The following is a 60,948-nucleotide window of genomic DNA, read 5'->3' on the forward strand; positions in this document are numbered from 1 at the left end:
GTTTAACTTGTTTATTAAATACTATTATGTGTTAATTAACCAGCTAATGTCTCCTCAATAATTATGATTAATATCTCAAAAGCAAATGTCACAAACCTGACAAAAGTGATTTTCAGATAAACTAGATTTGAAAAGTATGCTCTGATAAAAAACAACTTTAAGGAGTTTTTGTAAATGAAAATATCAAAAATTATGTTTCTATTCAGTTATTTACATGGCAGTAACATAATAATACATGAACCTTTTAGTACTGGATTTAAGCAGTGTTTATTTTTCAGTTAATGGGCTGGACCTGTAAGTGAATACATTTAGTATGTGTTCATACTAGGGGAAATTAGGTATTCCTCAAGGATAATTACATTGTAAACCCTGTGCTGAAATACCCTAAAGCCAATAAAATACACCCCCTAATTTGTTGTTATCCTGTTTCCTGTGAAATTAAAGCTCTGAATTAGACATACATAACCACTGCCACTAGGTGGCACTTGCAGGCACCTTGCTTCTATGGAAGTCCTGTGTGCAGCAAACGTAACCACGCAAAAAAAAAAAAAAAAAAAAAAGAGCTGAAGAGACACAACGTTGAAATGAAGCAAATGCCCCGGCTCAGAAACGTGCAAGTGAAACACCTCAGGAGCGGAGAGCAAGGTTTGAGGATTTCAGTTAAAAACATCGTCTATCTGAAGGCATTTTCTCAAAACAACGATTAATAGGACTCATATGCCAGCAATACAGATAAGTTATGGTATCGCCAGTGTCATTTTACAAAAGCCAGGATCCACGTTTGACTGTGCTGGGTAATTCCTGAGAGTTAACTGACGCCTCTCCAAGTTTACAAATATTGTAAAACGTCTAGGGGGTCTTTGTGTTGTTTTTTTGTCATGAAGACCACCCGCAGCTAGTTTAATATCTTTTGTAAATTTTAAAGCATTAAAATTTTAGGTTTTGTAATTTTAATCCCTATCAAATCACAATGTTGTTCATACGTTACAAAATCATCAAAAAAAGTGTACATAAGAAAAATAAAAAAACACTCTCAAGCTACTTGTAACATATTATTATGTTATTTTTTTGGAAGAATGATGATGACATTTCACCTTTAATTTTTACTTAATTTAAGTTCAACACTTAACAGTTTCAGACAGAAAAAAATGGTGGTAATTCAAAAAGTTTAAATTCCTGAGGATGGTACACCAAGACAAAAGCTTGAGGGAACTGATCTCTCTGATAGATTCGGTTTACACTTATTATGTGTTGGCTGTTCAGTATTTTTAATCAGAGGTGTCAAACTCAGATCTTGAAGCCCCACAGTGGCAGTTGGTATTTTTCTTAGCCACTTTCTCAATTAGTAAACCAATTACAGCTACTAACAGATGCTCAGCTAACTTGATCCCATCAGCATGAGTCTGTCCATCATGCATTTTTATTTCAAAGAAAAAAGTGAAGGCCAAAGAAATGTTTAATTTTCTTTAGACTGCAAAATAATTTCAAAATAATTTAACAAGGCTCTCAGAAAAAAGGAAATCAACAGTTTCAAAAATGTTTGGTGTCACAGAATGAGAGCACTAACAAGCCATAGAATTAAGTATAATGTCTAATTAACAGGAAAAGTGGGTTTCTAATTAAGAACTCAGTTGAAATTAAATTGGTGTCTAAGAACTGAGTTTGAGACCCCTGATTTTAATGGTTATCTGTTACCTTGCATTTTTGCTTTTGTTTAAAAAAAAAAGAGAGAGAGAGAAAAGAAGGTTCTTAATCTGATAAAAGAAGGTAAATTAAAATTTAAAAAAGAGCTCCATTATCAGTATTAATTGAATACAGTGAGAAAATAGCTGAAAGAAAAACATGGAGGCACTATGGCGCTCCAGGATTTGACATATTGGCAAAAAATAAGATTTTAAAAGATTTCAAAATTCATTTGACATCTGAAATGGAAGCAAGGAAACATTTGTTATTGTATGTAAGACCGCTGTTTGCCTATGGTTGGTCTAGGATCTTTCTTAACAAGGCTTCACTAACTGACTTGACAGTGCAACTTTAAAGACTATCCAACGTGTTAAGGGTTCACTTTTTTAATTTTTTTTCTTTGTTGTTTCTCTTTCCAATGGCATCCTCCTCCTTCTTTATCAACCTATCTGATGTAAAGAACTGTCTGAATGAATAGCATCTTTCATTTACTAAACCAAATGGAAATCAGTAAGCATCTTAACCAAGCTGTATGGAGGGTGGGATAACACCATACAGGGTACATTTGGAAAAGAGTCATTGTTTGCAAACTGATATGTTGTCTTACAAAAGAAGGACGTTATTAATTTAACTTCTGGTTTAATTTGCTGTATTTGTAAAAGTCATTAGAGTAAAATTACCAAAACAGCATCTCTGCAATTTTCTTTTTAAATCTTCTCTTTTTTCTCTTTTATACAAGGCCAAAAAGTTCAAACTAACTTCATTACAAATATTAGCCTATTAATCTAACAAAAACAAGGGATCTTTGTACTTAATAAAATACTAAATCATTTTTACACGTTTCATTGTACACATTAGCAGCATCTAAGTGAAAGTAAATAATGTAATACTAGAAATGTGTCACAACCATATTTTTATAATCACAGTTTACACAACATCTTGGATTAGTTTAAGTAAATATTATATAATTAATTTTAATACAATGGATATTCTAAGGTGTGGCAGCTGATGTTACCTACATGCAAGTACAGATGCCGGTCATAAAATTAGAATAGCATGACAAAGTTGATTTATTTCAGTAATTCCATTCAAAAAGTGAAACTTGTATATTAGATTCATTCATTACACACAGACTGATGTTCATAATAATGATGTCTGGATTTGTAAATTAGTTGTTCGGTTTCTTTAGTTGTCAAGAGGTTTAATTCTGAATGTAGAGCCTGCCTCCTCTTATGTAGAGTCTCGCTTGGTAGTCTGGCATGTTCTTATTTCAAATGTTTATTTCTTTTAATTTTGATGATTATAACTGACAACTAATGAAAGTCCCAAATTCACTGACAACGTTGATAGTTATAATTATAAAGATTGAGATGATAGATTAGAATGAAATCCCAAATTCAGGAAAATTAGAATATCAATTAAGACCAATGCAAAAAAAAGGATTTTTAGAAATGTTGGCCAACTGAAAGGTATGAACATGAAAAGTATGAGCATGTACAGCACTCAATATTTAGTTGGGGCTCCTTTGGCCTGGATTACTGCAGCAATGTGGCGTGTCATGGAGTCGATCAGTCTATGGCACAACTCAGGTGTTATGAGAGCCCATGTTGCTCTGATAGTGGCCTTCAGCTCTTTTGAATTGTTGGGTCTGGCGTATTGCATCTTCCTCTTCACAATACCCCATAGATTTTATGTGGGGTTAAGGTCAGGCGAGTTTGCTGGCCAATCAAGAACATGGATACCATGGTCCTTAAACCAGGTACTGGTAGTTTTGGCACTTTTTGCAGCTGCCTGGTCCTGCTGGAAAATGAAATCTGCATCTCCATAAACTTTGTCAGCAGCAGAAAGCATGAAGTGCTCTAAAACTTCCTGGTAGACAGCTGCGTTGACTTTGGACCTCAGAAAACACAATGGACCAACACCAGCAGATGACATGGCACCCCAAACCATCACTGACTGTGGAAACTTTACACTGGACCTCAAGCAACGTGGATTCTGTGCCTCTCATCTCTTCCTCCAGACTCTGGGACCTTGATTTCCAAAGGAAATGCAAAATTTACTTTCATCAGAGAACATAACCTTGGACCACTCGGCAGCAGTTTTGTCTTTAGCCCAGGCGAGACGCTTCTGACGCTGTCTCTTGTTCAAGAGTGGCTTGGCACAAGGAATGCGACAGCTGAAACCCATGTCTTGCATACGTCTGTGCGTGGTGGTTCTTGAAGCACTGACTCCAGCTGCAGTCCACTCTTTGTGAATCTCCCCCACAGTTTTGAATTAGTTTTGTTTCACAATCCTCTCCAAGGTGCGGTTATCCCTATTGCTTGTACACTTTTTTCTACCACATCTTGTCCTTCCCCTTCGCATCTCTATTAATGTGCTTGGACACAGAGCTCTGTGAACAGCCAGCCTCTTTAGCAATGACCTTTTGTGTCTTACCCTCCTTGTGCAAGGTGTCAATGGTCGTCTTTTGGACAACTGTCAAGTCAGCAGTCTTGCCCATGATTGTGTAGCCTACAGAACTAGACTGAGAGACCATTTAAAGGCTTTTGCAGGTGTTTTGAGTTAATTAGCTGATTAGAGTGTGGCACCAGGAACCTTTTCACAGTATTCTAATTTTCCGAGATACTGAATTTGGGACTTTCATTAGTTGTCAGTTATAATCATCAAAATTAAAAGAAATAAACATTTGAAATACATCCGTCTGTGTGTAATGAATGCATCTAATATAGAAGTTTCACTTTTTGAATGGAATTACTGAAATAAATCAACTTTGTCATGATATTCTAATTTTATGACCAGCACCTGTACTCCACCCATGACAGTAAAGGTATGAAGGTATTTAGGGCAGAAATATTGGTAGGTACACCATATTTTAAATGGTCTGTCACACACACAAAATACTATAAATATAAGACTGAATAGTACAGATGAAAGATAGAAAAACAGATGGGACTGTCATGCACTTGCTAACAAAGCTTCATCTTGCTCATAACAAGCAGAATTTACAGCAGCAGTAAACATGACAGCAATGGGATAAAACCTGAACCTAACCAAAATACTGAATATAGGACAGTTAGTTTTACTGCATATTGAACACACTATATAACAGAAGTGGACAAAATAGCACTAACAGGAAAAGTTTTACTGACATGCTGTATATTAACAGAATCCATATACATAAAATGGGTCATCCAAAGGTTTTGAGACTGAACCTGAAATATTTTACAATTTTACTTGGCACCTTTGCAGCAAAACATGGCGATCATAACTTTCTATTATTGTGGTTTACAGTGTATGTTTCTTACTTTAGAACTATTAATTGTGGATGATGAAAATCACAGTATCAGGTACTATGCTATCAGTTAGATGTCTAACACTAGAGAACAATACAGCTTGAGAGACTGATTCTCTCCTAATCATTGTATACAAGGTCTAGTCCCTTTCACATTCCATAGCCAAGTGAGAAGCTGCAAAATTCTATTATGGCAGGGCATCCCTAGAAGTTAACCCAGAGTCTTCCTGGCTTTTTATATAGATGACAGAAGAAAAGTTTTGAGTTAACTAAAGAGTGGCAATGAATCATATGGCACAAGCTATACTAGTTCTGGGTCAGTTGCATTGATTCTTCATAAACAATTAAACATGAGCAAGACCTCTGACTTTTGGGTGCCCACAATTCTGACTCCTGAAGTGAAGCATCAAAACAACCAGTTTTCCAAGATAGTCTTGAGCTAATGGACAGGGAGAAATTTGAGGAGCGTTTCATAAACAAAGGATGACATTTCAGTTCATTATTATGACCTAGCGTTCAGACAACTATTGAAACAATGGAGTATAGTATTTCTCCCACCATCAAAAGAAAGCCACTGCTGCTAAAATCATGTTCAGAATTCTGTATGATATTTAAAACACAGTCCATAATGATTACCTGCTTCAAAAGGCCCACATACCTAGTTAAAATTATCATAATTATTTGCACCAGTCAGTCAAGGAAAAGTGGCAGGGAAATTTGTTGACCATTTCCATTCTGTTTCATGACAATGACCCCACTCACATTGCATGGGTTACAAAGGCTACTCTTCAAAACAGGATTTGAAACAATGTCATACCTACCCTGCTCTCCAGATACATGGTAACTACCAACTCTTTCTCAGTATGAAGGGCTGCTTTCATAGAATGGAATATGCCAATGTGAATGCATGGTGGAACAAGCAAGATAATAAATTTTGGGTAGTACAGAAAAGCGTTTTAAACATTATTCTAGTTTATTAGTGTTCTTGGGGATTGCGGAGCTTTAAAAAATCAGGCTTAAAATATTTTTATCACTCCTTGTACAGTAGTAGGAGGTATGGAAGAAAAGATCAAAACTGGTGAGAGAACTTATATTTTATGCAGATAAAAAAAACTCCAAATCATGCAAGATACAGTATACTGTAAAGAATGCCCATCTCCAAAATATGTCATTTGTGGCCAACAAAACAAAAAGGCTTCATTGAGGCTGGGTAGTTTTCATTATGCAAGTCAACAAACAGGAAAAAGACCATCTGGATACTGTAGATAAGTCCTGTTAAAATGTTTGTTACATTCTGGTTCCTCTGTTAAGTTTCCTAAACTCTTTTGAAAACTGTTTTACATGATATTAATAGCTTTTTGTGGAAGCACTTTTTTACAAGACAGATGCAGATTGTTTACTGAATGTTCTCATCAACAGTAAAAAAAAAAAAAACCTTGAACGTGAAGGCAACCTTTATCATTCAGCTTCAACACTTGCACAATAATGTTTCCCTTAGAACTTTATGAATAACTGTAAAAAATATATAAATAAAACATTTTCTGTTATGGTACTAAAATTAACCAAATCAGGTGACACAATAGATATTGCTGTTACCTCATATTAAAGGAAACTTGGTTTGAATCCCATTCTGGTAATTGTAAGTTTGAGGTCTATATCTGTTTCAGTGAAGGTTTTCTCCAATTACAGTACTCTGATTTTTTTCAACAATCCAAAGAAGTGAAGATTTCATTACTGGCATGAAAATTTTAACAAAATTACTTCAATAGCAGGGAAATGGTGGCAAAGGCAATATTCCGGCAGCCTTGTTGTTTTTCCACTGTTGAGCTAGGTGATGCTGTGCGTGTGCCACCATAAGCATGCTAACTTTGTGATGCAGTATACAGTATTGCCAGCATTATGACAGTTTTTTTTACCTTAAACACCACCCTGAAATTTAGAGAACCATTTACTTTATCACTGAACATTTTAACTTACGTGGAGTTTTCTAAAATAAGCAAGTTGCCAGGTTGCCTGCATGGCAGTTGTCACTTTTTATTTTTCCACTTTCTCACTTGGGAAATACCATGTATCTCAGCTAGGTAAACAATAAATGTCAATATTAGAAGAAATCAGAAGAGCTGGCGTGTGCAGAGGGAGAAGAGCAGGCCTCACATATTAAATGTGAATGTGGCATTGTCTGATGTAATAAAGACATGAGCCCTCACTCTGTGACTCCAAGGCCAGAACATTGAGCTTATGTTAGTAATTTTCCTTCTGTTTTTATTTTGGTCATTCTGTATATTTTCTAAATGATTTTATAAACAAAATTATAGCAGATTGGTAGAACCCAAGACATACTGTAGATTAAATTGTTCCTATCATTTAAAAGCACTGACAATTTCAGACTCAACATTTGTAATCAAAGTTTCCCTGGGGTTGCATAGTTTAATCAATAAAGTATTTAAATTCAAATGGAAGAATATAGGCTTATAGGGTCATTGAGTCATAATTGTCATATGTGCAGAGTACAATAAAGTGCTTACTTGCATGTGATCAACATGGAACATGTTGTCACTCCATTTTTGCCAAAGTTAGTGAATATAACAACCTTACTTCAAAACCTGTGCCTCCCTTACTTGAAAAATGTCAGACATACTTGTCATTAACAGACATATAATTTCTAAACCTCCTACAGTCTTGGACATCTGAAGTACTTTTTAACCAAAGATTTAGTTATTCCAAATTAAGGATGCTGTCATTCCATAGTTAATTTTACAAAAAGGTTTTTAGTACTAGGGTGTTGTACCGTGTTAGCCATTATGAACATAGAGAAAAGCCAAGCAAAATGACACCTTTTATTGGCTAACTAAAAAGATTACAATATCCAAGCTTTCGAGGCAACTCAGGACCCTTCTTCAGGCAAGATGGAATACAGAAACTGAAGTTTCCTGTGTTAGCCTGAGTGAACCTATTAATTTTCTACATTTAAGATTTTTCCTTTAAAGATTTACCAGTATTGTTTTTTGTCCTAGTGTGTGGATATAAACACAGGAAACTTCAGTTTCTGTATTACATCTTGCCTGAAGAAGGGGCCTGAGTTGCCTCGAAAGCTTGCATATTGTAATCTTTTTAGTTAGCCAATAAAAGGTGTCATTTTGCTTGGCTCTTCTCTACAAAAAGGTTTTAAATGATATCTCTAAATGTGTCTGTGAGTACGAATTTCCACTGAGGTGGACTGAGTATTCCAAGGCTTATTTCTGTTATGATGAAGTGACAAGGTTTGGCACCCTAATATTATAGTAAATAATTATTTAGTTTAATTTTCTTTAGTCTCAGTTTGCTGAACACAAATTAATGTTGACAACAAGCTTACTTCCTGATCAAATTGTTTACCCCAGTTCTTTGTAAGAAGGTATGTTGATTAGTAGAATCTATGAGGAGCATATCAAGTACCCTGTTTTATTACACCTTTGAGAAGAACTGAACAAAATGTGAATCTGTTTTTATTAAATCAGCTAACTGATGAAATATAATTTTTAATCAATCATTAAGACTATTTCCTTCCTTATACTGCAATTAGCAAAGGGATATAAATGAAAAACAAAATCTAAAAAAAGGATGTGGTTTAGACCAATGGTTTTCAAGCTAAAGGCCACAAAATGCACATGGGGGGTCGTGGCAGTAAGGTTGATGTTCTTAAAAAAGAAATTAACTGTAGTTTTAAATTGTCTCAGGTAATTTACAAGTAACTCAAAATGTTACTAAAATAGTCCTATATTATTGTAGTTATATATTAGAACAGCGGATCTGAACCAGTGGGATACATGAGGAAAAAAAATTGGAGGAATAAAAGGTTGGCCTTAAAAGGACTGTTGGTTATGCAGCTGCTGAACCTGAGTTTCAATGCTCCATCTCATGGTGTTCATGCTGCAAGACTCCACTCTTGTCTTTCCCAACTAGCCTCACTCTCCTCTGATGTGTTTACCACCCACACCAAATCAAAGTCTTACACTGCTCAGATGAAGTTCGTGGTGACAACTTTAACTCCCTCTCCACTTCTTTGAGCTAATCCAGACCACGAATTAGAGTTATCAGGAACAACTTGATAAGACTGATGGATTTTTGCACAAGAGGACATCTCAGGTAGGTGGTCTCTTTCTCCCCCTGACATGAGCAGGATGCACAGCATCTCTCTCTCATTCTCTCTCTGTCTCTCTCTCGGGTCTGGTCTGCTGACATTACAATATTTTCAGTTTTGGTAAACTTTTGTGGTGTACCATCATTTTTTGAACAATTTTAGAAATTGTCAGACTAATAGAGAAGAATAAATAATGAGGAACAAAGACAAATGTTAACAGTTATTAATAACAAACATTTCATTTCAGTTTTACAAATATTAAGCAAATCTTTTTGTTTTGGACAGAGTTGCCAATGTTCAGATACCTCATTAAAAATAAACACAGAAACAAAGTGAAACATTGAAGCACAACTATAAAACTAGAAGCTGATAATGACACTAATGACCCTATAAACATAAAGATAACATTGTGCCTTGAAGCAGGACCAGTCTTCACAATTAACTTTATTTTTTATTTACATTGAGTTATTTTCCCCTTTCTCTTACTTGAAATAATATGTAACTTAAGTTATTTTTCTACTTTTTGTCTAATTTTATTATAAATTTAGAGTATGGAAATTTGTAGCACACTGATTGTCATTCCTTATGAAACCAAACTAGTTTTTGATTTTAAAAATAATTTGTTAAAAAAAATTAGCATACATAGGAAGAATTAAAAAACACAAAAATATTATCCAAGGGTGACCCCAATGTTAAACGAATTATGTGCAGAGTGTTGGGCAATAAAGGAAATTTCTAGTTGTACTTAGTAGGAGTTCTGAACTTAACAATTTAAGAGTGAAAAAATGGTGGAACTTCAGAAAATTTCAATTCCTGGAGGTGGTATGGCAAGAAAAAGATTGAGAACATTTGTCCAAGAGGTACCACATGACATAGTTAACGATTTGCTTTGATTATAGAAAATCAAGTTGTGTGAATTCAAAATCATGTTCTGCTTCACAGCCTTGGCTTTAGATTAGTGGAGGGCCTTGAGCAGATGGTACAACATTTTGGAAGGTCTTGACTTTAAAAAGTTTGGGAATCTCTGGTTTAGAATCTTCATCTAAAATTAAAACTAGTTTTGTATTGCTGGAAAAGTGTGTTGAAGCCATGTATAATATACCATCCAGAAAAGACCATTTAAAAAGGTAATCTTCTAGTGTTTAGTTAATAGGAAATGTATACATTTTAATGTCCTAAACTATCACCCATCATTATGTGGTTATTGTATTTATTGAGAACAAAATAATAAAAGTTATATAAATACAATTATAAGAACTCATCTGACAAATGTCTTTCTGGTCAGTCAAGTTACAGTGTGTTACGGAGAAATTAAACAATTCCTGAAGATTTAGTAGCATATTTCAAATTTAGGTTTATTAGCGAACAATCAGTAACAGATTAGTGAAGGGAGATCATGTTATTCTAATATGCTAGGATTTTGTAAGAAACAATCAAAGCTGTACATTTTATATAATATTTTATCTTTAATTTTGGAAACATTTTCTTATGGTACACATGAGGTGCCAGTTATACAAGTAAAAGAAATGGGATCTAAATGTGCAGGGTGCAGATAGTTGTTAAATTGACATGAATAAAGAAAACGATGTACTGTGGCATAATAGACTTTTTCCAAATTAGGTGATTATTAAAAGTAGGCTAAGTCAAGGATCAGCGCAGAGGTTGTTGCTGTTTTAATTTGATATTCATTTAAACAATAAAAAGTGATATAACAAATATCATGCCATGTTTACAATTTGCATACCATTGTATAATTTAAAAAACATTTCACACTAACTACTTAAAATTACAATCAAGTGCAACAGATCGGGTGCAGATGATTAATACATAATTATAGAGGAGAAACCTGTCCGGTTTAATCCTCTAACGTGTGGCTTGTTTTTGTTGTTGAAGTGTGTGTTATCATCATGCCTACATCAAAAGAGCTATCAGAAAGAAGGTTGTACTGCAGATGTCTATGAGTCAGGAAAAGGATTTAAAAAGACCTCCAAACTACTGGAGCTAGCCATTCCACTGTAAGGAATATCATCTACAAGTGGAGAAGATTTCAAATGACTCCCAATTTGTCCAGGCCAGACTGCAGCAAGTTTAGACTGACTGCAAAAACCAAGATGCTAAAAGAAGACTGTAAGAACTCCAAAATTTCATCCTACAGCTAGCTCTTGTCATTATTGATGTCATAGTGCAGTAGTCTACCATTAGAAATAGGATGCACAAGGTAGGGCAAGATTAATGTTTACCCATGAACACCTAGGCAAAGATAAGGATTTCTAGAAGAAAGATGAGGCAAAGATGATTATTTAGTCATAGTGCCAGTAGAAATGTTTGGCAAAAATGAAAGGCAGCATTTTACCCACCTGATACCAACTGTAAAGCATAGTGGTGGAAATATTCTCGTTTGAAGCCGATTTGCAACATTGGACCTGTTCGGCTCAGCATTGTGGAATCTACTATGAATTCTTCAATGTACCATAGGTTGCTTGAGGATAATGTGAGACCAGCTGTCAGAAGATTGAGGTTCAACTGAAAGTGGACTTTGCAACATGACTTTGGCCCGAAACATACCAGAAAATCCACTAAGGAGTGGCTGACAAGAAAAAATAGAGGGTTCTGGAATGGCCAAGTGAAAGCTTGGATCTGAATTCTATCGAGATTCTGGTGGGGGATTTGAAGCAGTCTTTGCACACAAGACACCCTTCAGACATCACACAGCTCTGCATGGAGGAGTGGGGAAAACATCTCTTAGTTGATGTCAGAGACTGGTAAACAGTTACAGGAAATTCCTACTAGAGGTTGCAATGCCAGCTATTAGAGAGCCTAGGGTGTACTTAATTTTTTCCACAGATGTAAATGGCATATCTGTTTATTTTTGTTAAATTATTGGACAATAACATTTTTATTTGTTGTTTTTTTTTAATCAGATCGCCTTTATCTGTTTAAATGTAAAGGAAATAGTACGTCCACATATGTTAAAAGAAAAAAAACATTTCATAGAGTGTACTAACGTTTTCACTTGACAGTAACTAACAGTCTGGTTCAGTTTGCAAGGTCAGCAATTCATGGGCCTAATCAGAATTAAGACATCTCTAAGTAGTAGGAAGTTTAATATGGAGGAAATATAAAGTTTAACATATGGGAAGTAAACAGTTTTAGACACAGTTACAAAATGGAGGGCTCAAAGCTTGAAAGTACTGTACATCTTACAAGAAAGGCCTTGAGTTGCCATCCACACTGAACCATTCACACATCCAAAGGGTGTAAAAAAGTAATTGGTTATTTACTTTCATGATCTGGCTTTCCAACTATTTCTTAGCCACTAAAAATGACTGAGTGTGGTTTTAGGAGTTCCTGAGGAGAGTTAATCCAGTGGATATTTTTTTGTTTCCTTAGGTTTTTAATATAATTAAAAAGATGAAAGCTCTCCTATGATACTGTTTTATTTTCCTTGTAGACTCTGCCATGTTGGGGACTGGTTACTAGTTTGTGGCACCCTGTTGTTGGGATGTGGATCCCAGAAGTTGTACGTCATGACATCACTGTTGTAAAAGCTGCATGTCCCTGGTTTTCCAAGATTGGATAACAAAAGAAAATGTTTTCCTCATTTCTTATTGTTTACTATGACATTTTTTTCTGCGCTCATTGTATCTTGTGTTTCTTGATGCTGGTCACATGTACCCTTTTTGACTCACGACTTACCACTCTGCCCTTTGACTACGATTCTGTCTACATGAGCTTAGTTTACTTAATTATAGTCTTCCTGGTTACAACTCCTGTGCCATCTTCTGATTCCATTCTCTCTCAAAGCTACTATCGCCTTGTGCAAACAGAACACAAAGTAAAACTGTGCAAAGCAAAGGAGATTTTTTTGTAAGGTGTATAATGTGCTTGTGAGATCTTACCTGGAAATAATGAGCACAGTTTCAGTGCTCCAGGACTTGGGAGTAGAAGCAATGGAAAGTGATTGAAGGAGTTTTTTTTTAAGCTTAGGATAGTTTGGATTAGGTGGATCATTTGCCACTACTGGAAGACTGTCAAAACGTAAAATTAACACTAACCTAAGAAAGCATTTCTCCATACAGCGAAGCACAGATACATGCCAAAAATATTTTTAAATAGGGTCACTGTCAGGAACTTCAAAGAGATTTTAGGAACAGAGGTTCTATGTTGCAATGAATAGCCTGTTCTTGTGAAAATTTCTCCTGTGTTCTTATAGTGCCGTACAGTCATGCACTCATGCCCACATGCTATTATTGCATGGCATCAACATTTATTCAACCAATGCCTTAGAGTGCTAAAGTCTAATTGGCTCTTAAATTAAGTCAACTCCTGGGATCAGATGTGTCCGATGATTGATAGTGTCTTTGTACATTAGTCTGAATTACATTCATGCATTTTATTTTTTTGCCATCATTAACCAAATCCAAGGTGGACTTGACATCATTTTATCGCACATTTAGTGTGTTAACATAATGCAATAAACATGGCTAGATGGTGTGGCATGTGATGTCTTAGTTGTTATTTACCACATGAAATGAGACATTGGGTTGCAGGCAGCATTGTCTGCTCTTCTGATTAATTTTGGAAACAAATGCTGTTGTTTTTGACTTTTAAACGTCCTTCTTATTATTTTGCTGCTATTTTGATCCTGCTTTAGCACATTTTGTATCTTAGAACATTTATAGTTGTGCCTTTTTTCTGCATTGCTGTGACTTGTGACCATTAAGAGCTGATTGCTTTTGCATTTTTGTCACTTAAGAACACAAGAACGGTTTTGACAAGCACAGGCCATTTAGCCCAAAATAATTTGTCAATCCTTATTCACCTGCATCTTGCAAAATGCCACCTGGCAAAATTTAGCGATTTTCCCAAATTACAAATGACTCTGTTTGGTAATTTATTCCATATAACTATGCTACTCTCTGTTTGAAGAAAAAAATTCTAATACCTGTCATGTTCAAATGTAGTCCAACCTCTATTCTACAATGAGATTTGATATATACAAAAAAAACTTCCGACTTTCTCAGAAATACCTGGATCGGCAAGAGACACAGGCAAAACTTAAGACCTGTTAGTTGTTGTCCTTAGCTAAGTACATAGCTTTTTAAATTTGTCTTTCAAAGATGGTAGCCTCACTTCACCTCTGTCATTTCTTTTAATGTGGAAAGTGACAACTGGACCCAAAACAGCTCTGCAAATGACCTAATACACACACCCAGAAAGATCTCCAACCTCTGTACCTGGGAGACAATACGTCATACTAAAATTCCCTGGCTGAATTGCTGTGGACTCGTATCATGTCTCAGTTTGCAGACTTGCACTGTGGTGAACTGATGGTTTTCTTTGCAGCATGAGCTAAAAGGAGAGCCCTTATATTCAGCCACACAAAGACCATCTCTGAACACTGTAAGCAGGATGCTTCCTCATGACAATATCTGATCTCTCTCCGTGTCAGTCCTCACCTTCTCTACATTGTCACTGGATCAAAACCATGTGTCAATCTCTATTATAATCTGAGTCCCTTACGGTAGTATCCCTTCCTACTTCTTTCTTTTAGCTAATTTAGAGGTGACCTGCTGGTGCTCCACAGTCTTACAAGTACCTACGATTTAAATGTTGGCATCTAGCTCTGCTCTCCTGATAGTAGTTGCACACATCTTACTTTGGGATTGATGCTCTGTAGCAGAATATACCTCTTACCATATGCAAGGATACATCCAACCATGACCTGTCTGTCTCAACTCATGTGAACTGGAGTCTCTATCTACAGCAATCTAGAGTTCCACACTATATCCCTAAAGAATATTTGGGTGATTTACTCCAATTTTCTGTTATGCATCCTAGGTAATTTATCCACTATTTTACCAGCCCTGTACTCAAGGAGTTTGATTAGTTGGCATTTCTTGCAGGTATAAGCTTCTTAGAAATAAGCTTCTTAAAGGCCCAATATCATAAAAGACTGACTGCATTCGCCTTATTTTTAAATTGGCTTGCTTGAAACTGTATTAACTCTCTTTAAGTCAAGAACATGCATATATTTAAAGTAACTAAAATAGCTGTTTAACAGTTGGTGACCTCCTGTAAGTGCCTGTGTCAACTATCATTAATACTGTTAAAACATCTTGAAAATCTACTTTGGTGCTATACATATTTTAAAGCTTGTTGTGTTACTCAGTGTTCAGGGAAGTAACTTTCAAACAATTCTAGGCCTTCACCCATTTCCCTGGCTTTAATTTTTTTCTTCTTCAAATTTCCTATTTGACTGTTTCTTAATGCCTAACAGTTATTTTGCTCTCTCAATTTACTTTATAACACTTGTGTCATTGCATTTGACTACATGTTCTTCTCTTAGCAGAATAAGCACTTTGCCCTTGCCCCTTCCTAATGCAAACACTCACAGGATTGAGCAGAATGTTACTAATTTATGTAGTTACTTTCTTTTCTTTTATATTACACCATAAGGATGCAGATGAATTACTCAACTAATGGTTGTGCCAAGTGCCTTCAACTCTGCCTGTGCTGCCAACTTCAGAATATTCCGCAAAATAACAATGGAATTCCTCCAGCTACTCCCAATTACTGTAAAAACATACTTTATGCCTCTTGGTGGGAACCCAAGATGAAATTTTAGGATTGAACACTGCATATTCAGTTAAAACTCAACACACAAAAACTACCAGAAGCTCCCCTTAATTGACACAAAATTATGCCAGCATATAACACGCACACTGTATGTCAGCAATACCACTAGGCAACTTTTGTGCTCATTCAGAGCTACTTGTGTTAGGCAGGCACTCATGACTAGCTGCATAGGGTCAGGTGAGCAAGCCAGGCCATTACAGGCTTGACCATAGGATCTGCATTTTATTTCTTTTTTCTAAGCCTATGTAAATATCAATAAGACATTTTTTACAGTGTTGTTTTTTCTTTTGTATCTCTGTGTCACTAGTTGTCGGAAGACTCAGCTGCACATTTTGATATTCTCAGCATTATATTTAAATCTGTTGTGCTTGGAGTCATGACATCATTCAATGTCTAGACCTTTTGCTGTGTAGTGACCACTTCTTAATTTGCTTTTATTTGTTTCCCCTCAAGGTATACCAAGTTTTACTTGCTCCAATCATGTACCTGCATTCTCCAGTTGTCCATCTTGAAAGCTAAAACTGCATTTGCAGATTTTGTCCTGTCACAAAACTGCATGGCCTTCTCTTCACTTGGTGCTTAACTGTTGATGCCCAAGATGAGGCTACAACTGATATGCAAAGGACCTTGCAAACAGCAACATGGCAAGTTTATCTTTTTAAATGTAATTAAACTTTTCATGTGAAAGCATAAGGTCAGAGTTCCACATTATTTTATTAATGTTTTGAAATAATGAAATGTTATTTCAGTCACACCAGACACTATTGGATTATTTGCAAACTTAAATAGAGAAGCATAAATAGGTCAATGCCATAAACGTTTGTCCATTTGAAGCCATGGAATTTCTCCACTTATTGCAGCGCATAGTGGAACAAAAACTTTTAAATTCTACGAGTTGCTAACATTCTGTTAAAGCTACACAAGGAAACGTCAAAACAGTTGATTTTCTCATAAATTTACATTTTTTCACATGAAACCTAGAAATCTAAGAAATTAATATGAAATGTATGGCAAAAGCAAATATCTCTGAGAATTTTGTTTGTTTTTTTTAACCAATACTGGCAATAATAAATGAAGAAATTCCATCATATGTACATATTGTATGCACTTCTATTTCGTAATATACTCATAAAAGATTGCCTTCAGCCAGTGTAAATTTAATAAAATGTAACCTCCAGTTACAAAAATGGCACAAAGCACAGTTTCCAGTTATAATTACCATTTCCACAACTTGTGTGTATCTTTTATTATTATCATTTCATTTTCCACAAGACATTAGGTACTTTTCACATACTAGTGTTCAAAAGATGGCCACAAGCAAGCTACTTGTAAGTCCAAATAAGTTAAGACAGTATGTAAGAGTTTCATCTTTAAAAATAAGAAGAAACAGAAAAAAAATTAAAACTGCAATGAAAGGCAAAGCATGGCTGCACAAATTTCTGAGCAGCAGAAACCCCACTAAACAAGAGAAAATCATCACAGCAGTAATGGCCTTCTGCAGCACTGCAGAAGTAATAAGTACAGAACATAGTAAAATATGTTATATGTTAGTATCTTTTAATCTACTTGATGGTGCATTTCTGGCTTTTCAAGATGTAATTGTGTGTACCGTATATTTTATTTTTCATTTTAGAAATTAGAACAAACATTGACTACATTTCACTTTGGCAATTTTATATAGCCCTGACTCTTTGGGTCCAAACACAAAATTAACTGCAAACTAATATTTTATTTTCTGCAGTTTAGATATGAATTTTAGCATTTAATGTCTGGAAAACAGAGTGTAATATTTAGATTTCTGCAATGTTAAAAATGCAGATAACTGATATCCCAAACTGTAATACATTAATGGTACAGAATGCCATGAGGCTTTGCCAACTGTAATCTTGAACTTTTTCTATAGCCCTGTCCTTAGCACTAGCTCAGCTTAGATCAGAATAAATAATTCCAAAGTATTTGAAAATAAAGGGGCAGTACAGAGAAAGTCACATATATGATATCTGTGATTTCACATATATGCAACCTATAGTACTTCATTTGAAAAGGGCAGTCAAGATGGGCCATGCAGAGTACTGCTACAAAGGAGAGGTGTACTACATGGTGTGTGAAGTTTCTTCCTTTCTGATTAGCAGCTTTAATGGTTTTTATTTAGTAGACAAAACAAAGTTAACTAAAAACCATTTTGGTTTTCTCCAGAAAGGTGCAGCCATGCATTTGTCTTTTTTTTCTTTTTTACTTATTTTAATAGAAAACATAATAAAATCAGCAACATGAACAGACAAGACATGTGTGCTCACACAAACAGAAGAAAGCATCCCAAAAGGTGCAGCAAGTCAAAGGTCAGGGTTGCTTTCAAGTGACATGAAGAACCAGGCTAGAATTAGCAAAAATATAGATGTACTGGAATGTATGTAATGTTAAACTGTAAGCCATGACTGTGGTCGGTTGTTGTGGGGGTTTGATCTGAATGTTACTGGGTGTATTCTCAAGTAATGTGCCTTTAGTCTGTCACCATCAGGTGTTGTGTTTAACCAATATCAGGTAGCCCTGGGAATAATCTAGGAAGGGGGACGTGTTATATTTACTGGTGAGCTCAAAGTAATTATAAGTTATGCTGCTGTATACAGCAGACTGCCTTTGCCACAACTCAGGAAGAGGGGGGTCTGGTTGTTGCACTTGTGTGCATGGTTAAACCCTTCCTACACAATGGTTAAAGGGTAAGGCTGGGTGTTATACTTGTAAACACTTTTATATATTTTTGACACAGCAAAAGGGGAATGTGTTTTATTTGGAACTATCCTCAAAGAACACTCCTAACCACAAAACAAAAAAGAGGAGGTTGTCACACTGGCTGTGGAATACAAAAGCAGTGTTACTCCTGCATAGAATGTAGCGTGATCTCATTCCAATTCTGTTCATACAATGCCACTTATTACAACCTATATAAATAAATATGAAAAATTATACCACCAGAGACTTTATTATTGCACTGGAACCATCTGTACTGCAAAAGTTGCCAAAATTAGTCCTACTTACTGCAATTATCGAAATCTTGGTGGTAGGCTTTCACAAGAAAAAGGAATTCTTCGAGAAACTAAAATACAATATATTGCAATTTATATATTCTTGAAACAGGTCAGATGTTTCAACTAAACGTTAAATTTGAAAAGTATAAATTTTGTCATCTCCTGGAAAAAACTGGTAACAAATTGGAGAAGACGTGCATGATTGCTTTTGGAATCAATTAACACTTTTTTAAACAATGCTATAACAAAACTTATATCACTTGTCAGCTGTTAAGTAAGGATCCTCGCAGGTCAACAGCTAATGACAATGTTGGCTTCACACAGTTTTTAGAGCATATACATAATTAATTAATTCTATTTTTAGAACCTTTAGGTACTTAAAACATTTTTTAAGTGTACAGATACATGATTTAGCCAAACTGACAAAATAAGACCCCTGAAATTGAATCTCAAAAGTGAAGGTTGTTGACTTACAGGATGCAAACCTACTGTATCTAGGAGAGGTGCACTCTTGAAGCAGGAATGTCTCCTATCACCCCAAATGAACTTCTTTTTGTAATTATGTTTACCTAAGAACCTATCAAACTTTTTTTAAGACAGCAAGTACATTAATTGTACAGAAAATATACCATTAGTGTTATGTTGGGCTGTATAATTTACAGTGTACTCCATTCTTATTTTTTCAGTACAATTTGATATGTAGTTTTAATATAGTATATTTTTCTAAAAAAACAAAATTATATAATTTCATATCTTCAGTTTATTTTAATAAGATTACAGTAGAGGACAGAACTGCTGAAATGAATGGTGCTCTTCTCATTCCTACTCTGTGTTGCACTGGAACATCTGGGCCCAATGTTCTGTTATTGTGCCAAGTACAGCAAACCAACCTTGGCCTCACAAGGCAGACAAAACCAGCTAGTAGGGAATGACATCTAGTCACTAAACAGGTCCCTAATGCATTACTAACACACCCCTGCATGTCTACATTTCCTGGGCTGAATGATAATGGCAGCAATAAATACAAACTCTTACATTACAGCAGTCATTTAGAGCAAGAGTTCTCAAACTTGGTCATGGAGCCCACTGTGGCTGCAGATTTTTGTTTAAACCAATTTTAGAATCAGCTGTTTTTTCTGGACTTATTTCATAATAAGAAATGTGTGTGCTTTAGTTTAGTATAAACCTCAAAAAGATTTGTATTTTGTATAGCTTTTAATTGTATTCTTTTTAACCTTTCTACTTTATTCTTTTTAATTTACTTACTTCTAAACCTGTCTAATTAGTTACAAATGACAATGAGTAAAGCACACAAAAGGTGCACAGTGCAATGAATACTAAAGAGGAGTGACATCTTTAGTATAATATTCACATGTGTGCTCATTTGCAAAAAAAAAAAACAATTCAAATAAAAATTACATTCCAAATGAAAAAGAACAAAATATTATGAAAATAAAATAAGTAAAACATATGTGTATCTGTGTATAAAACAAAAATATTTCTTTTTTTAGCTAAATAAACCTGTTGGTAATTTCCAGATGAATGAATAAATACAAAGTATGAAAAAAGCACATGTCTAAATAAGGTAAGAGCCCAGTTAAAAACAGAACATTGGTTGAAATACAACACTGCAGTCATAAAATGTTGTGGGGGCAGGACCAAGTTTGAAGATTTAATTAAAGAAATCATAATATTCTTAAACTAATTTAATCAAATTCACAGTTGCTATGGAAATAGTTGAGCTAGACTGGCAGCACTTTGTACAAAAAATGTTTTGAAGAGAAAAAAGATATATATATATATAAGTTATCTATTTGAACCATCTGTTTATCTCCAGCTACCAGGAAAACAAGCAGGACTGCTCATATGAATGAACTGCCCCTTCCAACTGATCAGTTCCAGCTATTCGATAGTAGCCTTCTGCTGTTCCCATCTCTCAAGTTTAAAATTAGGGCACTTTCTGACAGTCCATCAGTTCTGCTTATAAGACCTGACTGCTTCTGTCTTAGCTCCTGCCAAACGTATCCACTGTGTGTCTCACCACTCTAAAGTATCTCAATGCAACAGCTTACAAAAAAGTCATTTTTGTGACCCAAGGTCTACTTACCCTTTCCTCTTCATCATTAGTTATATTGAGAATCCAACCTGCTTTACAGGCTCTCAGATCTTTCAAAGCTTAACCTTTCTGCTCATATCAAACAGTTTAGCAACTCCAACTTAATGACTACTTCCATGCTTGACTTCCAGTATGTCCTCTCTAACATCTAATCCACTTTGTTTGCATAGTTTCCTGGTCAAACAGCTCTTTTGTTGTGGATATTTTACTGATGTCTAATAGTTATCTAGTTATAGCAAACAAATCATGTAGCTCTCTCCTTCCAGTCTGTCATCTTTGAGTAATTTTTCCACAAAATACAAGTTTTTTTTTTTGTCCATTTAGTTAAACAATTAGGCCCGAGGTTTTTCAGTTTAAATTATATTCACAATAACAAAAAAATACTAGTTTGTTTTCATTTTAAATAACTAAACACAGAATATATGCTATGAGAAATGTTTAAATTAGCTGTACTTTCTAACAGTGAGCATGGATGCAGGTAGGTCCTATGGTAAGCAGCTTACTGCAGCATGGTCCCCCACCTTCCCCATTTTTTACAAGCCTCACTGAATGCTACGAAACACAGGATACAGTACAAGCTGCCACCCAATCAGGATTTCCCTAGCACTAGTCTAGTTCAGCCTCAAGGTGCCATTCATTGGTGTGCTTATGATAATGTTTAAATATGCTTCATGTTTGGCTTGGAAAAAGCAAGACAAGCATCTTGTAAACTATGACTTTCCTGGACCCCTGCTTTTCATATCAAACCGCTGTAATGTATTTGCTTGAACAGCATTGTATTAGGAAATCACTTCCACTCAACCCATTAGTATAAACCAAGAAAGATTTATCATTCAACCACTAGACTTTGAGGTCAGTTTTATGCTCCACATTGCCTGCAAGTGACAAAGGCTAAAAAGCACAGTAGATTACATAAACTGTTTTGTTTCCTATTTCTTCAAATAAAGGTAAAGTTGGCCTGTTATTCATGTGTATATGTTAGATACCTGACATCTTTAAGGATTGTGCTCTGTTAAACAGATGGCTGCTATTTAAGAAGTCCTAAAGTATAGACCAATAAGAGATGTATGGCATTCAAAATCGACAACCAGCAGCTGGCAGTGGACTGCAACCAGACATTATAGGCACAGCAGAGCATCCTCTATACTTAAAGACTCCCAACACAGGCAGTATGGCAGGTGGCAACTGTTGACTTGAGTTGCTAAATTACTGTTGTAATGTAAAAGAGCATCATCTCAAAAAGATAGGTGAGCCACCTGACTATACTGTATCTTCTGATAAAGTGGCAGCCCAAGCATGAGAGAAAATAGGATTTGGAAGAAAGGGACTGAGAAATGCTAGTGAGATGTCTGTGTATATGTATAAATTTGGAGATGAAAATCCGCAGCGGTGATGTCACAGCGAGCCTCGCCTTATGGCTTACGCCCCCCTTCACCAATTCTCACTGCTCATCCTCCCCAAAGACATCATTCTGTTTGCGCTTCATGTTCTCAAAGTCGAAGTCACTGCCAGTCATCCTCTTGTAGATGTCCTTGATATCATTGCAGGTGGTTTCAAAGTGAGTAGTTGCATCATAGGAACGAGATGAAAAAATCTGTGGAAACAATGGCAGGATTTCTTAGACATTAGAAAAGTTACAGTACAAAAGTTACATGCTGACAGTGAGCTAGGGCGAAGGATAAAGTTTCGTCAATTTAAAAGAGCAAAGTTGGTAAGATATGTCATTCACAATGATCATTATTACAAATCTCTTTATAAAACACATTTCTGCAATTCATTATTGTTGCTCCTCTTCAGAATGAACAATTTAGTTTATGAGGCACCTATCTCAATTGCTGGTGAAATGTATCCTGAATTGGCATAATTACTGTATTTTGATATCATATTGATATGTCATTACTCTGAACTGTGATGGGGGTTGTTTTAAAACAATAAGTCATATTATGGTTTTTAGTTTAGTTTTAAAAAAACTGATTGGTTTAATTTGAGGACTATCAACTTAGAACTTAACCAGTAAATATGTACAACACTGAGTGAAGTGTTCTTTCAGAAACCAACAGCGTTTAGGTTCACAAGCTGCATGGGGCTTGTGGTACCCAATTAAAATATATTTAATCACTGAGTCAATGCATACACATCTACACCAGAAAGTAAAATATTCTTTGTAAAGTAAATGTATTTCAGCTAATTATTATTTTATATAGTACCTTTTAAATCAGTATGATTATGAACTATGTATTGTATATATCACCTTTCACAATAATTGTTACTACAGTATACATAAAACTATTTAAACAGTTAATATTACAGGAACAATTTAATTAACAAGTAAAATGCATAAAACATAATAGTAGAGAAAAAACCGTGAACTTGATGACTATTAAATATGCAATTTTATGACAAAATAATATTGTTTGAAAGAACAGATAACGATGAGAAGTATTTCAAGAACTTTCAAAGTAGTTACCCCTCTTTCCATTTGCTTTTTGCCCTAAAACTATTAAACTTCAGTCACATTTTCTATAATATATATAACGCCACATAGTTCATCCAAAGACAGGAACAGAAAAGAATACTTGCATATCTATATCAATACTTACCTGACTCTCACTGCCATCGTCTGTAGATTCATAAAGATCACTAATTGCCACAAATCTGGAATTAAAAATATATGATCACCCTCAACTACAGACCTGCACCGTTAATATATTTTTCACAACGTTACTTTACGACAGGTTTTTAATATGAAATGAAAACAAAAATCAAAACTCCTTATAAATAGATTAAACATATACTTGCATGCTTTGTACCATGTCAAATAAATATCAAAGTAGCATTATTTCTTCAACAAAAAGACATTATATATACAGGTGCCATATAAGCTAGCAGCTAACAGACTTGAGATCAAGCCCCAGACACAACATTCAGCAATCTATTTACGCTACTTGTACTTAAATTCTACAGTGAAGAGTCCTGGATTTGTATTTGCTTTTGAAAGTGCTCTAAATAATATTTTTCATTGTTATTTAAAAACATCCTATATTATTTCAAATATACAGGAGATGTGCTTTTCATTATTATCTTATTGCACTATTTATGTATTTTATTTCTATTATTTTATTATTCCTAAATTTAGATATACCTCTGTTGTCCTACTCTTGCTGTTAGCTTTTAGAACTAAATACTGAAACAGTAACATTTCCCATTTTCAGCCTCCATTCTTCTTTTTTTACCCTGCACTTCAGTTACAGTAGAAGGAACTGGCACATAGTTGAATTTTGAGTCACAATTAAATTACATTACAATTACGATTTATTATTGTGCCTATATGGGCTAGCACAGTGGTGCAGTGGTTATAGCCTTACATATCCATGTCTAGCCTGTGTGGACTTGCATGGTCAGTGGATTTACCACTTTAAATTGGCCCCAGTGGAAGTAAGTGCGGGCTTTGCAAAGAACCACGTTCATGTTTTTTTCTGCCTTGTGCCCTGTGCTGTCTGTATTGACTGCAGCTGCTCCCTACAAGTCTCAACTGGATCTTACAGGGCCTTCTGATATTAGATGTCACTGGCCTTCATCGGCTCATTTAAACATATATAAAATTTTTGCTGCTGTTCCCATGCACTCCTTTATGATATGCTGGGAAATAAAAATCATATATGTAGCCAAAAGTGTTTATGCCATGAAAATTCTGGTGAGGTCCCAGGATAGAGACACAGTCAGAAAAGATGGAACCATGCTAAGAAGTTTTGTGCATGTGTTTGTGTATGTGTGTGTGCAAGAGAAAAAGACAGAGAGAGATCATCAAAGTTATGAGACCTGTTCCTTTGCCTAAAGCCATTGGAATGGATACATGTGTGCCAGCATGCCTTGAGAAGAATCCTGACTTGGATCCATTCATGGATTTCGGGTTAAATGAGTGCTAATGGTATTGCCTCTTACCTAAAGTTAGCAGTGTAAGGCAGAGCATGTGGCATGAATGTGCAGGTGGGGGATGAGGCAAAGAAAACTTCAATGGAGCCTCATGGAAAGAGTCCTCCAAGCAGGGCTGGACCAAGGGTTTTTGCCTTATTAAATTATTGTGCCCAGGGTGCCAGACTATCCAGGTCACTAAAAGAGCATGAATGAGGCTTATACAACCAACAAGTATCCACATGTTTTCCATGGAGTAGCTAGCTAAAGGGTCTGGTCCATCTGGAAATGATACAAGTTGCCTCATCTTGATTTTGTGATGGATTTGCAAGCTTTCTGAGAGCATTTGGACTGCTCAGAGACCTAGTCTATTAGAATTTTTAAATGACAAAACATAGACAGAAAAACATTTTCTTTATTCAATGGTATCCATAGATTAGATACCAGTTAGCACAGTGTCATACAGTCTTGTTTTAGTTATGCAGTAATAGTACTTATTATTTACCAGGTATTCCTTTAAAGTGTCAAGTACATTTCATTTTGTTCCCTTTTCTACATGGTAGGAATACTTTTCATACTTTGTGGTGTGCAAATTACTTGGTGTTCAATTGAAAGTGTTGTAAAGCCATTTAAATGTTCTTGAGACAAACAAAATCAAAGATATGTTTTTGTAAGTTTCAATTTAGAAAACTAAGTTCACTTGATGTTACTGAAACAGGTATTGTCAGAAATATGTGTAATGCAATCACGATAATAGGAAAGGTGGAACTGAAGCCATTTGATACAATGTAATTCAAAACTTGAACTAGTGAAAAAGTAACTAGAATTCTGTGAGCAACAACTTTAATCTCATCACATAGTTGTGTACCAGACAAATCTGACTGTTTGGCACATGTGAGCGCAATGTCACTGCAATGTTTCATCAGTTTCTCCCTATCCAAATTTCCAGGCTTGTTTATATCACAGAGGCACCCAAACACAGAATGAAATTACTATATTTGAGAAAATCTTTATTCTGCTGACTGGTCCAAAATATTAAAAAACATGTTTATTTTGAAATTCTGTTTTGGATTTTGCACAGCTTCATATTTGCCTTCATTTGAAAATGTATTCTTTTATCATACAGACAGACTGTGTGCTGTCATTTCTGGAGGAAATGCATCAGCGACCTCAATGCTTTTTGTTAATTCTTGTGCACCGATTTGAAAAAAATTATTTTGCAGAGACTGTAGACTTTTTAAATGACATAGGAACTGGACACGTCTTTAAAACTTTGCCAAATTAAGTATTATGACTTATGAGGTAGCAGAGGCTTTGTGAGCGCTGAATATGGCCAACGTTTTTAAGACAGAGAGGAGATTATTTTAGATGTTACCACAGTTTGAAATAAACAAAAATTAAAGTAACCAAGGTAGAGACACTCCAATTCATAATGTATTGGGATACCAGCACCAGTGATAATGAAATGACAGCCAAAAAGTGCTATAAAAAAATCACTGCCACTCAAAATGAAGATCTATCTATCCATTGCCATACAGTGCAACCACCAGATTTCCAATTGTTTTTACAGTTGGCAAAGTGCTAAATTGTATTGTGCATGGGGAATGATGTGATTCATTACAATAATGATGACTACTCCAAAATAAGGAGATGTACAAGATCACATACCCTTTAAATTGCATCACAAAAAAATCATCCAATGGTTATAGCCTTCTACACGGTCCAAGGACCTGCTCAAGCAACCCAGAAATACATAAGTGGCACCAGGCACAAAGAAAAGTTCACATGCTTGAAATTTTGTATTATCCAAGATAGGGTATAACAGAAAATTGGGGAAAAAATGCATTATGATGACTCGGTTGTGTTTGCTATAAACATGTGAAGAATAGGCTACCTAAAGTTTACCACTTATTTAATTTTTGCATAACAGCACCATCTGCTTGGGAATGAGGGGGGATTGCCCCAACTGCCCTGAATGCAGAGAGAACACTGTTGGTATTGCCTTGGTATGGCCTGTGCTGATACTAGGACTCTGCAAAGATTCTACTAGTAAGTCAGGCTATATATATATATATATTTATATATATATATATATATATATATATATATATATATATATATATATATATACCAAACTTAGTTTTCAAATTTCTATATTGTTCCCAAAGCACAGAACTTGGGAAATAATACTTCACTTAATTAGCCCAGGAGTCCAATTAAAAATAGAAGCTGGTTGGTACAAAAACCTAACATATAGGACAATGTCTTTGCACTACGTTTACCAGATTTGTAGATATTGTTCATTTGCTAAAGGTTTGTCATATGATATTCACTGCAAAATACTCAGTACTGCAAGATTGTTTTGGCCAGTAGCAGCTCATTCACAAATTATGCTATGGCACTAACCCCAGAGCAAATATGAAAGTAATATGTACAAAGCATTTAAGCAGAAAAGAAAACTTGTCAAGTAAGGAAAGTTATATTATTCAACATTGTTTTTTTTGGCAGTGAGCATTAATAATTTCACTATTTTACTGTCATATCATTCTTCCTGCTTTCTGAAACATGCCAAGGGTGTCTGACCTGAATAAGTAAGTTAGAAAATGGATGGAGCAGTAGATGGCTATTAATGCAGCATTTTCCACTTATAGCATAGTACAGTCTAAATCCTACCAACATCTCCCAAAAAATAGCAGCAAAATAACTAGCTTTGATATAGAAAACCCATCTTGACTATGGTAAATTGGAAATCTCCTACTTTAACATAAAAATGGGTTAATTTAAATCTTCTATTCTGAGAGACATGTACAAAAGGACTTTTGACTGACTTTTGATCAATGGGTTCCAGCAGCTCTAAAGCAGGTTCAATTTCCTTCTCAGGTTCATTGGTCTCCACAGTAGTACTGGCAATGGCGATGTACTTTCCCTGTGCTGCTACATTGTGGGCATAGGAGATCATACACACGTAGATATCTGCCACAAAAAAAACAAACATTTTAGAGCAGTGTTTTTGAAATCTTCAAACAGAAAGAAACAGGTTGTGCCTGAGAAACCAATGCCCCCTCTTACTACATGTACACATTATTGTATATTGTACCTTATTACAAGAAGGGGGTTTCTGTCTACAGTTCAATATTCAACTAGGAAACTGAAAATAAAAATGGCTCAACCCTGCTTTTCATTCTGCCTGGTCTGCAGCTCTTTAACTGTCACTCTCTCTCTTTAAATGTAGTGTTTATAAGCTGTCTTAAAACGTATACATATCTTCATAAAAGTAAGTTCTTGCACCAACATATTAAAAGCCTCTGCATATTGATACAAGCACTTAACTTGATGGCAGAAGTGTCTGTTAAACCAGCGATACTCTCAGAGCTAAGATATAAAAATGCAAGTGTTAATCATCCATTTGTTTGCAGCCCTTAGCAGACATTAGAATTTAATCAGGGTCATTTATTATATTTCACTATGTACAGTACATCAAACATTTGCATCTGCAGATGCTAAACATTCATAATATGTAAATATTTCCTTTATTACTACATATGACTGCTGGATTTATTATAGAATCACCCATATTCCAACAGGTGCATAAATTCTAACTGAAAAATATTGTAAGTAAACTTTCATCTTTTTTCCCCCCAATCCTTCAAAAATGTGACACAGAAGGTGTTTTTCTATACTGTATAAAAGTAGTATGGGTAATGTCCGCTGGATGAAAAAAATGTTTATAATAATTACCTAGAAGATTTAAAGACAAAAAAAAATACTACTGCTTTTTGCTTACATTTGAAAAATTCCACACAATTTCATACCTGACTTCCGATTAACTTGGTTTTGAGGGATGATAATCTGACAGGAGTTTGCATCATTGGTATTTTTGATGGGATGACTCAGAATACAGATTACTCGGATCACCTGACCCACTTTCCGCACACGATCCTGGACATAGCTAGGATCACAGATTAGCTGTTTGCAACGGGCCACCTGAAACACCAAAAAGATTTTTGAAACCAAATGTAGAATTTGTGTCTTAAATGGGTTGCACCTATCAGTAATTACTTTAGCTATAATGTGGACTTCAGATGAGCTGTGAACAAGTCCATTTACCATGTTGAGCATATTTCCGAGTGTAGTCAGGATTTACAAGAAAGAATCAATGAGCAACTTTAATTTATAAACAAATTAAGAATATCTTAAAATGTAACAAACCCAATAACAATCTTCTATTCAAGTTAATTCAATAGCACTTGGGTTTTTAATACAATCTACATTAATAGCAATTATTTGAAAATTTTAAAATGTATTCACTACTCATCAAGATCTGTGCCAAGTTTTTAAAAAGACTGAAAGGTTTATTTTATAACAGTTTTCTGTTCCTGCTTCCTCCAAAAGTCCACCTTGACTACGTCAGTCACAAGGCAGTAACTAGTCCTTAATGGGACAGAAAGCCATTGCAGGATTCCAAAAAAGTTGGGACACTATACAAATCATGAATAAAAACTGAATGCAATAATGTGGAGGTCCCAACTTCTAATATTTTATTCAGAATAGAACATAAATCACGGAACAAAAGTTTAAACTGAGAAAATGTATCATTTTAAGGGAAAAATATGTTGATTCAGAATTTCATGGTGTCAACAAATCCCAAAAAAGTTGGGACAAGGCCATTTTCACCACTGTGTGGCATCTCCCCTTCTTCTTACAACACTCAACAGACGTCTGGGGACCAAGGAGACCAGTTTCTCAAGTTTAGAAATAGGAATGCTCTCCCATTCTTGTCTAATACAGGCCTCTAACTGTTCAATCGTCTTGGGCCTTCTTTGCACAGTTGATGATGATAGATGCAAAGTCTTTGCAATGTTTCGCTGGGTAACACCTTTCTGATATTGCTCCACTATCTTTCTGCGCAACATTGTGGGAATTGGTGATCCTCTACCCATCTTGGCTTCTGAGAGACACTGCCACTCTGAGAAGCTCTTTTTATACCCAATCATGTTGCCAATTGACCTAATTAGTGTTTATTGGTCTTCCAGCTCTTTGTTATGCTCAAATTTACTTTTTCCAGCCTCTTATTGCTACTTGTCCCAACTTTTTTGGGATTTGTTGACACCGTGAAATTTTGAATCAACATATTTTTCCTTTAAAATGATACATTACTCGGATTAAACGTTTGATCTGTCATCTACATTCTATTACAAATAAAATACTGACATTTGCCATCTCCACATCATTGCATTCAGTTTTTATTCACAATTTGTTTAGTGTCCCAACTTTTTTAGAATCCGGTTTGTACATACGCATGAACCCAGTGTGCTTTATCAACCTAGCACGTGTGTCTAGTATGAGGGAAGAAACCCAGAATACCCAGTGAATCAGGACTCTGGAGTTATGAATCAGCATGGCTAACTACTGCACCCCTGTGTTATTTCACTAGAGAAATTTAGAAGTTCAAGGAAATTTCAGTCAGTGTATTATATTTAACTGAAGACATATAAGAAATTATGGACATACAACAGTCACATTCAAGAACTATAAAACCTGCTATTCTTCATCTTGTAACTGAGCATAACAATGATTGAGCTCTGATCAGAGCCTTAAAGGGTAATATAAACTAATATTTCACTGGATGGAATTGGTGAAATGTTTCAGATTTCCAATGGACAAATATGACAAATGACAATTTTAGCCAGTGAAATGTTATTTTACAAAAAGTGTAACAAAGAAATTGCAGTTGATTGTTAAAAGCAACAATGCATCAACTTCCAAGCACCGTTAGATAATAGATTAAAAAAGTAATCTATTGTTGTAAAATGTTTTATGTTGTATCTTTGTTATACCATTTTTCTCTTTGCTACTGTGGGTGATATAGCAAAAACCACACAAAAAAGTCAAGTAAAATAATTAAAATAAATCAAGTATGAATAATCCAGGGCATCCCCCTTCTGCTACATTTACTATACATAGCACAGTCAAACTAAACAGCACTTGTTCTTCTTCATAATAGGCAAACAACAATAATAATTGTGCCATTGAGATTGCTGTTGTCTGCATTTATGTCAGACAGTTGTGATTGGTATCTCAATTATTTTTATTTCAGCTTTTATAATGAAGAAATGAACTCTCACTATATTAAATTATTTGTTATCATTACTGCTTAGCGTTCACTTAATAAATAAAAAATTTAAATATGCACAAATTGTAAAAGAATCATATTATTGCACAATATTTTACTCTGCCTTACAGAATCAATCCACAGTATACTGTATTACGATATTAATAAAAATGTGGGTGTTTACCAGGAATTGAAATGATTTCACTTTACTGGAAGTGATTCCATTTATCAGTATGTTTTTGATGCTGAAGGTTTTTGGGTCTTTAGTTTATGCCAAAAACAACAGCATCATCTCTAGGTTGCTTTTGGTACACCAAGTGCCTAGCCAATCCACCTTTCCCAAATGCACCTGATTTTTTCCCTTGTGGCATCTGTTGCTCAGAAAACCAGAGAGGCAGAGACAAGTAGCACAGTTGAAATTTTGGAATTTACCATTTATAGAACTCTGCATACAGCTGTGGTAAAAGCAGAACTAAAATTAAAATAATTTTTTGTTGAGTTTCAACTTTTATACAGTTAAACCACAAGTCTTTCACAAAAAACATATGAACTTGAACAATATTATGCTCATTTGGATCTTAGGTTTCCTAAGAAACAGATTCCAAACTAACTATACAACCTGTCCGATATAATTAATAGTTCCTAACCATACATTCAGGGTTGCTTTAGGAGTGCATTTTGTCACTTTAAAATTTCCAAACACTTTTGTTAAACTACTAGGGTTTGCTGATGACACTTATCAGATGGGAGAAACACTGACCCTGTCAATAGGGCAAATTATTTCAATTCCAGTGTACCACCATTTCCTACAGCCTGCACTGGGATGTTAACATCACTTACAAAGGTAGCTCAATAATGTCACGATTCTTCCTTTTAAAAATAGGTGTAGGCCTTCAAAACTCCACAAAAAAGCCAAACCTGCCTTCTTAACATATCTGAACTCCTAGAATATACCTCACTACAGGTAATCAAGCCCCAAAATCAAAAGGTAGGGCCCAAATATTGGACTCAGATTTTTACATGCAAAAATGCCCGTAAAAGGCATCTGAAATGAGAAAATGGTTTTAAAAAAATATCTGATCAAGAGGACAGATAAAAACAAAGTCAATTCATGTTTAAATAACTGGTAAAAAGAATAACAAAAGGAAAAGGTAGGGCAAAAAAGTTTTTGCGCCTATAGCAAACAAATCAAAAGAATCACAGACAAAAGAAGAGTACCTTACAGACAAAGTAGGGGTCAAAAGCCTGTAAATCCAAACAAAAATTACAAAAATAGGAATCAAAATTAATGAATACAATTTCAAAGGTGCTTAATCAATTAGCAGAAAACCGGCAGCATTTAGTTAGAAAATCAGTCAGTCATTGTCCAACCCGCTATATCCTAACATAGGGTCACAGGGGTCTGCTGAAGCCAATCCCAGCCAACACAGGGCGCAAGGCAGGAACAAACCCCAGGCAGGGCGCCAGCCCACCGCAGTTAGTTAGAAAGTGAGTCAGAAAATAAATCGTAACAAAAGTAACAAGAAGAGAGTCATAACCAGGAAGTCACAAAACGAATAGCTAAGGCTCAGTATGTGTAACAAAAATTGTAATAAAGTAGGGGGGGAATTTGAAAACCAATAAACACATATGTAACCAGGGCCAAAAAGTTAATCTTAAATCAAAGTCAAAAAGTAGCTCCAAAATTTGTTATCCAGAAATTTATCAACACAGCAAAGGAGTAATATTTTTAAGATTTAAGTTGAATCCAATCAATGACAATTAGGAAATATGCAAAGTAACCTCTATGCCCAATGTGATATGTGCTATGTGATATGTGCTGCATATTTCCCATTTACCATGCCTAGCAGCACCATAGCAACCATCAACAAAAACCCTTGAAAATGGCTGCCCCCGTAAGAAAAACAAAATGTTAATCACAATGTATTTTCAGAAAAAACATCAAGCACAAAAACAGTTGTGACCTCAAGGTTCATTGACCTCTAAAATCCTAAACAAGGTCTAAATAACTTTTTGAGGCCAAGGTAGAATTTATTTAAAAAAAAAAATGAAGACAAAAGCCTATCATCACAAAATACTTCTGGGGCTAGTACACCAGCTCCATGATTAGGTGGCCCTACCCCCTTAGGCTTTAATATTAAAAACTAATAGAACTAATAGAAACTCTAAAGCTATCTAATACAATCTTAACAAAATGTAATATTGGTAAATAATAAACAAATAATACCATAAATAAACAACATATACACAGAACAAAAACACAATTGGTAATACAATACACAAAATAATATTTGAAAAACAACAAAAACGTTTATAAATAAAAATGATGTACTGTATTATGTGAAAAATCCATGCATTTTTTTAAACAAAATTTTAAACGGATACCCCCTCCCAACCTAATGTTAGTAAAGCTGCTGAAAATAGAAGCCACATAAATATTTCACAGAGCTTTCCCTAGCATTAAATTTACAGTGGCAGGATAAGCTGTGCATGTCCATGTTACAGTATGCAGATATGAAATATAGAGGATGAAGTTTATTTAAAAAATATTAATTACCTAATCCTTATCCTACCAACTAACATACAGTACCTATAATTCCAGAAGCCACCTTTAAGCTTGTCCTGTAATAGGATTAAATAAGATTTATATGCGAGAAATACATGTGCTTACCTCTCCCTCTGACTTCACACCAATGACATGGCCCTTCTCCATCACAATTTCCTCCACAGGCTTGTTTAACATGTATGTTCCTCCATAAATTGCACTTAACCTGTGAACAAAGCATAATAAAAACATTTCTGTAAGCTCAACTACAATGCCAATCTCTACATCAAGAACCATATTGCTATTAGGTAATTAAAAGTATTTTAACAGAAGGAGGCTTTTTATAAAAAGTACCATTTATGATAGGTACTTAAGGCTGTCATATCCCATTATTTCATCACAAAAGGTTTGTACAGCTTGATTTACAATGTATTTCTTTCAGTTCACTTATAATTTTCACAATTTGCATTAACAGCAAAAGATTATCAGTTATTAATAATAAAAAAAACTTTAGAACATGAGAACAGGTTATCTGGACCTATTTACAAAATTAAGCTAGCATGCTTTACAAATGTTATTATGGACAATGCAAAGTGGGCACCTGGGTAACCCTGGTTACCATCTGTGGAGAGTTTATGCATTTTGCATGTACTGTATAATAATAATAAAAAATTACATTTACTGTTTATGGTGCTTTTCTCACTACTCAAAGTGCATAGACAGAAGGAACCACTTCAACCACCAACAATGTGTAGCACCCACCTGAATGATGCAATGGCAGTCATTATTGTGCCAGTACATTTACCACACATTTGCTGTTAGGTGGTGAAAGGGTGAGAGAGAGAGCCAATTAGAGACAGGGAAATTTAGGGGGCCAGAATGGATGGGTTCATGATGAACAATTTAACCATGACATTGAGATAAACCCTACTCTTTATGAAAGATGCCCAAGGATCTTTCATGACTACAGAGAATCAGAACTTCGGTTTTATGTCTCATGCAAAGGACGGCATATCTGTCACTGTAACGGGCATTGAGATCCCCACACAGACCACTGGGTAAACGACCCCTGCTGGCCACACCAACACCTCTTCCAGCAGCAACCCAAAATTTTCCTAGATAGCCTCCAATCCAAGTACTTGCCATAAACGTTTTAATATAACTCAAGGAATGTTCTGACCCTATGATGTATCAGGTGAGACTGCATCTTGGGTATAATGTGCATTTCTTTTCACCACTTTCCAAAAAAGACAGCACTAGAACATTTGCAGTCTAGTGCCTGAATGGACTAAAATACATGTCTTGCTCTGACTGATTATGGCATGGAAGCCCCTTTAGTCGTGAAAAAAAACGGGTCTTCAAAATTCTCAGCGGCACCAATGTGTAATTAACCACAACAGAAAAAAATAAATGGGAGTACATTCAAGGAGAAACCAGGAAGTAATTCATCACAAAAAATATTTTCTGTAATAAATTATGGAGGTCTGCAGTTCAACTAGAGATCATGACAACATTTAAATAAATATAAATTAATGTAAGCGAAATGCAGATACTACAAAAGTTAACCAGAAGTCTTTTAAAAATAAAGAAATAAAAACATAACATAAAATGCCATTTTCTATTCCACTTTATCTATCTCAGGGTTGTGCAGAGCCAGAAATTCCTCAAGAAGTTATCAGGTGCAAGTGAAAAAGAAGCTCTGAAAAGGCCACCAGTCTATCACAGGGCCCACTCTTGCACTTCTCTAAACTGAGACTCACATGGAGCCAGTTAGGAATTGCCAGTTAACCTAGGCAACACATCTTTGGTAATGTGGGAAAATCGGGAGTAACCAATAGAAAACCCATATAGATATGGGAAGAAATGTTAAAACTATACCTATAAAACTAGATATAAGATTTTTTTAAACCTAGGATGCTGCATTTGACAAGTACCAGCACTAGCTGCTGCAGTACCATACAAAAGTGACCAAATGAAATAAGGACAGAGTGTATAATATCCATGTGAAAAAGTAGAGGGTAAACTGTGTGGAACTATTGAAATCACAGGGGCATATCAAACAGAAAGTAGTTCCTGCCCTATGCCTGCACTAATATCTAGTATCAGGCTTCATGACATTATCAGAGTGAATTGATGTTACATAATTAATTTATTCATGGAGAAATGGTTTTGTTTTAATATTGGTTTATACTGAATTAATTGCCTTTCAGTATACCGAATGAGACAAATGTATTTAAAAAGAAAGAACTGCTTCTCTGTGGTATACCCAAAGATAAAATTTGATTTCAGTTTTGTAAATACTGGGTTCATTGTTGTTATTCTTAACATAAGGTCAAAGAGAGAAGAAAAAATAACTTTCTTTACCTGGCAAAACCCTGAGGTAACTCGCCTAGACCATACAGTGGGTACAGGTATGGACTCTTGCCATATCTTGCCAAAGACTCACTGTATAATTTGATGCGATTTATTGTCTCTAAGCAATGCTGATCCAAATAGCTGTAAGACAAAAAGGGCAAAAGAAGTCAATCATCTGTAATTCCTGCCTAGTGTTGCAAAACATGTCTTTCAAAGGACAAATTGTAGAAAGAGACCAAAATGAGAAATGAAATAATTCTTTGATTGTTTGAGATGAGAGCAGCTGGAAATATGTTTCTTGACTTTTAGAGCCACAAACAGTGGTATTATCACTTTTTTGTCCAACTAAGATACATGCTCTCACATGATATAATTCTGCAGCAGGAGAGACTTCTCAAATCTGGCATTTAACTATAGCATTATCTGCTATTATTTGATCTCTGACTATTTTGCCACCTATTATAACAACCATGCAGAAAAGGTTCATGTTAATGATGCCATCCCCAAGCAGTAATCTGGGGTTCCTACTCTGCTCATAGTTCATAAAGCCAACTGTTGAAGATTTCAGTGGCCATCATGTTAAAAATAATATTTTATATTGAACTTGAATGTTCTACTTACTCATCTGTCCTGTAGAGAGCCAGTGCATGCCCAGTGAAATCAATTACATCCTGACCGAGGTCAAATTTCTTGTAAACATCCCTCATGGTAGTTAACTTGGGGTCTACTCCCTCAAATGTCTTGGGGTCATTTTCATCAAAGTTGGCAACAAAAACTAGGAACTTCCGAAATCTGCGTTTTTCGAACATTCCCATTAGATCTGAGATTAAATTTAAAAACAAGTCAGAAAATTCCATTAATACACAAGTCATTGCAGACAGAAAAAAACAGTGTTCTTCATATTTAGAGACGTGGCCTAAATGTTAATCAAAATAGGTAATCCTTTCTAGTTTTTAAGAGACATTCTTCTATTGACAAGAGCTCATATATCAGATTAAGAAAATTTCTCTCTTAACAAAGTTTTTTCATTTGAGTTCCAAATACAGGATCTCCTAGTTATACAACAATGGTTACACATAGTAACCCACACTTAGACAAACAATGACATCATTAAATGTGAAGAGTACATTATTTTACAAAATGAGAAAAAGAACTAAAAGCACCATTTATTTAAATGTACAAAAATATACTGTACAGTATACCTTTGCCAACAAAAAAATGTGAAAACCTGCAAGAGGCATGCTTACTTGACGCAAGTGCTTCAGTTTCTGTGGATGGGACTTTGTAGATTTTTCCACCTTTGTAAACAAAGCTTCCTTCTACTACTTTAAAGTCCAGGTATCTCGTCACCTCTGTGTATAGCAGCATCTTTACTAGCTGACCTGTGATATTACAAAAGGTGGAGAAAACCAAATGTGAATGAAGTACAGTCTAAGCAGTGTATAAAGTAGAAAGGCAGTATAATGCAGGTGAAGTTCTCACTGATTTACTTTAGTTTTTAGTATAAAAAAATTAGGAGTGGTCTCCCCTAGACGTTCTCGTATACTCAGATATGAGGATGGATATTTGAGGAGGAAACTGCAAGAAAATGATTATATTTTTACATTATGTGCATTAAAGAACCATCAACAACAAATCAAATCAAATTAATAATATATTGAACAATTATTATGAAAGTAAAATTGAATAAATTGGACTCTTCAGCTGCATGAATTAAAAAGTACCACTTTAAGTTAGTGGAAATAGCTAAAAAGTTGATAGAAATGTATGTTTTGTACTTAATACTTGTATGCAAAATTTGATTGACCTAAGTGAAAGTGTACAAGTTATTCTGTTTGCATACACACACACACACACACACACACACAATTCCAAAAATGGTATTTTCGGACTCGGGGAGGTCTGAAATGTCAAGATTCATCAAAATCTTAAATTCAGATTTTTGGATGATTACAATACTTTCCCTATGAGAAACTAAATCGGACTCAGGGAGTTCTAAAATTGAGATTCCTCAAAATCTCAAGGTCAAATTTTTGGATGATTACAATACATTCCCAATACTTCATATACAAGAAAGTAAAAAGTATTCAACAATTTATTTGTGTTACACTATATAATATTGATATACCAAAATTAGAATTTATGCCATTTTGCAAGGTAAAAAAATTGCATAGTGACATAATGAAAAACAAAATTCTTGTGTTATTTGCACCACATTTATTAAAAATAAAAACAAAATGCCAGATGTTTTAGTTCAGGCACAACTTCAGATAGTAAAGTGTAATCTAAACAAATGAAAAGAACAATTGTATATCTGTGTAGAGCATAATATTTATCAAAAGTGAGGATGCGAGGAAGAAGGGGTCTAGTCTAGGCAACATCATAAGACCCCCAAAGGGTCACTGCCAGTAACTGTGATGCACATTGGGTATGTGCTTAATGGAAATGTTATTCAAAAAAAAAAGAACTTCACATCAGATCTTTACTACAGTTACACCACTTAAGAAACTCACAAATCAAGCAGATAAAGGCTCTATGATCTGATGATGCACATATATGTTTTTTGGTCTCCACACTAAGATTTAGCTTCTCTAAAAGCAAAGTGCAAGACACCTTCTTGAGAAAACCACACCTCGCATGAAATGCAGTCTTATACAGTACCAAAGCCCTGCAAACAAGTAGCAGTCATGGCTTTTTGGCTCTTTTGGTTGCTAGTCTTCCATATACTGTAACTTCTGGCTTCCAGCCTTTTTCCATTTTTTCCTTTCATTTTCTAAACCAAGTCAGCTCCAGTGCCACAGAGAGCCAAAGCCTATCTTGCCAGCAGCAAGCATAGTTCAGGTCTCAAGCCAGATCTACACTCACTCATCTGGCCTGTGACACAGGTACCATTTAACCTAAAATAACATGTACTGATTTGGGATGTGCAAGGAAGCAAATGTACCTAGATGAAGCTCACACAGACATTGGAAGAACATACAGAGTTAACACAGGCACGCTAATATGTGTGCATACACTAGCAGCAAGTTAACTGAAGTAACTTTTTACTCATTGGAATGCAATTGGAACTAATTTCACTTAAGCTGCAACCGTCTTGTTGTACTGTGAAATTGTACTGGGTCCATTACAGAGTCACCTGATTAATATTTTGGGCAGTTGAACTGGACAGGGATTATTCCAAATAAGAACTGTTAATTGTAACACAGCAATATTTGAAAAAGTCCAGAGGATATACTACTACTACTACTACTACTAAATAATAATAATAATAATAATTAATAATAATATCTAAGCAATGTAAAAAAGAGAACAAACTAACTGTACATAAAGTAGAATGAGTGGTGCATCTACTATAGTTAGTATATAAAGTAATACATATCTGTTAAAAGTGATATAGATATTGAATATTGACTTGACATTTTGATAATATAGTCTAGTTAGGTTTATCTAGCTGCGTTTTTTATCTGTAAAAAACTTTCTAGTATTCCTAAGCAGAAGGAAACCACATTCCACAAAGTATTTTAATTCTGGTAATTTATGAATAAAGAGAAATTTCTCTCACCTCATGAATGAATAAAATGTCTCACGTAGCTTAAAAAGGGCCATCTGCATAGAACAAAACTAACCTTTTTAATAATAAGTAAGCTAAATAGACACGACTATGAAAATATTAAATTTTGCCCAAATTAATTTTATTACTTACTGTAAGCATCAGTTTTATTATGTTTCAAATTGTTTTCAAAATATATCTGGCTCTGTTTTTAATAAACGTGTTAAATTACAAAGTAATTTTCAGTGTTAGCACGTTTCTAATTTAAATTTCATTTCCAGATGAGCAGTTTTAAGTTAACTGGTTCTTTTTTTATCTTATTACCATATGTCAATAGTTTACATTAGAATTAGAAATACATACTTAGCAGAACCATTGGGTAAAAAGAATCCTTAAACATTGGCAAAATGATTTGGAAAAATCTGTTAGTTCTGCTGCGGTGGGCTGGTGCCCTGCCCGTGGTTTGTTTCCTGCCTTGCGCCCTGTGTTGGCTGGGATTGGCTCCAGCAGACCCCCTGTGACCCTGTATTTAAGATATAGCGGGTTGGATAATGGATTGATGGATGGATGTTAGTTCAAATGGAATATGGTCTGTGAATACAAACTCGCCAGGGTCAGCAACTATAAAACATAAGGCAGATAGTAAACATTAATGAATAGTAGTACTTACCATTGGCCATTAGAAATTTAGGAATTAAATCGACGTTCCAGTCTCTGCCTCGACCCATTGATTCTGGTGGTCCATCAGGAATTCCAAATCGCTTGTACAGCTATAAGGGGGAAAAAAAGTGCACAAAGAGATACGTAGTGTGTTAAACTCATTCTACACAATGCTTTTGAACTCTCCACGTTTCTTCAAAACTGGCAGAATCTTTCAAACTGTAATACTGTAAAGAAAGTAGTGTTTTGCTCTTTTCACAAATGCTTCATTTAGGCATTACCTGGATCGAGAGTAAACTTAAGGAAAAGATATTACATGTTACCACTGACCATCTTTTACTAAGTTTTAGGTTAGTCTAACAACATCTTTAAAATTCTTACTGAGTTCCAAATGGTACAACATTAAGAGAAAGTAAGTGAAGGAAAATGAACATTATAGTGAGAATATGGAATTTACTACTGTCTAGTATAATTAGTGGTTGAGGAGGAGTATTGTCAAAAACGTCTAATACAGGTAGATCTCAGGATATTCCTTTTATAAAACCATACCTGAGCTTCAGAGAAATGTTCTTGCTCAAGTGTTCCCATCAGTTTCACAGATACATTTGTTATAGTCTAATAGAACAGTGGCAGCTGACGTCGGATAACTTTTTAGTAATACTATCAATTTTATATTAACTTTAGTAGTCCAATTTATTGTACATTATGCCAATTCACTAGCAAAGCTGTACTGGTTGGACAGTTTCTGAATGTTGAATGAGATGTGGAATTACGTATGTATGTCAATGCCTGTCCACAAGATGCAAAACAAAGATATAACAAAGGTCACATGAACAGTGACATAAAATTAGTGGGGTTGAGTAAATTTCTAACCAATTCTGATTCAAGTGTTGAAATGCAGGTCACATTCAAGTTGCATGTATGTGTATGTGTTTTGCCTGCCTATGGTAAAGTCATCCCTGATGGAGGATTGCAGGAATCACAGGAAAGAGGGGTCCTTTCATCGGATTAACTGGCCCAGCACTGTTTCAGCCGTGGAATGGCCAAATAGGGGAGGTAGCTTGATGGATGAGGTCTCCAGGACTCTAAAAATATCCAAATCTTATTATGTGCTATCATTTACTGTTAAATTCTGCTCCGTACTTCTAAACTTTTAATTTTTATGCTGTATTGAGGATTTGTTCTGTTCTGTGTATTGTATTGTATTGACCCCCTTCTTTTGACACCCACTGCATGCCCAGCCTACCTGGAAAGGGGTCTCTCTTTGAACTGCCTTTCCCAAGGTTTCTTCCATTTTTACCCACAAGGTTTTTTTGGGAGTTTTTCCTTGTCTTCTCAGAGAGTCAAGCCTGGGGGGCTGTCAAGAGGCAAGGCCTGTTAAAGCCCATTGCGGCACTTCCTGTGTGATTTTGGGCTATACAAAAACAAAATGTATTTTACTGTATCGTATAAGATGTGGCACCATATATGAAAGTGGTCTAACTGTGTGTCTTTTTTGCTTTTCACACTTTCTTGAAAAGACTGGATCCGTTTCACGTATGTGTGAAAAAAATTAGTATTGAGCTGCAGTGTTAAAGTGCCCTTAGTAACCAATGATGAATTGGTGATGAATTGATGAATTATATCCATTTTATTCATTAGTATATTGAGCCATTTATTTTTTACTGTTGTTATATTATAGTATTGTTATATTATATTAAAAAAATCTTGGGACGAGACAAAACTTTTTCATAGATACGAGACGTGACTTTCTCAGAGAGACATTTTCACTTCCCGCGAGACAAACAGTAGGTGACAAAGTAGAACATCATAAAAAATTCAAAAACTTTGGCATGATACACATGCAGAGCAGGTTAGATATAATGGAAGTACAAAAATTCAAAAGTCTCCAAAAAATGATAGTAAAGATCGCATTAGCTCAAACAAAAGGAAATTATTACTTGGTGAAATAACGTAACAGCGAAAAGAGATCGAATATATTGTTCGGATTTAAACTTTAAGTTGGAGACTTGTAGATCGGCTAATTTACATTGGCATCATGGAAAAGTAGTGTTTCTTCCCAATGAAGAGGTGTATCCGCGAGAATTAAAAGATTTGTTATTTGGTGAAATTGAAATCCACATACGCTGTCATGCTTGGGTCATTGCTTGCACAGATACACAGGAGATTTTAGAGACAGAAAAGTTATTCAGACACTTCAGACAAACATAAGTCTCTTTCAGGAGTGAATCAGGCTCTGTGTATAGATGGAGGAGACAGTTCCGTCTCTTAATTAAAAGAACAGAAAATCTTCCTCTTCACAGTGGCCCGTCTTGGGAGCAAGACCCCAAACAGGAGCAGAGGATGTCAGGGGGAGAAGAGAGACAAGGCAGTGAGACAAAAGGACAGCTGCTGTACAGGCTTTTAAATGTTTGAAGCGCCACACGAAATGTAGATGACGTGGCACGACAGCAGTAGCAGCATCAAGCCAGCAGCTGATTGAGCAAAGAGGAAGTAAAAAAAACTATTTGTTTCCCATTATATCACCGTTTAAGGGGGGTTTCAAAGGAGCGACCGCGTCTCCGTGGGGTGCGTTCAGCCCCCTTCTTCACAATGTGAGCGGCAGAGACGCAAATTGGCTGGCGTAGCGCTGGCCGAGGGGTAGGGTTGGGGCTTTTGAATGGTGAGCAAAGCGAGCAGCGGGAAAAGCCCCCTAATACACTGCTCAAAAAAAAAATAAAGAAACACTTTTTAATCAGAATATAGCATCAAGTCAATGAAACTTCTGAACTGTTGATCTGGTTAGTTAAGTAGCAGAGGGGGTTGTTAATTAGTTTCAGCTGCTTTGTTGACAATGCCCAGCCTCATGTGGCGAGAGTATGCAGGCAGTTCCTGAAGGATGAAGGAATTAATACCATTGACTGTCCCCGACTCTTGCCTGACCAAAATCCAATAGAACACCTCTGGGAAATTATGTTTCGGTTCATCCGATGCTGCCAAGTTGCACCTCAGAACGTCCAGGAGCTCAGTGATGCCCTGGTCCAGATCTGTGAGAGGAGATCCTCCAGGACACCATCCGTTATCTCATTAGGAGCATGCTCCGAAGTTGTCAGGCTTGCATACAAGCACATGGGGGCCATACAAACAGGGTGCCTTTGAATTCAGCCCTCTGCAGGTTGATAATTTTCATTTCCATCAAACGATGCAACATCCTTTCGTTCCTAACACATTACCCAGTCCATATCAGCATAGATGTCCACAATTATTTTTTTTCCCATTGAGATCTGTTGTGTTTTCAAAGTGTTCCTTTAATTTTTTGAGCAATTTATATATATTTATATATACCTGTATATATATATATATATATATATATATATAAATTTATAAAGCTTTGCAATTTGCATCACCTGGGGCTTCCTAACGATGCAAGCCATAGCCCTAATGAGCTAATTAAGGTCTAAGACCTTGGAAAAAGTTATCTGAGACCTCAAATATCCTAGGGTGCCCAAACATTTGCATAGTGCTCCTTTCCTTTTCTTTTCTCAGTGTACAATTGTGCAAAACAAAAACAATACATTAATCTTGTATAAAATGCTGAAAAGAAATGTGTCATCTTTAACATTATACCTTTTGCTGATCAGTTCATCTTCTGCTCACATAACTATTTACAGTAACAGACATTTTAAGCAAGGGTGCCCAAACATTTGCATGTAATAGTGTACAGTATGTTTAAAATATGTGTTTGAAAGATTTAATGAGATAAGAAATAATGAAACTTTTTGTGCTTGAGACATACATACACCAAACAAATCAACTGAACTAAACAGATACCAGATTTGCATGTAATAAATGTTACATAATGATAGAGTTAGCATTCTGCATGGAATGTTTGTTTAATGGAAGAGTACAACAAAAGGTTTGGTTTAAAAGTAACCAAGTTGATAAACACATTGCCAACATGTCTTAAGCTTTTCTCAGAATTTTAAGCATCACTGAGGCCTGTAAGTTTATTTGCACTATCTTCTTACCCATTACCTTAAATTCAATTCTGGTAGTAATAAAACTGTCTTTTATATAGGTATTTTCAAAAAAAAAAAAAAAAACCTCAGTAGTCCAGTATTCTACTGGAAAAATACATTATTGTATAAGACTGACACAGCAGTGAAGTGGTTAGACCTGCTGCCTCACCGGTAATCCAAGACCCGATGGTATCTTATTGTCTACATGAGTTTTCTTGGTGTGCCCAGATTAACTCTCATGTTCCAAAGATGTGCAAAGTAGGTTAACTGGTCACTTTAAAATGGCCCACAGTGTACAGTATGTTGGTGTATTACATGAGCTTGAGTTGTGATGGGCAGCTAGTGCCTTGTGCAACATGCTGCTGGGACAGGCTCCAACACCCACAATATTAGATTAATAGGGCTGGCTCATTCTGTAGTGGATAAAAGCTAACTTTGAAAATGCATAGTTGCATTTACTTATTAACACAAGTTAAAATGAATCTGTCTTTCAGTAAATCTTTGACATTTTGTAACATTTTGCACCCCTACTTATCTGGATTGTGCTGCAAGAAATATTTCAAGCAGAACAGTTAAAGTGTATGAAAGCGAGGTTTGATTTGTATTTACATTTAAAGCATACTATTTACAGTAATCGGGTATATTCAAAGTTGTTTAATGAATGTAGGACATGCTTTTGACTTTTTTCATTATTATTATACCCATAACATTCATTTGACTTTATATATCTTTTTTGTTATATTCTATATGTGATTTAGTCCTCCTGTAGCACTTATATAAAGGTATCAACAGCAGTTCCATTCAGCAATTCATATATTGCAGTTATTTTAAAATTGGACTTGTGCCTAACAATAAATTCATGATTTTTAAACATTTTTTTAATGTTTTTTGCTTTTTTCATCGTCATTTTGCTACTAGGCAGTTATGTGCATTTGCATATGAGATCAAATCAGCCATTTCTTGTAAGTGAGAGGACAGCACATTTTGACTACCTCACTTTCTCACTCTCAGAACATTATACAGCCATATTGTCAACCTGGCCTGAGACACCTTAATATATGACCTCAAAGTCAGATTTCTGATAAATACCCAACATGACTTGTGTAGCCTTTCTATAACTAAAGGACATCAGGCTAGAAGTACTATCAGCCAACTCCAGGTTACTGCATAATGGTATTAGTCTTGATGAATGTGTCTCATCAGGAGTTAGGTGGACCTCAAATATAAAACTGATATCATTACTTCAGCTTCCCCAGCTAGGGACAATCTTTTTTCACAAGTCAGTAGATATCACAACCTCTTGCCAAACCACTAAGACCTTCCTCTCTTTTGGTAAAAGATCAGATGCTTTTAGCATCTGCCGAGTCACCTGATTTCTAGAATCAATGGGTATGCCCTCAGTCTAGTTTCTAGTATTGAGTCTTCTCAGGCTCCTCCCTGGTCACCATTCTCTCTCTCTCTCACTCACACACACACACACACCAGTGGCTTTCTATTCAAATACAGAGTGGTCCCTGCATGTCCACACTAGCAAACTGAGGTGCTTTTTCCTTATCAGTGTGGTTTTCTCCCTTTTAAAGAAGATTTTTGTGAGACTTTTTCTTCCTATTGCCCTGAAAAGGTGTCTAACTGGCAAGAGGTTACCAGTAGCAAAGGAAACCATCTGGAGGGCACAGAGAATAATTAAGCGTAAATGAGACCTCTGTAAAAATGGAGAATTGCACAGGCATAAGAAAATATCCTGTAAATGTCAATGTAGAATGTGGGAGCACTATTTGGCATAGCGTACAAGAATAACAACAGGTAGGGGCACCAATGCATTAGAGAAAGTAAGAAGAAGGGAAGGCAATGGAAAGAAAATAAGACACAGAGAGAGATAGTGACAGTGAGGTGGAAATAAACAGTGTTCCTCATGATGCCAAACAGCAGCTGACCTAGTTGGTTTCTCCAGTTATTTATCAACACATTTTCCCTGACATAAAGAAGAGGGATCACATTGATGTTTATTTTAGGGAAAATGGGTCATGGTTAAGAAAATGAGGAAGGAATGGGAGGTCAGAGGGGTATGCTTGGTGCTACTTGGAGATGAGTACGTGGGCAAGCCACCCTATCTGATAAACAGAGCTTCAGGAGCTGTATTGTTTTGATTTGGTTTTGTATTTTGTGTTCTCATTTTGTGTAATTCTCTAATGTGTACTTTATTTATAATATATGCAGCATTTTTATATGTTTAATTCACTCTCCTGTGAGAAAGAATTTTTAAATTTATTGGAGCAGCACAGAAATTGACAAATGTTCTTCAATCCTTTGTAAGAGAACAACAGCCTTCAGTCATACAGAGGTCATATACACAGTATTCTCTTTTAATTTTTTGTCAAAAGTATTCAAAATCTTTTCTCGGTCGTTACCAAACTAAAATTTTCCCTGATTCTTTTCTTTTACATTAATATTCCTTATAAAAAGGAAAAAAGATTGACCTTAAGTTACTGTCAATTTCCACAGAGTTCTTTCCAAACTAGGTGTTTTTTTCCTCATTGCATTGTCTAGCGAAAAGTGACCCGAGTTCCATTTTTGTAGCTGATCCAAAATTCAGACAGAGATCTGCATGCACCACTTTTATTTATATTGTATATAGTGGCACTGTACTGATGTCACACCACTGTTGGCTCTTGTAGCTAGCAGTGGGCACCATTGTCATCAACAACATGACGAAATAACAATAAAAATTTATAACAGCAAAAATAAACACAGTAATAATTTCAAAATTATATCAAATGAATTATAACTCTAATGATATTGTGGCAATAACAACAAAAACTCCAAAGTTAAATAAAAAAATCAGAAAGTTTTCTGATGAAATTCTGAATGTAATAACAACACTAAGATTATGTCCACACTTTTGTGTTTCTCTGTCTTATTTCTGCATCCTCATAACTCACATAATCAGCAACACCCCAGAGATGTCATTTAAATTCTATGGCCTCCACACAAGTCACTCTGGAGGGGTACATTTTGTTTTTAAAAAACTGAGACATATTGCATATGCACAGAGACATATGAAAAGGCATCATTGTGTTTGTTTCTGCAAGAAAACACCAAAACAGAGGAATTCCTCTTTCTGCCATTTCCTGTTTACTGGAGATGTGAGTGAACACAAATATGCTACAAAAACTTTAGACAAATGTTCTCAATATCAGTTCTGTTTTTAATGCATCTTTAACATTGTAACCACCATGACTGCTATCATGATTTGTAAAGGAAATATACTACTTGAATATCACAAAATACAGTATGTCACACATCTTAACAAAATGACTACATGTGACAAAAAATGACTCCAGTGATTTTTTTGTTTCACTAGAGAACATTATTTAAATAGAAAATGACTCATGTGGAAATAGAGCTTGAAAACACACAGACCTATGTATATTAACTTGAATTAGAAATCAGTGCACAAAAAACACATATGCACAGATGTAAATCAGGTCAAATAATTACAAACTGTTACAAACACTGTGGGGTAAAAAAAGTGTCCAGAGAGTTAGAGTCAGAGAGGGAGGGAGAATGACCAGAACATGAAAATTTATGGAAACTGAAACAATTAAAACTATGGTGTTTGAGCAGATGGGGGTCAGAATACCAAGAGACAAACACAACCTATAGTGAAAGTGAGAAATACCAAGCCAGAATGTCACAGTAATAAAAAAAGCAGGACATAATGGCACAAGCTGTCATGTGACCAGCATGCCATGTGCCAGCAGTATCCATAAACAAAATGGCCATGGCTATGCAAATATATTTAAAAAGTGGTGGCAACCATAAAAGAAATGCATTCCTAGAAAACTATAAAGAATATAAATAACAACAAAAGCAAAGTAGACAAAAAATTTGAAAGGCTACATATCCCAGAACATCAAAAAAACTAAACATTCCTCAATGAGATCCTAATATTATATATATATATATATATATATATATATATATATATATATATATATTTGTATATATAATTTGTATATATATAATTTGTATATATATAATTTGTATGAAATTAATTCAAAGCAAATTTTATATATAATTTGTATGAAATTAATTCAAAGCAAATTTTTTAGAAATTAATTGCAGACACTTTTAAAAGTCAGTAAATCAATTATTGGAGCATCAGTTTTACATGTAAAATGTATGCATCGACGACCAAGAGGTTAAATGTGTTGAATGATATTCCTACAGATAAAGCTATCAGAAACAGAAAAAGTTTTCTCTTCTTTGTTCTTTTCTAACTAAAGGCTTTACTATTATTTTAAATCCTTCTAACAAAAAGTCTTACAATTAAACACAAGTAAGTAGATGTGACAAGAAAACTTTGCTCTCTAAGTGTTTTGTATACAAAGTGCCTCTCATATGTACAGGCATGCTCATAGTTACACTGCAGTCAGAACACTTATGGCACTATGAAAGGTGTTTCCTGATGAGGCTAAGTGCAAAATGTGGAAAAATAAATATTTAAAGGAAGTAAAAGAAGAAAAAAAAATGGTGTGTAGATTGACTCTATTTCTTCTATATCCAGACAGATAAGGCAATGATTTCTTAAGTAAATGAGTTCTGAGATCAGGTTGTCATATTCACTAATCATGGCATTGGAGAGTGGCAGTGTGTTGCCTGTTGATTAGCATGTGCCAACAAGAATTTCACTGTAATCTACATGTGACAGCAATAAACCTAAACTGTAAATTGATAGTAAACAGTGAAATTATCAAAGACAAAACTGTTGACTCTGTTTCTTGACTATCTGACAAAACTATAGTAATAAACATGGATGGCATCATCTGTGCAAACTTGAGTATTTTCTGACATTTAGTTTGTTAGGAATTCAGCCTTAAAAGCAGGACCATAAGAAAGAATAGCCACATTGCCATTAGTAAGGTTTCTCATTCATAGTAGTGATTCTGCACATCAGTCTCCTGGTTATTATGTAAATCAGGCAAAGTTGGGGATACTTATTGCTTTCTCCAAATATGTTCCCAAAAATGTAAACACTGCCAAAGGTTGTCAGGTTTAAATCAAGAAAAGAAATGAAGAGTGCGGCAAAGAGTGCATTTAAACAGACTATTATGAACAAATTGGAGAATTCTCTGTAGGTGGTACTGACACCACTGGAGGCGTATTACTGCTAAAGGAAATATATTTCAAAGTGATCTTATGTAGAAATGTATAAATATGATACATTGTTTTAATATACAGTTTTGACTGTACTTTGTATAGTATAAATCAGAAAATACTTATTTCCTCACTATCTTCATCCGGTAGACAAATTTATATCATCACAAACTGGACTGAATTTGCCAGAATGGAAAATGAATAGGTAACTTTATATTGACACTAACTTTAAAAACAGAATTGTTCCTGATAAGTCATGCAAGTTGTTCTCCAGTGGTATGTACAGTGAACTATGATATGTGGAATATCGCCTGGATAGCTGAAAACTACAATTGATAAGAAATGTATTTACCTCCTCCAGGGGAGTAATTGAAGAGCTTTCTCCTCCATAATAAGGATTCCTATCCATATGTAGAACCTTCTTTCCATTTACAGACATGATTCCAGACAGAATACATTCCTATAGATAGAAAACATAAGAAAATCATTGTTATTGCTTTGACCTCTTAAACAATAGAACAAAAATGTACAATACTTTGCTTATCAGATTTAAGAATCTCCATTAAATCTGACACATATTCAAATATCTTCCAACAAGATAGGATGAAAATGCTTATCAATCAGAAGATTCCTTCAGCACAACAAATTGAATAAATATTTATAGTTTCTATTATAGTACTATGACAAAAGCCACATTGCACAAAGTCTCATTTTTAGTGCTTGTAATTTGTGCTGATGAACACCCACCAAAAGATCTGGCATTCTCTTCATTTATATTGTTGCATGAAGGACTGAAAAAATATGTTTGTAAGGTACCTGGATATAGAGTTCCAGGGGTAAAATGAGAATAAGCTGTGTGACTCAAATAAAAAAAACAGCAAAAAAGTTCAAAATCAGGAAGTCAAAAAACTAAAAATTCAAAACTCAAATTCCATTTCCTTTTCTGATGCTAGCAAAAAAATTATTTTGCTTTTTTATTATTTTAATCCAAAAGCACAGACATTGGATGATGCATGCCACCATCTTAAATAGTCCAAAGCTGTACTGGTCATGTGGCCAGTACCAAATGCCATTGGTATGGACAGAAAAGCACAAAATGGTAGCAAACATCTAAAATATAACAAATACAATTTAAAAATAAATTTTGATCAGAAAACAAAGACATAAAATTCATAAAGTACATATTACAGAATTTTCAGAACAACTCCCAGAAATTATTGTTTTTCACTAATTGGCAATATCCAAGCAAAAATACTGGAATAAAAATGTCAATAACAATCTATTTTTGTCCTTGAAAGAGCAGCAGGATTTTCCCTTTATTACGTTAAACTATGCTGGATTTTTAAATAATGAGTGTGATTTTCACAATCCCACCCAAAATTTCAAGTCCCGAGAATGCTTTAACATAAACTGAAAATGTACATAAATGGTCTCTTTAGATACTTAGAAGTACTGTACCTGTTTATAAATAGGAGCATATCCATGAGCTTGAGGGGCAGACACATGTGCAGCATATTAACTGTTGAACCTGCAGCTGAAAACAGGCAATCTGACAGACCCAAAACTCTGGTTTTAGTCTGGTAGCCTCTCACCTTGGCTAAGATACAGGAAACCCTTGTTAGCTGAGGGGACTGCATTCCTGATAAACCCAGATGAAATGAAAACAATTGATACTGAAGCATTGATCCTTTGGGAAAAATAGGGTTATGTTCTGGCTGACCCTATTCACAATACACTTTTGCTAGCTGTTACCATAAGCACATTATTTTGCATACAGAAAACCAAGTAAGCTCATCACAATGCATTTTGTCCCAGGTTTACACTTTTATAACAGTGGAAGAGTGAGTCATGTAAATCTGTCATCCCATATCATTCTTCATCATGTCATCCAGCAACTGCAGACATTTTTTTGACATGCGCTCCAATTTGAAGTGCAGTGTGCTGCCAGCCCTAAGCAAATCTTAATTGTCCCTTGTGTGTATGTTTGCATGTGCGTATGTGAATCAGATTAGTTCCTACCTTGCGCCCACCTCAGCTGAGAGAGATTCTGCTCTGTTGTGACCCTAAATTGGATTTAGCTGCTGTGGTATACAGAACAGTAACAGTCTTTCAAAATATTCCATTAGTTACTTTTAGCCACTAGGTAGAACCCTGGACGTTTAATGGAATAGGTCTTAGTTGCTGTGAGGCTTTTCTTCCACCTAAGCCTTAAAGTTTGGAAAAAGCACAGACTATATGATAACGGGACTGATCATAGTATCCTATCAAGTCTGCTTTAGGTACTGTTCCCTGCATAACAAAGCAAAAACACAGAAAATGGAAAATTTTTATAAATGTAACTCTTGGGTGTTTTTAAGTGTCCTTCTCCTAGATACATTATATCCTTGAAGCTGTTGTCCTATGTGGCACCTGTAACACAACCTGCTGACTCTCAGAAACTTGTCTTCTGATATTGTTGTGGCTTTGGATCTGCCAGACCTGTTCCCTTTCAGTTTCCTGTAGTTTCCAGTTAGAGTTCCAACCCTATAGATAGTTGCATTTTTGCATGCCATTAAGATAGCCAATATACAGTGCAGTATTATCCAAATAATGCTTCAGAAGGATTAGAAACACAGTTTGTTCCAATGCTGCTTTTATGTAGAGAAAGGGTTTGTAAGTAATCAACAAAAATTGGGATACCTGTAGGAACTGTTTGTATCAATTTTAAAAGGCATAATTAATTTCCATTGCTGCACAAAGCTACAGTACAAGTTGTTAACCTATTACTTGATCCAACGAGAGGGCCTTTTCTTATAACTGAATTATATTTTAGTTTTTGGTAACCTAAACTTTTTTTCAACTTCTGGCAGTTTACCACTTACCTTTGTACCCATTGTTCCATATCAGATTCTTCACTAGACTTGAACTGCTTAAATTTCAATATGTATATAAGTACACATACTGTATACGTAAATATACCTAAATATTATACAATTTATATGTATACTATACAGTATAAGTAAGTACACCCTATCTAAAACCTAATAAACCCAACTATCACTCTTTTGACGCTTTTCCACTGCATAGTACGGCACAGCACGGTTCAGTACAGCTCACCTTGGTTTGGCTCAGTTCGGCTCGGTTTGCGTTTCGACTGCAGTTTAGTACCGCTTTAGAGTGGGCAGGGTTATTCACGTGTCGTTATAGTTGCGCCGCCTCTGCTGCCGTGACATCATTGTAAACGCGCCACAAGCGACCTCCTGAAAAACTTTTTCATTCCGCGTCGCCCCATCCAGCTCTCGCTGGATCCGCTCCTCGGCTACCAACGAGAGGAAGGTCTGTACTTCCTCAATAGACCACGAAACAGCCATTCTTGGCTAAAACAAAATGGTGCGTCCGAACCTTCGCTGGCTGTGCTAAAAATCTAGCGGGTCTGTTGTGTCTCGTGTCGCAAGTTCAGTGACGCAGTAATGACGATTTTCTCCGGCCAATCAGTGACCAGCAGAGTTTACACGTCACGTTTTGGTAACGGTTCAGCGCGCTTGGAACCTCGGCTGAGGTGGTACTAAAAAAAGGACCAGGTACCAGGTACTGTTCCCAATGGAAAACCCCCCAAAAGTGAGCTGAACTGAACCGTGTCGTGCCGTACTATACAGTGGAAAAGCGCCATTTATAAGCAAGAATTACTTGGGTCCCTATATGATGGTAGTGTGTCGGCAACATTGATTATCCAGATAACAATAAACCTTTTCAATACTAATCAGAAAATTATGATTTTTTTTTACAAAATCATAAAAGGCCATGTTGCAAAAATGGTTATGTCCCCATAAAAATGTGAATAATAAAATTTCCAAAATGTGTTTGCAGAGTCTAATTATTTGTAACTGATAAAGAGATAATCAGGTGTAAACAGGTGTCATCAGTTCATCTTCAATTAAGAGTGGTACTTAAGTCATTGAATGACTGACAGACTTAATGATGAGAATGGCACCACATCACCCAAGAGAAACAGGAAACTTAAATGGAAAAATTATTACACAAAAGGGCATAAAGGTACAAGATGAATAGCAAATCTCAGCCATTAAGCCATACAGTAACAAAAGGGATACAGAAGTTCATAAAGGGTGGACTTGGGAGTAGCATCCAGAAACATTCAGGCTATCAACTTGTGATGAGCATTTTTTGCGGAGCAAAGTACAGGAAATTTGCAAACCTGGTAGAAGCTGTGGAAAGACAAACTACTGTTTCATCTCTTGAAATAAGATGTAACCTACACAGAAGTAGAATGCATGATTGTCAACCATCCAGGAAAACACAGGTGAAGCTATAGCACAACAAAGCCTGTTTAACCTTTGGCAAGACCCATCTGTTTTTGGAATCTATTCTCTGGTGTGATATAACCAAAATCAATCTTTTTGGATCTTATATTGACCAAAATGCTTAGCGTTGTGAGGGGGGAGGGGTTATATTGAGAAATGCATGGTTGCCAAAGTGAAGCACAAAGGTGATAGAGTTCTTATATAGGGATGCATGGGTACTGAAGGTGTGGGAAACTTGTGGTTCATTGATGGCATCGAGAATTCACATATGTACTGCAAATTGTTGAAGGAAAAAAGATGCTATCTATTTTCCACAAATTGGATCATCAGGTAGTTTTCCAACATGTCAGTGATCCCAAACACTCTTCAAAGGCCACAGCTGCATCCTTAAAGAAGAACAATGTAACGGTGCTATAGATAGATCACGCCCAAGGATAGACTTGAACAATATGAACTTGTATACTTAATGCCAAGCTGGATCAGTGCAGTATTAAACAGTAATGATGCACATACCAAGTACAAGAATATTACATATTTGTATAATATAAACCAGAATGTACTAATTTTTGCCACTCTTGATTTAAGCAATGTTGCATAATATTTTACAAAATCTGATGACGTATGTTTTTATGTTATTGTTAACTATATGTTTAATACATTTACTTTTGTTATCTTTCTATCAACTGTAATGATCAAAATGTAAACATAGAAATATTATTTGTTTGTTCAAAGGGGGTGTACACATTTACGCTGTATACTGGAGAAGTTCACACTCTAACCCCTCCCCTCGTGTAACACCTAATATTTGGGCACCATCTGATCCAAAAAGATTTGACTTTACACCACCAGCAATGCACCACCTCTACATTCACTCATCTTTTCTTTCAAGCTTTTGCATCACATCTTGGAATTCATGATGCCATCAATATACTACAGTTCCACCCATAAATCGCCATACAAGAACTTGATTGCTTTTGCACTTCACTGTGGCATTCATTCACTTCTCAATATAGTCCATCCCCTCCTTACATTAAATGTTTTGCCATCAGATCTAAAAAGATTTATTTTCCATGCCGCAAGTAACTGTCATAATACACCACCTCCACATCCATTCCCTGAATAGTGACCAGGCATAGAGGCTCTGTGGTATGGCAAAAGTCAATAACCAGTTCCATGATTTTGCTGATATTTTACACTACATCAACCACTTCAGCAGGAAAGGCCACTGATGAGTCCACCTCTGATCATCAGTATTGGCTGTCCATAACTGATGACCAATTGAGGAGACAACTAAGGATGAAATGATTCAAGTCAGTCCTGGAGTTCATCAGTACTGTGCTGACCACCTTTATGGCATCCTCTGTCACCAGTTCAGGCAGCAAAAAGTGCCACTGCTGTGAAAAACATCTCGCTGTTACAGTTCCAAAGAAGGTAGGCACTTCCTTCACTTATTAACTATAGACCATTCACATGTACATCTCATATCATGAAGACTTGTGAGAAGCTTATCCTGGATCATAAAAGGCCTTTATGTGGTAGACCATCTAGACCTACTGCAGTTTGCCTATGGGACACAGATTGGAGTGGAACATTCAATTAGTCATCTGCTCCACAAGGCCTTCTCTCAACTGGACAAAACAGGCAGCACTATGAGGGTTATGTTTTTTTTTTCTATTTCTCCAGTGCCTTCAATACCATCCAGAAATTCCTGTTAAGGGATTAAGGGGTAAACTCATGAGATATGCAGGGAGAGGAGCCACTGACATCCTGAATAATGAACTATCTGTCAGGCAGACCACAATTTATGAGACTGAAGAGCTGTGTCAATGATATGGGTGTGAGCAACACTGGGGCACCACAAGAAACAGTCCTGTCACCTTTTCTCTTAAACATAAATATAACACAAGGTCATGTCACTTGCAGAGATGTTATGATTCTGTACTTATGGGGTGTATTGATAAGGGGGATGAGATATGGCATTGGAATCATGTGGAGAACATTATTTCTTGGTGCAGAAAGAACTGTTTGCAACTTAATATCAACAAAACCAAGGAACTGGTTACTGATTATTTCACACTAAAGAGACTCTGCGCCTTGTCACTATTCATGGATTGGATATGGAAGTGATGCATTTCTACAGGTACTCAGGGGTCCACATCAATGACAGGCTGGTCTGGTCTCATAACACAGAGGAGCTATATTAGAAAGGGCAGTGCAGACTTTTTTTTTAGGAGACTGTGTTTCTTGAATGTGGGTAGTGACATGCCTAACATATTCCACAATGCTGTAATGGCCACTGAGGTGTACTGGGCTAGTAACACCACTTTAAGAGAGTCACACCAAATCAACCAGCTAATTAAAAAGACAGCCTAAGTTATGGGACAACCATCGACCCCATGAAGGTAGTACTGAGGAAGAGAGGAAAAAAAAACGAGAGCCATTATGAACAATGCTGCCAATACTCTCTCTGACATACTAACACTGATGACTGTCAGCCAACAAATTATTTGAGAAACACAACAGGGGCTCCTTTATACCAACAGTAATATGCCTGCATAATACCTCAGTGCCACTGAAACTGCCAAGTCAGAAGTATTCTTTCTTTTTAGCTTTGCTACTTTTTAGTCATTCTCGTTTATATTTGAGTGGGGTTTGTTGTTTCTTAAAGTATTATATTATTTATTTATTTATTTTATTTGTTGAACCTTTGTAAAAAGCCAGCTTTCACCCTGGGGAACAAATAAAACTTCTATCTCATATGCCTATACTTTTATTACACACACATATACTGTAAAGAAATAAAACAGCGGCCTTATACTGTACACTTCCTCTCACACTTCCACAAAGCAATACCTCAGAAGCTTAGCAGGAAGAATATTTTAGACCACAGATTTCACCTTGGAAACCACTTAAACCTTAGCGGTAATTACCTCTACCCTAATGCTACATCAAAGCCCTGTTATTGTAGGTCAAATGTCTCTTTCAGGTTAGAACATTTTTTTATAATTCTCAAAACACATTTCATACACTAAAATATTTTCCTTTGATGCAACATTTTGCATTACAACCACACTGTACTGTTTACTGATTAACTGACACCCTGCCTAAGGGTTTCTTTATGCTTTGAGTCTAGTGTAATGCTAGGCCAGGCTCCAGCCTCATGTAACCCTAAAACTAATGCAGTGGGATTAAAAATATTGTGTTAATATTATATTGTTTTGCAAAACTGCACCCATTGCTTTCCTGACATCCTCCTCATAGTTTGTGTATCACCCAAGACCCTGACACTTCACTTCCACAAAGATTCTGCACCACTGTACAATAATATTTTACCATAATAACATTGTACCATATAATATTTTTAAGCAGTACGTCGTCAGCAAGGGACATCTATTAACGTATGATGTCAGGCTCATCTCTAGTTTTGGGGGAGGATTTGGTTTACGAAACACTACTATTGGGGAGAAACATTTTTCATATACTGTACTTTATTCATTTTCTATAAGAACCACGTATCATAGGAGTGCTTCATGAATGCATGCGCATTACAAAATGCAAAGAGAAAAAAAAAACAATTTGGCATCCTTTTGGCAACGAGTTTCACCTCGCACGTACTTTTACTTTGAAAAAGGTGTTAAAGCTTTCACTAAACATTTTAAGCCTAAGGAACAATTACTGTGCTCTCCTTCTGCATGAAAAGTGCCACTTTCATAGCGCGACCTTAACAAATTAATAACTTTAATGCCCGGTCCATTGTGATAAAACATACACGCTTTTTGAGTGACTCGATAAACCGTATTAAAATGGGGATGAGTTAAAATATTAAGTGAGCCTCTTGAGTTGCTTTATAGAATATGTAGTATACATGTAAAAGTGTGGTTCTGTTGCCAAAATAAATAAAGAATAACTAAAAACACGCATACAGGCATTTCGGCACCTTATAACAACAAATCTCCTTAAACAAAGGTTGCTTCCTTTTTTTATTTTCCATATCCTGTTACACCACTCCAATGAACGCCATCTGCATTGCTGTTCTGAACAGTGTCACGGCTCCGACTTAATAATGAGCTTCACAGAAAAAGACAATTGGTTGACAGCGCACTGCGTGGTGCAGCTGAACTGAGCTTTCTGGGAAAGCTTAGGTCCTCCAAGCCCCACCCTGGCCTTCCCCCGCCTCTCCTTGGAAGAGAAAAATGCACCGGCGACCCTGTAGAATTCGGCATCACAAGAAAAGTGGGGTAATAAAATAGCATTACCAGAGTCCTGCGTTACTGTTTTTTTTTCAGTCATGGAAAATATATTATCACTGCTTTCCTTTTTGTAATCGAAATATCTGGGACAGAAAGCCAAAGATCTGAAAACTAAATATGTTTCTAACCTGACATGAATCCTGAATAAACATGCATTATATTCACATTAAGCATTAAAAGGAACAAATGTCACAGGCCCACCTTTAAAGGGATGAATCATTATTTGTGACACTTTAAAAAAACTTTTCCACGGGACCGATAGAATGGGTCACAAAAGATATATAAACATGTAATGGTATTTTTATACATAAAGTCAACATTATTTTTGAAATCCACTGACACAGTTCACCGTTATGGTCAATAAAGAATTGTTATTATCACTATTATTTTAGTATAAGTAGCGTATTATTGTTATGATTAGACTTCTTGTTAATCTGATTTTTAAAAACGACACGCAAGTTGCTGCCCTGATTGAATTTCGATCTTATATTCTACGAATTATAATTATTCGATGAATTGCTTTAAAATTCAATGGCTGCGAAAAGATAAAATGGAAGATAATTAAGTGACGCGAAAATGCGTTGATTGATGAATAAAAAGTAAATAGTTTATAACTGCTTGCCGATTCAAAGTATACGTGGATTTGGTAGGTAAAGCCCACTGGAGTGGAGACCCCTGCTGATCGTTGAACATAAGTGCCTACATCGGAGCATCACTATAGAGCCTCGATGCCATTCTAGACGATTTATTATTCATCGGTCGCAGCCGGTGACCGTGCATTCGCGAATATCGGGTACAGCCGGGCAGCAGCAGTCCTACATTTAGCGTCACATTGGGCAGCAATTTCGAAAAGAAAGGGGCTTTGCATCTTAGAACCCCTGTATTTATTTGTGTGCAGTATGAATTACAAATGCAACCACAAAAAATGGAAGCGAAAGATGGAAAGTGCACCTGTCTATTTTTCTTTACTAACCAATTGTCCTCGTGCAACGGCAAGACAGGGCGTTATACCAAACAGCAGTAGATCTACAAGCACTATGTACTGAATCGTTACTAATAATAACAGTATTTTACTGTATAATCTGTGACAATATGTAATCTTATCCTTAGAGTGATATATAGAATTGCCATTTATGTCTCGACGCAGTTTCTTCAAAGGACAGCCACTCTGAGCTACAGTAGTCTTGTCACTTTTTACAAGCTGTGTTTAAACGTAACCAAGCACATCCTTATGCAATACTGTGGCTCTGTTCGGTCAAGTGATAATGCATCCTATTCCATGCACATGCGACCGACTGGATATTAGACAACACGAATTACATATAACAGTTATAGTTCTAACAAAACCCTACAATGATTTTACCAAAAGTATACATTGTTGACATAAATGATCAAGAAATATGCTTTATGCGCCCGGTCTATTTTAAGTCACAGAAAAGCATCCAACTTACCGTCAAACCTGTACCAAGAACAATAACATCGTATTCTTCATCCATTGCGTTTGCTACTTCTGTTTTTATCTGCCGGCTGAAAAGATAATTTTGAAATAACGCTAATAAAAAGCGGTATTATTATTTAATTTTTTTTTCTTTCAGCTGTAAAGATAGCACAACCCAAAACGTGTCCGGCGAGATAGACCAAAGATGGCTCTGTCCAAGGTACCACCACTGCCTACGATATGCCTTCGCGACAAAACATAGATCCTTCCCCTCCCTTGTTAGTAATAATAAATTATACGCCTAGCTTGAAACCCAAGAGTAATCGAGAGTTCCTGTAGGAGAAATTCATTTCAAGACTTGAAAATGAAATCGTAATTATTTAACGTTTTAGGGCACGATTTACATTTATGCATTTGTTCAGTGTTTAAAAAGCCAAGCCCTTTTTCCCTTCAGTTAGAATCGAGCAGCCTGTGACCTTGGTGCCGAGGCTTGTAGATTACTCCGCCGGCTGCATCACTGGGATGAGGCGAGAAATCGATACGCAGCTACACTGACTCAGGGATGCTCGAAGGTTGGTGCGCTTGTGAATGTGCGAGCTGTTACCCCATTAAACTTTTTTTTCAAATTTAAACAAAATATGATTCTTTGGGTTTAAAACTTAAGAATAAGACCACCATATAAGAACACAAGGAAAATAAGTTTATTATCAACGACGCTTAATTTCCACGCTACATAATGGGTTGCGATGTTATTTTACTTATATATATATATAATGAATGGTTTCTATTTCTCTTCCATATGTGTGCCGTAAGGTGAAATAACTTATTCAGAGGTAAGCTGTCAGACGGAGACAGCAGCACTGTGAGTTACTCTAAACTTCCCATTGATGTAATAATACTATATAATACTATAATACTTTTTGTCATAGCATCAGAGAGGTTATCTTTTATATGTACTGCTATAGAGTTTGTTTGATTACGTGATCTGGTTTTGATATGCTGTTTGAGCCTGACATTTTATCATAGGGGATCTTGCAACTATTTACAAATATTGTTTTTAAATGAGGCTGGAGCATATGCAGGTTAGGTGAATGACTGGCCCTTATCACATAGAGACGTAGAGGCTGGAATTGAAGCAGCCTCCTTGTGGTGTGAACTCTAGTCCCACTACCGCCACTACAACATATGTTTTTTTTTTCCTTTGTAGGATTATAACGTAGCTGTATTTCATTTTGTATAGTACCACTTGACGTTTCAGTTTCACTCCACATTTCATGGTGATTAGATTGGAGTACTTGGTCACAATATTAGCAAGATCATCTGCACAGTTTCCTACTTTTTGCAGCTTGCCTCTTAAAAAAGTCTTGGGAATGTTTCTAGGTATCAGTTAGGTCCTGCATTTTGCATTTTCTGTGTGGTTTTCATTGTGGTGCTCAGTTACTGTATTTATTATAGTACTGTGTTTTGCTTTGTAAAGCAATCCTTGATGGTGCATGAGAGTGAGATTTGAACGCTCCATACAAATTTTCCACATGTCACTTTCCAGGTTTGATTGACATTTCTGCTGGGTGGGGTCAGGAGACTTAGTTGGACACAACACTATGCGCCTCCGTGATTCCAATAGATAAAGAAGCAGTAAAGCTCGTCTATACCGAACTTCCAAGTGTCTATTTGAAATACTGAAATAATAACACATTAGGATTTTAATGGATGACAATAACTTTATCCTTTATAACACTGCACAGCATAACTAAACTTAATTATCTGTGAGTCTGGTGGCTCATCCAAGCGTAATGA

The 60,948-nt window shown here is 35.7% G+C and overlaps 1 protein-coding gene across 1 annotated transcript; it reads right to left on the minus strand.

The window, feature by feature from the left end:
• Positions 1 to 16,936: 16,936 nt before the first annotated feature.
• LOC120542753 (rab GDP dissociation inhibitor alpha) lies at positions 16,937 to 59,591 on the minus strand. The gene is made up of 11 exons (XM_039775390.1): positions 59,165 to 59,591; positions 49,518 to 49,625; positions 40,021 to 40,120; positions 37,048 to 37,182; positions 36,422 to 36,620; positions 35,810 to 35,941; positions 33,572 to 33,671; positions 28,601 to 28,772; positions 27,617 to 27,761; positions 23,477 to 23,531; positions 16,937 to 22,470 (listed from the first exon to the last, which is right to left on the minus strand). Exons 1-11 carry the CDS (start codon positions 59,207 to 59,209, stop codon positions 22,318 to 22,320), a joined length of 1,344 nt encoding a protein of 447 aa, XP_039631324.1. The 5' UTR covers positions 59,210 to 59,591; the 3' UTR covers positions 16,937 to 22,317.
• Positions 59,592 to 60,948: the final 1,357 nt, after the last annotated feature.

This window comes from Polypterus senegalus, chromosome 13 (genome assembly GCF_016835505.1).
Source record: "Polypterus senegalus isolate Bchr_013 chromosome 13, ASM1683550v1, whole genome shotgun sequence".
NCBI classification, from domain to species: Eukaryota; Metazoa; Chordata; class Cladistia; order Polypteriformes; family Polypteridae; genus Polypterus; species Polypterus senegalus.

What these genes read in the sequence shown, in the direction of transcription:
- LOC120542753 (XM_039775390.1), bottom strand. Translation starts at nt 59,209, where the DNA reads ATGGATGAAGAATACGATGTTATTGTTCTTGGTACAGGTTTGACG. An exon ending in TAAATTTCTAATGGCCAATG is followed by an intron (nt 37,183 to 40,020) that starts GTAAGTACTACT and finishes GTAATATCACAG; the next exon opens with GTCAGCTAGTAAAGATGCTG. An exon ending in CTGGAACCCATTGATCAAAA is followed by an intron (nt 23,532 to 27,616) that starts GTCAGTCAAAAG and finishes TTTTAATTCCAG; the next exon opens with ATTTGTGGCAATTAGTGATC.